This window comes from Schistocerca americana, chromosome 7 (genome assembly GCF_021461395.2).
Source record: "Schistocerca americana isolate TAMUIC-IGC-003095 chromosome 7, iqSchAmer2.1, whole genome shotgun sequence".
Taxonomy (NCBI): domain Eukaryota; kingdom Metazoa; phylum Arthropoda; class Insecta; order Orthoptera; family Acrididae; genus Schistocerca; species Schistocerca americana.
The window spans coordinates 66,846,794-66,918,882 of NC_060125.1; the positions used below are offsets into that span (position 1 = coordinate 66,846,794).

Consider the following 72,089-nt stretch of genomic DNA (forward strand, 5'->3'; position numbering starts at 1 on the left):
TTCTTCAACAGTGTCCATTAACACGCTTTAGAGGCTCCTAATCATTTCACTTCTGTCCACCCTATTGTTCACGATTCTGACCATTACCGTGGTGTTCTCCAAACATATATTTCAATGAATCATTTTCTGGTCTCAGAGTGTATATGATTAAGCCATACATAATTTTGTTACTCTTTAACCCCTTATTTGGCACAAACGGGAATATTGTGAAGAAAAAGTATTAAGTTACTTAACTTTGGTACTTATTGACACGTGAACAATTTTACCAGTATCATCGCCCGCGATAGGCGTACGGTAACCTACAATAAAAGAACTGTAATGTTGTCCCTGTAGCTGAAAATGGTTGATTTTCTACTGTTCCACGTGAAATATCTTAAAACAATTCCTTTTTTTCTACAAAGCACAGAACAATACCACATTTTCCGCATTTTTCGGGCAACTACCCCTGAGGGCAAAGTCGACATCTCAGCTTTGGACCCATGCTCTGATCAGAGACCAAAACTGTCATGTCCTATATCATTCACAGAGCTGCTGTTTTCTTCTTCTGACCTAGTTGTCCATCCAATAGTCGAAGCTAGGCTTCCTCTTCCCAGAAAAGAAAAGTCCGTTTGCAGTGTCCCAGGTACGAATTCGGTAAAACATACGTATAGTAACTTACCTTCAAGACCTCATATTTTCTTTTGTTCGTAGTTTTCACTGCACGGTTCAAAACAGTGCCATAAAACCGAATGAAACCACTACACTGACGACTGATGCTCATATAACCTTGCAAGATGTCTGCGAAAAATGCACAGAGATATTCGAAACTTCTCACCAGAGCCAACAGAATAATACTGTACATGAGAACTTAAATGTTGCTGGCAAGCACCATTTCCCATCCAAGGACGAAATCTCAAACAAGTTGCAGGAAACAGCGTGCAATTTAATTGTTGCTTGACAGCAACATTGCCAAATAAAACGTTATGACTGGGAACGTATCAGTGTTAAAATCATCACCTTATTGAAATAAGAACTGACGCGTGACGGAAGACAATTTTTAAGGCATCATAGTAGTATTTGTGGTCAGTGCATAGGGTTATATCATACCAAATTTTTCTTAAAATACTTCAGATGAAGGCAGAAATGTTTCCTACAGAAAAGCGACTGACTGAGTGACTATTAACTTCGTACTCATTATGAAGGAGTCGGCTGGTGGTTAAATACCTCCATGATTAACAGACATCTTTCTATAGCAGACGTACAAGTGGCCTCAGAGGCTGCCTCATTTGAGAAGCGCTACATTGCCCAGAACGCTAATGCAAAAAAAAAAAAAAAAAAAAAAAAAGATTCAAGTATCAACTGCTGTAATACTGTTTTCAGCAACAAAAGTCAGACATACGATTATGAGTCAGCATCGGCTATCTAATTCAACCTCAGGTCTGTTTTTTATTGCCAGTCAGTACGACAGTTTACGAGTTTTAGTGCGATGGTTGTGTGCTCTTGCATGTTCCGGTACGTCTTCTCCATTTGCCTGCTTGGTACTCTCCTACAAGGGCGTCTGGTGTGTGTTGATTTCAGCAACTGGTAGCTATGGCGCTGAATGCATCACCTCCGAAACCACCTTCATGTGTTCACAAGCTGTCTGAACAACGACAACAGTGAGGAACCCAAGTGATACCCGAACCAGGAAGCGCTTAACTTCGGTGATCTGACGGAAACCGGTGTTACCACTGCGATAGGCCGTTGGCTTCAGTGCAGCTTATTATCAAAATAAATAGTGACACTGCGCTATTTCCAATGTAGTTGACTTTACAGCTTACAGCTTTACTGCTTTAAGTGGTAAATATCACAAATGAATGACGTCCAGTGAGACTCAGGTGAGTAAGATTTTAAGCTTGTATATTTCTAGTTACAAATTCATACATATACGCAGGAATAATTTAGCCAGTAGCAACGGTTTTCAGCACAAAAGGCTTAACGAGACTGACTGCCGCCTTACGGCAATAGCTACATCAGCCAACTGTGCTTGTCCGGCAAATTTTCCGTAACGCCCGATACCCTGCTCTGATCCAGTTAAAAGAATGTTTTCTTTTGTGCAGGCCGTTTAGAGTCACTACCGGCATCTAGGATCATATTATGTTTGTCTCAGGTAATCTTGGTATGTGTACGGGTCAGTGACAGATCTAAATTTTTTGTAATTCGGCCCTAGTTGACCTTAAGACTTCCGTTTGTTGTACATCGTTATCAGCGGTGTAATTATATGAAGAAGCAATAATCCACAGACATGGAAAAGCTACATTAAATTGTTGGTCCTTGCAGAGGACGCTGGAGGAGAAAACTGGTAGACTGTCGTTACGAACCGCACTTCCGTGCACCATAGACATTAATGAAAAATTCAGGAATTGTTCCACTGTGGCCGGCCAAGGGAGCCCCGAAACATTGTCACAGGGTTTGAACGAGATAGCAACGCAAAATAACCTCGCGGTACCTGGCGAGAAACAAGGAGGAGTCGGCTCTTGAATGCGTGACTAGGCAAAGGCCAACCGGGACAGCAGGACGAGCTGCAAGTCGTAACTAGTTAATGGTAGAGCACTGTGTACATAGCAGTGTATCGGGAAGCAGCCACACGAGCCATATAAGTATGGGCTTCTCAGTACCCAAGGTAGAGCAGGACTACAAATCTGCATGTCGCAGGGCGCCGGTAGCTGGACTTTGTTATTTTCCACTACCTATGTAGCAGTCTTTGCTACCGAGATGCCTTCTAGAGCTGCATAGGGGCTATTAATGAGCAGTTTCGTTGATAATTAGTGCCAGAGGAGCCTTCTGAAGTTGTACGGCAGAGGAGACTCCTAAAGATTTCTACCTAATTACTTAATCATCCTCACCGTGTTCCGTGCTCTGTAGCACTTACAGCTTCCAGGCCAGCATTAGTTGGAGGTCTAGAGGCAGCCCTCATTATCTTCCACTCAGACAATAGTCTACTGACATACGACCCCCGTTACCGTAGCTACGTGTTCTGCACTCCCCCTCTCGGTGCACGACACTGTGGCGTTGGAAGCAGCCTTAGCTTCCATGAGCAGCTGATCTTAACTTACTGGTTGCCAGGTCGTCTCTCCTTGCCATCCCGCTTCTTTTTTCTTTGCTCATCTTTTCTACTTGGTTCTAATTTTGGACGTGGCACTATATCTGAGTTTCGATGACGAAATAATTAAAAGCAGGTCCATGCCAAATGAAATGGGCCATATCTAATTTCCATAGAAGTGATTTAGTATAGACTAATGAATTACGTACAAGAAAAAGAAACTGGAATTGAAAACACTGTCGGCTCAATAACATATACGCTGCTGTGTCTTGTCTTTAAATGTCAATATGTTGTCGTGGATTGATGTGACACGTATTTCTAGTTGTGGTTTGATATACAAAGTACAGAAACATACGAAAATTTGAATAACAAAGCGTAGTGCTTTAGCATAATGCATTCATTAACACTCAAGAAAATAACTTCATTGATTAAGAGAGTGAGCCAAAGTGCTTTATTTATTCATTACAGAAATACAGTATATATCAGAGAACAACGCAAGTTGTAGTAACAAATTCAGTGAATAATATAGCGGAAGTATTCCTCAGGCACTTCTCTGCTCCCGTAGATCTGCGATATGAGAGACACAGACTCCTTCGGCGTCCTGGTTCTGTTAGGGCTGTCGAAATCCACCTCGTATAGTCCGTATTTTGTACTGCAAACAATGACAACTGGTAAGTCTTTGACATGCATATATATTAGGTTTACCTACGCTTGTGTAATTTTCACTGTAAGGTGTATATATATACACAGTACATAAACCAATAGGAACGTGCGCTACTGGTAAAACAAAGGTAATGGTTTTCAAGATCTTGTAGTCAGGGTCAGATCACAATTAAAATTTCTTGCAGAACTGATAGAAGGAAACGTGTGAATTTTTTACAGAGGAATACGTAGCCTATGTGCAGTGATTACAACATGGAAATTTAAGAAGGCAACATCCCTGTATAACGTTTTGTCGGTGTATGGACCATGTCAAACCGAAGATAAACTCGAACGTTCGAAGGTAATCACAAATTCCTTCGTCAGGAGACGTTTGCTGGGAGCAAAGGTATTTTTCCGCGCATCTCAATATTTTTGGATATCACGCCGTTGGAAATCCCGTCATAAATACTGAGCTAAGCTGAATCTGCAGCCCTCTATAATTGCTAAAGTGTTGCCCGAGCAGGATTTTGTGCAGAAACTGAGATCTACATTATGTCTCATAAATTTTTGTTAGGATTCATGATGGGCGATCTCTCTCGAATTTCTCAGAATGTTCTTCAAAGCAGCTGCGAACATACATCGCTGTTTGGGAACATGAAGTCAATGAGTGGCTGAAAATGGTCTCCAAGTATCAGAACATAACCATTTTCATTCAATGATCGGTTCAATTAGACCAGAGGACTCAGTCCGTTGCATGTAAACACATCCCTCACCGTTATGGAGGGATCACAAACTCGCACACTGTCTTTTTGACAACTTGGTTCCATGGCTTCATGATGTGTGTGCGACACTCGGAACCAACCGTCAGCTCTTACCAAGTGATTAGGGACTCATCCGACCAGGCCATGTTTCTCCAGTCGACTAGGGCCCAACCGATACGGTCGCGAGCCGGCCGCGGTGGTCTAGCGGTTCTAGGCGCGCAGTCCGGAACCGCGCGACTGCTACGGTCGCAGGTTCGAATCCTGCCTCGGGCATGGATGTGTGTGATGTCCTTAGGTTAGTTAGGTTTAAGTAGTTCTAAGTTCTAGGGGACTGATGACCACAGTAGTTAAGTCCCATAGTGCTCAGAGCCATTTGAACCATTTTTGATACGGTCGCGCTCTTAGCAAACGCAGTCGCATTGGTATGTGCTGCCGCAGCCAAATGTCACCGCACTGCCCTAACTTACACGTTCCTCGTATGTTCCACATTGATTTCTGCGGTAATTACCGGTGTTGCTTGTCTGTTGGCACTGACACCTCTACCCACATCACACTGCTCTTAGTCTCTGAGTGAAGGCCGTCGGCCACTGAGTTGTCTGTACTGAGATGGTGAGGGGTAGTGGCTGATTTTGATATTCTCGGCACGCTCATTCTCGTCACGGTCTTGACACTGTGGATCTCAGAACGGTGATTTCATTAACGATTTCCGAAATGGAATGTACAATGCTTCTAGCTCCAACTATCATTCCACGCTGAAAGTATGTTAACTCCAGTCGAGCGGCTATAATCACGTCGTAAATACCAGTCTGACTGTAGCCTGCCACACGACCTGACAACCGAGATTAGTGGTCTCCGTTGCCACTTCGTTTCGTAGCAGGCGGCGCCCTTACAGCATAGTGGTACGTCGATGGTATTCAGCGCCGTGTCTTGTTGCCGCTCATGGCAGACCATCCTGGGCTTTCATTTCAGCAAGATAATGCCTACCCGCACATGGCGAGGGTTTCTTCTGCTTGTCTTTGCGTTCGCGAAACCATACGTTGGCCAGCAAGTTCGCCAGATGTCTCCCCAATTGAGGGTGGTTGGAGCGTTGCGGCCAGGGCTCTCGAGCCACCTCTGGACGTCGATGACCTAACGCGCCAATTGTGTTGAATTTGCACGATATTCACCAGGAGGACATCAAATAACTCTACCAATCAATTCCAAGCCGAATAACTGCTTGCATAAGAGCCAGAAGTGGCTCAGTTTGTGAAGCTTGATCTCATGAATAAATCACAAAATTTTCTGACTTTTTATCATTTGTTTGTCTGTACATGAACATCAGGCCTATTGATTTCTGTCCCATTTGGATTACTCCTTCGTGGTGCGATGGTCTTTTCCTTGTCTTAGATTATATTTTTGTATTTCCGTGCCTTTTTCTTTCTATGTTCAGTCACGTAAGACTCATTATGTTTCTACTGTGTATTCGAGATCGACTTCAATCTCATAGAGTCCTTAGCTTATCTCCACATCAGAAAGAAATCCATTGAAGTCTGCTAGACAATAGTCTGCACAGCTTCGAGGTTACTGGGCAGTTGCAGTTTGCCTAAGAACCGTATATTAGAGGAGTTGAATTATGTTCGAGGTTTTCTGTTTCGTTCGCATACTATAGTGAAAGACCTGTTTATGGTGGAATCAGCAACGTCAATGAATGAAAGGAAATACGTTCTCTCACAGAACCTAGCTACAGTTTGCAAGTTCTCACTCTTCGCACATTGTTATTTGGTTCTAGAAAGAAGGAGGAATAACAGGGAACCGTCACTACAGAGTGTTACCAAAATGAAAAGTAACATTAGACGAGATGGCGAAGAAAAGAATCAAAACAGTATAGATGGGAAAGCTGACAAATTGTTAACTGCGCGGTGTTGCACAAGAGGAGGACAGCCTAGGTGTTTCAATAAAGGAGCTGCAATAATGAGGCCAGGAGAAGTATTAGAATAAAGCTTTTGGACGGAATGTTCCAGAAGACATATGTTTGTTATAAAGGAATATTTAGAGTTACCCTTTTATTCGGCCAAGATGCTTGACGTAAAGAACTTGTAGTTCAGTTATGGAATAATGCTGCGTGTTTGAAATTTCTGAAGAGATGCTGAGGAGATGAGTTTCTACGAAACTGATAAAGGATATAGGGCTAGTGAAAAACCACATTGTCTTCCTGGTAGCATCACAGTATCCAAGCACAAGGACAACATTACCAAATAACCGAACGTTACACATATACCTTATGCAAGCATTTATTGCTAGCTGTAGTCTGATGTAGTTTGAGATCCAAGTATTGAACCATTCTTGATGTTGATCACAGGCGAAACAGAGGAAGCAATAATTTTAGTGTTAGGACTTTGCTGCAGTTGTATACAGTCAGCATTAAGGTACATTTACAACAATATAACACAGATGAGGTCAATAGGCCTACACAGGAAGAAAAGCGGAACCGTTTGTTAACCTCTAAAGTAATCCTGAGAGATCATTTTTCCATATCAACTTTTCCAATCCTTAAATAAATTTTTGAACATAGCTGCAACCCCTGTCCACAATACGAGCAGCCCTTAGCGGCTCGCCATCTGACAAGTGTTCATGACGTCGCCTTTCCCGCCGAGATCTTTTTTAATATGTGACTTGTAAGTACTGCATCGTTTCGAGTCAGTACAAACTTTAATTTTATTAATGTACAATATACCTAATGTTCTAGTATAGTTAGTCTAATTCTGAAGACGACTCATAGTAGCGTCGAAACCAGGTCAATTTTGACTTAATATTTGTTACCGAGGGCTTATTTGCTACTATATAACCTTAAATAAATGTCCGCTATTTATTTCTCAGCTATCTTTTGTACTCCTTTGTTGCACTATCTCAGAAATTCAACCGCATAGTTTTCAAACCTCACGTAACTAAATGATCGGTCTCCAATTCTTAGCTGATATTAAGCAATTTTCCGTTAGTCCATGGGTTGAGATACTCAGTCACTTTGATTGCTGTACTTGTTGTCGTATTACGTTTCTGGAAGCCTGACTTACATGTTTTCGCATTGATAAATATTAAGACAATCCAGTATGCGTTCCTGAACAAGGTAGGAAGTGTTAGACAATATTCATAATATCCTATTGTTGTTGTTGTGGTCTTCAGTCCTGAGACTGCTTTGATGCAGCACTCCATGATACTCTATCCTGTGCAAACTTCTTCATCTTCCAGTACCTACTGCAGCCTACATCCTTCTGAATCTGCTTAGTGTATTCATTTCTTGGTCTCCCTCTACGAATTTTACCCTCCACGCTGCCCTCCAGTACTAAATTGGTGATCCCGTGATGCCTCAGAACATGTCCTACCAACCGATCCCTTCTTCTAATCAAGTTGTCCCACAAACTCCTCTTCTCCCCAATTCTGTTCAATACCTCCTCATTAGTTACGTGATCTACCCATCTAATCTTAAGCATTCTTCTGTAGCACCACATTTCGAAAGCTTCTATTCTCTTCTTGTGTAAACTATTTATCGTCCATGTTTCACTTCCGTACATGGCTATACTCCATACGAATACTTTCAGAAACGACTTCTTGACACTTAAATCCATATTCGATGTTAACAAATTTCTCTTCTTAAGAAACGCTTTCCTTGCCATTGCCAGTCTACATTTTATATCCTCTCTACTTCGACCATCATCAGTTATTTTGCTCCTCAAATAGCAAAACTCCAAGTATCTCATCTCTTAATCTAATTCAGCATCACCCGACTTAATTCGACTACATTCCATTATCCTCGATTTGCTTTTCTTGATGTTCATCTTATATCCTCCTTGCAAGACACTGACCATTCCGTTCAGCTGCTCTTCCAGGTCCTTTGCTGTCTCTGACAGAATTACAATTTCATTGACGAACCTCAAAGTTTTTATTTCTCCTCCATGGATTTTTTAATTCCTACTCCGAATTTTTCTTTTGTTTCCTTTACAGCTTGCTCAATATACAGATTGAATAGCATCAGGGAGACGCTGCAACCCTGTCTGACTCCCTTCCCAACCACTGCTTCCCTTTCATACCCCTCGACTGTTATAACTGCCATCTGGTTTCTGTATAAATTGTAAATAGCCTTTCGCTCCCTGTATTTCACCCCTGCCACCTTCAGAACTAATCAGCCAGTAAAAGCATGGTGACTTTCGGTCATTATTATTCAGTGTAGGTTGAATTAAATATCGTTTCCATTCAAAAGAATATGTATGGTTAACAAGATTGAATTCGAACATCGCTGTAAGAACTGAAATAACAATTTCGGTCATGGTTACAATTATGTCAATGCTCACTTCTTCATTTCCTATAGCCTCTGAAGAGATTCTCATGATGCATAAATCGCTTTAGTGTTTCTGTCTCAAAATGGAGCAAGAAAATACACAAGAACTCACGTGAAACCACTGCTCCATTCTAGATTGTCCATGAGACTCCAAACATTGTAGCCAATCACTGGAACGCCATCAGTGTTGACAGCTTGCAGAAGCGCCGTCAAGTAAGACTGCAACCAATGTGTAAAATACTTAAAGATTTGATTTTACGGAGTTAAGCTTCTAATGTTATCAATATCTGAAGGCAATGATCGGAACTCACCGTCAAGTAATCCATTCTATCAGTGTCATTGAGACCACCATCATTTCCCAAGCCGTTTTCGGTCACAATGATAGGATATCCTGGATATTCATTGGCAATCCAGTTCAGTACGTTGCGAAATGCCCAAGGAAATTGCTGGAACAGGAAAAAGTGAAGATATGTATGTATCGTAGGGCTGAGTATAAGAGCACGGAAACAAAGTTATATTAAAAGAACAGAAACGAATGCTCGCGACAAGTGGGGCATGGCTACAAATTGGTTTCAGAAACCTAGGAAACACTATAGAGAATACACTGTGTAATCCCTGTTTCCCTTGCCGTCTTGGAAAACTGAATGCAAAATGCAGAGAAAGTTCATATGTCTCCTGATGACAAGTTTTTAGTGAAACCATTGCAAGCCAAGAAACAGATAAACACAGGTGTCTTTCAGGGTAGTGTACTTGGTTCAGTTCTGTTCCAAACACATACATTAAGGGCTATCCAGAAGGTATAGGACACACAGGAAAAGTTCTCGTTGCTGACGTCAGCAACATAGTAATTATTGGTAAAACACTGGAACTCTTCTTAGAGGAAGCAAATGAAACCCTGATGTATGTTTATGGTTGGGTAGTACGTAATAAACTGAAAAGTTTGTTGCACTTTTGGACACTATATACATTATTCTCGTTGTAGTGATTATGGAGGAACTACCTATAGTTTTATGTAAAAAGAATACGTGTACCATTTATCCCTGGCCTACAGACAGAAGGAAAATTTCAGTTTAGTGCAGAAATGACACTTCTGCTGGAGAAGTGCTGTTTCTATTTTAAATGTATGCGCGAGATGTCAGTACAATAAGCGTTCTACAACAGACAACTCACCATTAATGTAGTTAATATGATCAACATGAGGGACAATACAGCAAAGTATAAATGGGCGCCAAAAAAATATTTTCATACTCTGAGAAGGAAGTTGATAACTCTGTATTCAAAACGAGCACTCACACGAAGTGTTTTTTTCTCTTGCCAATAATCACGTTTTTGACACACACGGACTAATCTCACTGTTGTCAGAAGATGCCAATAATGTCGTTTTCAGTTCACAGTAATGCAACTAGTCCGTACGACCTACTCCGCCGACGTTCGTCTGCCTGCAGAACAAGTTCACCAACAAACAACGGAGACAACGCCAATTACTACTTATTTCGAATTCTATTATTGGAATTTTTGTGTATTTAGTTTTCTATTACACAATGAGCCAGAACTATCTCCCAGTACATGAGGTTCTCCGCTACCACTGGAACACTTACTATTCTACATAATAAGTTTGAATTTCGAGTACTGCAGACGCCCTGCGATGGAAATGTACCTGAGAACTTCGGAAGGTAAGTTGCACTGTTCGTATGACGCTAAGAGCATTGCAAAATTACAATACGAATTGTCAATACAAGGTACACGTACCGGGTTTCTTGGACATAAGTTTGCTGCGGTGTGGATAACAGGATCAACTCACTGCCTGACTGAAATGGTGCAACAACTAGAAGTGTACTTCAGAGCTGAAGTACGCGTGACAGTAAGATCCTCGTTGGAAAAAATGGAAATGAGTGTACGGCATCGTTGGCCGGGAGACTCCTATTCGGGGAAGTTAGGCCGTCAAGTGCAAGCCTCATTTCATTCGACGCCACACTGGGCTATCCATTCCGGTCTTGCTAGTTCAGCGTTGAAATCAGCAGCCTGGTGCAATGTTGAGCATAATTATTCGCTTCTGCAGACTACTACGATAGTGTGTGCCACCTCCTCAAGGTTCTTCCGCTATCGCCAACTGTTCTAGTTAGTCGTTACGCAACTTGAATTGCCTGAGTGTATATCTTGATCTGATCTCTGTGTCGGCTCAATCTGCTCCTCCCTATATTAAGATATTTTATGCTCTGTTTCGTTAAAAACTTCACGGAGAGAGTGTTTGCTGTGTACGGTTTGTCTGGCGTGTTGGTATCTCATGTGTGTTTGATTAATTGTCGGCTGGGGCCGCCAATTGTATTCAGTAACAAAATGTTTCCTTGCGGTGCCAGCTAACTAACGTGGGGCCAGCAAAATTTCCGTTTAGGTTCCCATTTCTGCTATTATTGTATTTAATTATCAGTACCGGCCTGTAAGTGAATGTTGTAGTCTGTTGTAGACTTGTGGACACTCCCACTCTAAACTGGTGGTTCGCGAGTCGGCTGTAGTGTCCCGGTCAGGTCATGTATGAGCGAAATGTGAAGCATCTCCCTCCAATTTAGACTTGAGAACGAAATCTTCAGTTATTTTATTGCCGATCGTAATTATCATCTGTGGAAATTTTGAAGTCAACCTGTTTCTGTGAGTCCTTTGTTAAACCTTTTGCTTCTCGTTAATTATTCAGTCAAATACCTTGTTGTTTAAATATAGTATGTTTAAGATAGCCCTTCAGGCCTGTTTCAAAATTAGCTTTTCAAGTACCAGTTAATTATTGAGTTTCTAATTGCATTTCCTTAAATAACCCCTTCAGACATTATCGGTTGTGGTAGAGCCAATTTCTTTAAATCAGCCCTTCAGACGTTATTGCTTGTTGTTTGCTGTCTTTTAAAATCAGGCCTACTGACGTTAGCTTTTGGATTTGTTGTATTTCCGTCTTCGTTTGTTTTTTGTATAGCTCTTCAGGCTGTGTGGGTAAAATTTTATCTGGCTAGGTTGTTACCAGTGGAATTAAAATAACTTATAAATTATTAAAGATCAATAGCCTAAACTGTCAAGTCTGAATTAATTTTAAACGAAGTTTGTGTTACCTACCCATCAAGTATGTGCAGGTGAATGAAAACCGGCCCAACCCTTCCTTTGGACGCGTGGTATCGGGTTCGATGCCTGTCGACGTCTATTAATGTTCTAGCGTTACATAGCCAGGATGCAATGTAGCCTCGAGCCACCGTGAAATGGTGCCAATGATTAAACCAAGGACGCACAGATGTGGGTGGTGCATATCGGGGGTACAGACCTTGCATTGTACGATTTCCATCTTTTCGGCAAGCTGAAAGAACACCTAGGGGGAAAAAGAATTTCTAACGTTCACACAGCGGTTCTCGAATGGCTTCGTCACCAAGGAGCGGATTCCTATCGACGAGGAACTGAATATTTGGTAGGACGTTCCGACCCCTGTTTACGCAAAATCTGTAACTGTCTTGAGGAACAGTGTCATGTATCTATGTCACTTTTAAGTGTAGTCCAGCATTCAATAAAAGTTACGTGGTCTGCCGTAACAATGTGTGACTTACTTGCTGAAGGTCCTTCGTCCTTGCCTATGGCAGTAAATGAGAAACGTGTGCCCTATAGCTACGATAGCTGATTTATGTGATATGTCATCAATGCATATCGATGACAAATGCGTCTATACAATCATTGCTGTCACGTCTAAAATACTTCAACTGATCAAAATACCACTTTCAATTATTTATCGTCGCACTTCTAGCTGAGCACTTAGTGTCAGACTTCCGCAGCTTACGTACCTCTGTGCTGACACTGACGACGTTCGAGTCTCTTCTCTTGGACGGAAATGGCCCATTTTCACCTGATGTCACGACGGTTGTGTAGTAATGGTTCACACCGAGAAAGTCAGAGGAACCTGTAACAAAGTTTACTGAAGAAATAATTTCACACACGGTTTAACGAATTAATCTACAGATAATTATAGAGCCTACAACACTACACTTAATGCTCGTAAATAACAGAAATAGATTGAAAACGGCGGAATGAAGTCTCATAAAAAAGAAATTTGTACAAGTCAAATGAAACTTCACTGACGTGACTAAAGTCGTGGGATAGCGGTATGCACATATACACGTACATAACGTATAAAAGGATAGAACAGTGGCACTGTTACTTTTTGTACTCAGGTGATTCATGTGAAAGGGTTTTCGACGAGATTACGGAAGCGCGACAGGAAGTAACAGACATTTAACGCGTGATGGTAGTTGGAGCTAGACCCATGGGACATTCCATTTTCGAAATCCTTAAGGAATTCATTATTCCGAGGTCCACAGTGCCAAGAGTGTGTGGAGAATACCAAATTTCAGGCACTACCTCTCCCCACGGTCAGGATAGTGGCAACGGCCTTCACTTACCGACCGAGAGAAGGCGTTTGCGTAGTGTTGTCAGTGCTAAAAGATCACCAACTCTGCGTGAAATACCCACAGAAATCAATGTGGGACGTACGAAGAACGCATCTGCTAGAGCAGTCGGCGAAATTTCGCGGTAATAGGATATGGCGGCAGATGATCGACGCGAGTGTCTTTGCTAACAGCACGATTTGGCCTGCAGCGCCTCTCCTAGGCTCGCGATCATATTGGTTGGTCCATAGACGACTGGAAAACGGTGGCCGGGTGTGGTAAGTCCCGATTTCAGGTTGTAAGAGCTGATGGTAAGGTTTGAGGGTGGCGCAGATCCCAAGAAGTCATGCACCCCGGCTGTTAGCAAGATACTTTGCGAGCTGCTGATGGCTCCACAATGGTGTGGGATGGTTTTACATGGAATGGTCTGGGTCCTCTGGTCCAACCGAATCGATCATTGACTGGAAATGGTTATGTTCAGCTACTTGGTTACCATTTACCGCCGCTCATGGACATCATTTTCTCAAACAACAATGGAATTTTTATCGATGACAATGCGTCATGCCGCTTGGCCACAATTGTTCGCGATTTATTCGATGAACATTGTGGACAATTCGAGCGAATGCCCATCGAAAATTTATGGGACATAATGAAGAGGTCAGTTCGTGCACAAAATCATGCACCGTCAACACATTCCCAATTATGGACACTATAGAGGCAGTATGGCTCAATATTTATGCAGGGAACTTCCAACGACTTGTTGAGTCCATGGCACGTCGAGTTGCTGTATTACGCCGAGGAGACGGAGGTCCGACACGATATTGGGAGGTATGTCATGGCTTTTGTCACCTTAGTGTGTGTGGTTCCAGAGCCCATTTCAAGTTCAAACATTATGATGTATATATGCGGATTTAAGCGACGAATGGAAATTTTTATCAAGGCTGGGATTCAAACCTAAGTCTCCCGCTCACTGGGCAGACGCAATGACCACTGGGCTCCACTGGCACAGAGTCTTTGTGAAAGTGCATCGACTCCTCAATTCTAATTCCCATTCACGCCTCACCCCACTTGGTTTTCCCCCTAAGCTTGAACTGTACTGGAGGGACTCTCCCACTGTATTCCAATAGCACCTCACCATTGAACGACACCGAGCGAGGTGGCGCAGTGGTTAGCACACTGGACTCGCATTCGGGAGGACGACGGTTCAATCCCGTCTCCGGCCATCCTGATTTAGGTTTTCCGTGATTTCCCTAAATCGTTTCAGGCAAATGCCGGGATGGTTCCTTTGAAAGGGCACGGCCGATTTCCTTCCCAATCCTTCCCTATCCCGAGCTTGCGCTCCGTCTCTAATGACCTCGTTGTCGACGGGACGTTAAACACTAACCACCACCACCACCACCATTGAACGACACGGGGGACCCTGCCTGAAACCCAGGCTTATCAGATTTAATCAAATGAAACTTTATGGCTCCGGAGACCTTTCCAACTCTGAAACGTCTGTGATGTATATATGCAGACTGAAACGGCGAACGAAAATTTGTACAAAGTATGGGATTATAACCAAGGTCTACTGTTCATTAAGCAGATGCACTAACCATTACACCACTCGGCCACAGTGACTTTGGAAGTAGATTAGCGTCCCTCCCTTCTTAATCCATTATGGATGTTTGAGACTTGAAAAGGGCTCTGGAACTATATAGTTTCATTTCGTTAAAGCACCTATGTCTAGGTTTCAGGCAGGATCCCCATTTCGTTCGATATTGGCGTGCTTTTCCAGTAAAAAAAAAAAAAAGGTTCAAATGGCTCTGAGCACTATGGGACTTAACTTCTGAGGTCATCAGTCCCCTATAACTTAGAACTACTTAAACCTAACCTAATGACATCACACGCATCCATGCCCGAGGCAGGATTCGAACCTGCGACCGTGGTGGTCGCGCGGTTCCAGACTGTAGCGCCTAGAACCTCTCGGCCACACCGGCTGGCTTTTTTCCAGTACAGCTGGAGACCCTCTGCAATGCTCTTAGAGTATAGGGGGAATCCCTAAAGGGCTGTGGCGCGAGCGGTAATTTGGTCTGAGCAGGTGGCCTGCTAGGGTACTCCATACAGTTATCGAAAGACACTGTGCCAGAGTGAAGTAATGGTTAGCGCATGTGCCTTGTAAGCTGGATACCCAAGTTCGAATCCTGGCCTTGATGCAAATCTTCACTCGCTACTTCAGTCTCCATATGTACATAATTTAAAGTAACATATAGTTATATACTGTTGTTCAAAGACATGTACAAGGACAACTACTAGCAAGAATCTTTACATGTAAAGATATTTCATATTTTAACTTCCATAGTATTTTCCGACAGTGCTTTTAATTTCTTTTGGGAGGCTCCAAATATATTTATGGTAATGGATTGTAAAGATACCTGGAGTGACTTCAGCCGCGCTGCAATAAAATCACGTCTGAAAACCATTACAATAGTGCACAAAGCTTTCTACTGGAGCATCTGGACAATGTCGTATCCAGACACGACCATCGATCTGGTAAACGATAAACTCGATTCTTTCGACCAAGCGACACATTCCTATTTATCCACGGTCCAGTCTCGATGAGCCCTCCATCCAAGCAGTCAGAACTGACATTGTCGACGGGTCAAAACGGGAACACTTAATGGTCGTCTGCTTGGAACCCCAGATTGGACAATGCGTTCTGAAGGGTATATTCCGAAACGCTGCTGCCCGTAACAGTAATGTACTCTGTCACCAAAGCTGCCATAGCCCACCATGTATTCTGCTTTACAGAGGATGCAAGCCCTTCGTCCTCCACATTCTGTGACGTGGCAGGGGCGTCCAACAGTTCCTCGCCTGTTCCTCGTTTCACCATACTTGAACCACTTTCCACAGGTTCCTACGACAGTAGCTCGTAAACTGCCACGAGCCTCGCTGTTTACGAGATCCTCGTTTCTAGTCACCAGGCCATAACATTCTGCCCTTTGTCACAGTTGCTTACGACAGAGAGTTTTATAGACCGCTGTAGTTATTCATCATTCGTGTCTACCGCCTTTTCTTTTCCTTGCCACTTCACGTACCCACAACGCATCAGGCGGTATTCGATTTCGCGGTAAGCGGTGAGCATACCTGGGCTTATCAGTGTTTAACTACTGCACTCAACTGGTCTTATCAATTCACATTCGGCTTTCACGAATCCGTATAACATTTTCTTGTGGCCACCTACACCGTCCATCCCAAAAGTTCGAAGACTGATTTTAATCTTGGCGCACAAGCAAGGTCAGCGTAGTAGTGGCTACTTGAACTAACAACGTTAAACAGTCCACTAGTGGATTTCGAACAGGCAGCGTTAAGTAGTGGATACACAGTGATTGTGTATCAGTGTTGATGACTTAAGAATCATAACAGAGCAACTTTAGAAAAGTGTGTGTGTAATCTGTCCCACACACCTAGACTCCTACAGAAAAGCAACGATTCCCTTACGTCTGTCGATACGTTGTTGAAATGCAAAATCCTGAAAATTCTTTTCTGAAGAAAAAAAAAGTCGTCACAGGTGATGAGAGTTGGTGTTATAAATACGAATCTACCACAAAACGACAAAGTGGAAAACGTTTCATGAACCGTCACCGCTCTGACGACATAATCGGCATTCCAGCCGGTGTGACTTTCGAGTTGGAAAACATCCTAAAGAAGGACTTTGCTGATAGTTTCACATTGCTGTATGTTTTTTTTTTTTACGCTGTACCCAAGTGAGACTATGACCATGAAGTATTAAATCCACCATCCTAACTTTTCTCTATTTTACTGATCCAGTGTCGAAACTTTTTGGACTGATAGGGTTATATACTGCTCGTAAATCACAACCTTTCCTGAATATAACTCATAACGATGAGACAATGAAATAGTTTGAAAGTTACCATGTGATAATGTGCATGGCATGTAATTGGTAACAATTTGCACTTACCCCCTTTTTGTATGTTTTCCAACCAAATTCTAGGGTGGGGGGTGAATTTTCTTACATTGGTATGTTTCACACCTAGGAACACAGATTAATGTTTAACATCCCAACAATAATTAGTTCATTGGAAATGGGGCAAGGGAATAGGGACAGAAACAGATCTTGTATTTTCCAAAGAAATATGTCTCTACACATCAAGCGATCTAGGAAACCCATGGAACATCTACCATCTGGATGAGGATGTGGGTCTCCATGAACGCTGGGCTGAGATGGGCAAGTACAAGTAGCAACCACAAATATAGAGACAGGCAGGATATAAACTACGGCAGCAGTACAGATACAGCAAATATCATTCACGGCATTCAAGATATGTTTGGTACAACATGAAACATTTGCAGGCAGACACATAGCATTACCTGAACTAAGTCTCTGGTCGTGCCAGTAGTGACACACTGCAATGTGACTTACAAGTTAGCAAAATGAAATATATTTTACATTTAAGCTTTTATTTTGGATTATTTTAGTCCCTACTTGGATCGTTAGAGCACAGAAAACTAGAGATCATATCCTAGTCTGGTCGGTGAGTGACATTTTAAGGAACTAAAACGAAGTACAAGTCTCATGAATAAGGAATGCAAAAAGTGTGTCTTCGAATTTAGCATGTAAATATAGACTATGTGGAGGATAAGTGTGCATGTTGTGGAAAGGATAGCAGCTGCTGCTTGTGGCACTGCTATTGAAGCATATGAAGAAGAAGGAAGGAATAAGAAGAAGAGCCGGCCAAAGTGGCCGTGCAGTTAAAGGCGCTGCAGTCTGGAACCGCAAGACCGCTATGGTCGCAGGTTCGAATCCTGCCTCGGGCATGGATGTTTGTGATGTCCTTAGGTTAGTTAGGTTTAACTAGTTCTAAGTTCTAGGGGACTAATGACCTCAGCAGTTGAGTCCCACAGTGTGCAGAGCCATTTTGAATAAGAAGAAGGAAGCAAAATGTACAATTAAATGATTGTGTTAATCTTGCTAAAAATGGCATTTTGTTGGAGATATCGTACTATGTACCCTGCTTTGATAAATGTGAAGTTGGTAAAAGGACGCAAGCTCACCTCTGAGGTATGCAAGCTCTTCCTGAGTGAATGTTGGCAACCGTGAGCGGGGCCGTCCCTCTGCTGCACTGTTGGCGTCTACCCTCTGACGCACGACGGTCGGGTAATCCCCATCTTGGCTGAAGATGGGGTGTGCGTAGAGTCCAACCTGATCAACAACAGATAAAAATAATCAGTATTCTTTCCTCGTAGCCAGTTTATTAATGCTCGTGTCAACATCTTGACACAGAGTGAAACAGGTGAATGTATAATCAAAAGGTATACAAACTGGATTTTAAATATATCTAGAGATTTCAGACATAGACACAGTGCCATATTGTCGACTGTTAAACGGAGGTCCGAGTGTATGGCACCGGCACCTAGATAAGTGAGTGGCTCCAAGACCTTTTCAGTAATAGACCCCAGTGCGTTAACCTGGACGATGAGTGTTGATCAGAGACAAAGGAATAGCCAGGAGTGCTCTTGGAAAATGTGGCAGAACCGTCTCGTCCTCTAAATACATTAAAGAAATCAGGGATAAGGTGAGAGCAACCTGCAACTGTTTGCTAATGGCGCTGTAGCGTATGGGAAAGTGTCTCAACTCTGAGTGACTGCAGCTTGCTCTAAAGCTGGGGAAATGAAGATAAGTAGGGTAAACACACCTGTAATGATTGTGTACAGTGTTAGCGATGTACCACTTGATACAGTTACATTCGCTTAATATCTGGTGTGTAGTGCTGCAGAGTGGCATGAAACGTAATGAGCACTCAATCGTAGAAGTGGCGGATGGTCGCCTTCGGTTTATTGGGAGAATTCAGGGAAGTGTAATTCATCCATAAAGGAGACCGGGTACAAACCACTAGTGCAACTCATTCTTGAGTACTGCTAGAGTGTTTGGGATCCCCACCAGGAGAGATCAGAGGAAGACATCGAGACCGTGTTACTAGGTTTGTAGCCGTTTGCTTCGGTACGTATTACATAAATGCTCTGTTAACTCGATGGGAATACCTGGAGGGGAGAAGATGTTCATTTCGCAAAAATCTATGTAGGAAATTTAGAGAACTGGCATTTGCAACAGACTGTGTGTCGATTTTACTGCCTCCGACATACATCTTGCGTAAGCACCGCGAAGACAACATAAGACAAATCAGGGCTCGTACAAAAGCATACAGATGGCGGTGTTTCTCTCGCACCATTTGTAAGTGGAACAGGAATGAGAGGCACTAACAGTGGTGCAAGGCATCCTCTACCATGCACCGTATAGTGCCTTGCGTTGTGTATATAGTTATAGATGTAGAAAAAAACTAAAGAATCGGAATATTTTAATGATGCATGAGCACCAAGAATTTTATGTTTCATGGCACTTCATAGCTAAATTCTTGGATGCTCACAAGACATGTCTTTGCTGTTATTGACATTTCGCAGTCCCTTTCCTTTTTATTATGTGAGGTAGTATCCAATCACTCACAAATTGAAGTATTGTTTAAAAAAGGCGGACCATGAAAGATAAAAATATAATTCGACAGTATTACTGAATAATCCAGTGAATTTTTTTCTAGAAAATGACAGCTCACAATTCAGATGTATGCTGGAAGCTCCTGCGAATGTAGTGCGGCATGTTAGTACTCCATTCAGCCTTGTACGCAACAAATAATGAGAGCGATATCTCTCGAAATTCGCGTAAGAAACATTAATGAGCAGGCTCATTTATCAACAATAAACAGTCGTCTGTGTGCATTACAGACGTTCTTTCACGTAGTGCTCATGAGGACATTTATACGATCCACTTATATGTTTCTAGGCTCAAAGTCAAAACTATGTCATCCATTAAAAGTAACCAGTAGATAAAATCTTTGCGTAACTGTAGACTCTGATCGTTAACGACTATAAGTACTTTGAAGGATGCATAGCTCAGTTTTTCACAAATAATTCATGTATACTGGAAGCATGGATTAATACTTCATCCCATGAGAGACCACGAGCCAGAAACCGTACCAGTAGTCACAGTAATCACTCCTACATCACAGAAACTGAATGACAAGAACTGAACTGTTCACGATTAAGGCAGCTTGTGATAATAAGCAGTAATACGATCAATCACTGGAAAAGGACGAAACATACTTTCAAATTAATAATAAAGAAAAGCAGATGAATACGTGGGGCTAGTGTGGCAGTTACAGTACTTACATCGAACTGAAGCCTTCTCTCTACAGCTTCCAAATCTTCTGTCGAGTTTGAAGCTGGTTCTCTTCCCGAAACAGTCAACGTGATTCCTAAGCTGCCTGTAACAGATTTTGATTCGGAAAATTAATAAAATACACTACTTTCACTTAGCACAATGAACGTTAGACATTATTTAGTAACATTGAAGTATGCTATGCATTGTTTACTCGTCATAGCACGAACTCCATAATCATCTACTGAAGCATACTCGCAAATGCCGCTAATATCACAAGAAGAGAAAATCGGTTAATTTACTACCATAAATTAGTGAGGGATATACCTACTATTATTATTTATGAGTAAGTTCTAAAAACATTGTACTGTCAGACAGGAAAGAGCACTCCTACTTTTTTAATGGCCTGGTCCTTCCTGTCGGAAGATTCAAATTGAATCCTGGAGACTCAAAAGTCCGATACGAGAGCCGACTTGGCGCCCACAAGCGAGGCAAATATGAGTCGCTCCAGCGGGAGGGTTAGTCATAAGCTCGTGTCTACACGATCGTTTTGCACTTGACGCAATCTCTAAGGCGTGGGGAGGGTCTATTTGCCCCTGCTATTTCACTGTGGGCCAGGGCAGACGGGGATGGTCCATACGATGCAGATGTCCTAACCACCGCAGGCGACGTTGCTTGAGCGTGGCAGTGATACTCTGTTGTTTTGCAGTTTTCAGAACCATATCATTTGTTACATGATCCTTCCATGACATTCCCAAGATGCTTCCCAAGTACCGCAGGTGAAATGAGTTGAGCTTTCGTTCCTGTTTGGCATACGACGTCCAAGTCTCAGCTCCATACAGGAAAGTACGCAGCACACATGATTGATACACAAGCACTGTTGTCGACAATGTTTTTGTTGTCCCATGCTCGTGTGCGAAACTACCGAAAGTACCGGCAGCCTTTCCTATTCTTGCATTTACCTCGTCATCCAGAGAGACATCTTCCGTCATTATTGGACAAAGATACCAGAATTTCTCGACTACCTTCAACAAGGAGCTATCCAGTTAGATGGCAGGCGGATCTGTGTATCCTTGTGCCATGGCAACAGTCTTCTTTACGTTTATGTACATGGATCTGTTGCAGATTGTATTGAGTATGTGGTACAAATGCAGCATCGTCAGCAAATAAGAGGCTATTTACAAGCAAGTCCTCTCAGAAGCGCTTGGATCTGAGTAGAGAAATGTTGTAGAGCTTCCCATAATCTCTAGTATACAGATAAATGCCCAGGTTAGTTTTACCAAAAGCAACTTCGAGGGGTGCTGAGAAAAAAATATTTAACAGAGTGGGAGCGAATACGCAGCCTTGACGAAGCCCTCTTCTCACAGCAAACGTGTCAGATGTGATTCCATCGAAGACCACAGCACCTTCCATACCTTCGTGAAAAGCCTTGATCATCTTTAAGAGCTTTGGAGGACACCCTGTCATCAAAAGTACTGCATACATTCTTTCTGTGCTGACTGTGTCGAAAGCCATGTTTAGGTCGACAAAATCAATGAACACAAAGGTTTTCTGCTCGCGGCGCTTTTTCTGAATTTGACGGAGTGTGAAGATGATGTCAATTGTAGATCGTTGGGGACGAAGCCCACATTGGTCTTCGGGGTATACACTTTCGGGAAGCTTCTGAAGTCTGCCCAGCACCACACGGGCAAACGTATTTCCAGGTATACTCAGAAGTGATATTCCACAGTGACAGTAGCAATCGCCGCGATCACCTTTACCTTTGTATAAAGTAACAATATTAGCATCTCGCATGTTTTGCGGCACACTACCCTCAACCCAACATTTCATTAAGAGGTTGAAAAGCAGCGGAAAAACTGCCTTCAATTTTACAATTTCTGTGGAGATGTCCTTCCCAGGGAACTTCCCACATTTGAGCTGTGCAATTGCTCTTTGAAGCTCCTCCATAGTAGGTGTGGCATGCAAGTCATGGTAAGGTGTCATATGAGGAATTTCATCCATTTGCTTTGAAATAATGTTGATGGGATGTGAGCAGAGGCTGCAGTAATCCTCTTCCCAACGGTGCAATTGACGATTCCGATCTGTGATGACTTTTCCATCCATTTCCTTGAGTGATACGCTCTTTTTTGGAATGGATCCAATGGCCCATTTGATGCCTGGGTACACACCACCAAAGTCGCCAACATCGAAACACTCATGTATGCCAGTGCAAAGTTGCTCCCAATAGGAATTGCTGCCGTTGCCGACAGAGCGTTGAGCAGCTGTCTTTACTTTGCATAGCTCCCTGCTGTAGAATTGCATGGGTTTTTATGCCAGATGACAGTGGCCTGACCCTTAGCGTCAAGGAGAGGTTTCAAGACATCCACGTTCTCGATGAACCAATCCTGGGATTTTGCTTCCAGATTACCGAACACGTTTCCAGCCGTAATGGTAATAAGCGATTTTATCCTCTGCCAGTCTTCAGAAATAGGAGCGGCTGGGGCCCAGGGATCTCGTCACTAATTTCTTGTACTGCAGCAGCGTTTCTTGTTTTGGAAATAATTAATTTTTGTTTTGCAAGGTGTTCTGGCAGAGTGCAACTTTTTAGTCATGAAGCGCACTTCTGTCGCTACTAGTGCATGATCCGATCACAGTCTCCACTAATAAAAGAACGTGTATGAAGAAAGTAGCGCAGATCTTTCCTTTTAGTTACAATAAGATGTAGTGGGCGCCAATGTTTTGAGCGGAGGTGCATCCAGGAAACCTTGTGGTTCAGCTTGCCCTTAAGGTATTTTGCATATGATCGAAGAAAAATGAATTATTCAGAGCGAAACATCTTCGTTTCTGTTAGGTATTTGTGCAACGTGTTTACTATGACTTTCTAATGACTCCTGCAAAGAAAATTTCCGTTTGGATTTTTTTCAGTGTGGTAGCGTACCCAAATATTTGTCGAACAAGAATAATGACTGTGTGAGTGAAGTGTGCTGAGTGTTGTGAATCCAATGGCATCCGAATACATATGACCCTATAAGAGTTGAGGTAAGTGGGAGGTTTAGCCGATACGTAAATTTTTTTATGAATTCATGAATATGGAAGAAACACTTCCGCGATTCTCTGTGATGTACTGTGTATTTGTGAGGAAAATGGTTAGGTTCTTTACATACAATGCTTAAATGACTAATAATAATAATAGTGACCAAAAAACACTTAATACAAGGAACGTTTAACACACCGTTCTGTGTTGCCCTGTACTGTTCGTCGTAGAGGCGATACACGAGCCCATGGGCCCTGATCACGGTGTGTGAGGCCAGGTAGTCGCCGATGCCAGACGCGTTCTGAGAGGGCGCCTGACCACCAGAGGTGGCGTAGCCACCGGTGAAGACGTCCGGCGCGTTGAACGTGATCCACCATTTCACCTGCAGAACCGTTGTTGTCAGAGATGTGTCACAACAGGAAGAAACCCACGTGAGAAACAGTAGAGCTGTCGCTACTCACTCTGTCTCCGAAGTTTTCAAACAGCACTCTGGCGTACTCCACGAAATAGTCGGCGAGGAGTGGGTTTGGCCATCCACCGATGTACTGCAGTGCTTGCGGTAGGTCATAGTGGTACATCGTCACCTGTACAGCATATACCTCATCATTAAATTTGTATTTCGAAATCCACACCATATCGTATTCGTATTACCTTCCTCAGTTTTATGTTTGTGGTTCTTGTTAAATCTGAAATCAAGTTCCCTCCGTGCATATATTGTATTTACAGGTATAAAAAATACATTCAGTGGAAACTTCCAAAAAAAAATGGCTCCTAGCACTATGGGACTTAACATCTATGGTCATCAGTCCCCTAGAAGCCCGCATCTCGTGGTCGTGCGGTAGTGTTCTCGCTTCCCACGCCCGGGTTCCCGGGTTCGATTCCTGGCGGGTCAGGGATTTTCTCTGCCTCGTGATGGCTGGGTGTTGTGTGCTGTCCTTAGGTTAGTTAGGTTTAAGTAGTTCTAAGTTCTAGGGGACTGATGACCATAGATGTTAAGTCCCATAGTGCTCAGAGCCATTTGAACCATTTTCCCCCCCTAGAACTTAGAACAACTTAAACCTACCTAACCTAAAGACATCACACAACACCCAGTCATCACGAGGCAGAGAAAAATCCCTGACCCCGCCGGGAATCGAACCCGGGAACCCGGGCGCGGCAAGCGAGAACGCTACCGCACGACCACGAGCTGCGGACGGAACCTTCCAGATTAATCATGTTTTAATACTGATTCTTGTTCTAATTATAGTAATTTTTGTTTCCCGGTCTAAAAGTGTTTACGATTGACGAATTGCACCAGCATTGTGTAGATCATGTGGGCTACTCCAGACACACGAAAATGGGCCTAACTGGTGGACCATCTCTTCGCCTTTTCCTCACTTCGTTACCTGCAACATATTCGCCAACAAATTATCACGGGATTACAGAAAACTTATCTTGAAGGTTAGAATAACTGGCTAGTGGCTGGCTGAAAGCAGGCCAGACACAGCCCGAAGCTCACTATCCTTGGATGTTCCACAGAGTGACATCTAGAGGGCTTGGCGACGGTTTCGATACACAGAAGATGGATTCAACCGCCTGAGGAACTGCAAACAGCTTTGAACTGTGTCAGGGTGAGTTTTAGTAGGTTTAAGCAACTAATGAACAAATAGGGGCTACCGGACAGTCCTTAATGTGAGCGCAGGAAAATCCAATCAATGGACCAATTACCTCGCAGATTGCAATTCTCGATTCCCAAAAAAAGGTTGGTTTTGATTACCTTGAAATTATAAAGGATATAATGGGATATGGTAGAAATTCGTCGAGTCATTGAGGTATGTGGGCGATTCGTTCGTATTCGAATCGAGATTAATGATATTTTTTCACAACAGGTACATTTACAGACCAAGGGATCCCTTTGGTAGGCTTCTCTCTATGTGACGGCGATGGAAGCACCACTTCTATGATTACAGGCCGTCTCTATGGGCTGAAGGTCACAGGAAATACGCACGCAGATAACCTTAGACCCACTTTAGATGATGAACAAGATGAGGAGAGCGCGAACAACGTGCTCATCGACTATCAAAGATCGACGTGAGGCACAGTTTGACTTGACCAGGACCAAAGCTATAGTCTGGGTGACACTCGTGGCTCCAGACATTCGATAAATAATCACCACTTGGCCTGATATTCACAGCGCCTCCCACGTACGCGTTAGAGCTCGACTGCTAGGAGAAGATCCTTCAAAAAGCCGTTAAGCAGTCAGATACACTTTTTTTCGAAGCTCATTCATATAGATGTTGTCCTACCTATATCTGAATATTATGCCAGCGCTAGATAACCTAACAAGATATTCACGGAAGTGTCACACGTATTAGTTACAAGTGCGAAGAATTGTCCAGGTGAAGATTTTACCCCCTAACAATACAGCTGTTTCGTTAGATGTCATAACAGGAACAGAAAAGACCTTGCTTAAAACATACAGGGTGTTACAAGAAGGTACGGCCAAACTTTCAGGAAACATTCCTCACACACAATGAAAGAAAATATATTATGTGGACATGTGTCCGGAAACGCTTACTTTCCATGTTAGAGCTCATTTTATTACTTCTCTTCAAATCACATTAATCATGGAATGGAAACACACAGCAACAGAACGTACCAGCGTGACTTCAAACACTTTGTTACAGGAATTGTTCAAAATGTTCTCCGTTAGCGAGGATACATGCATCCACCCTCCGTAGCATGGAATCCCTGAAGCGCTGATGCAGCCCTGGAGAATGGCGTATTGTATCACAGCCGTGCACATTACGAGCACGAAGAGTCTCTACATCTGGTACCGGGGTTGCGTAGACAAGAGCTTTCAAATGCCCCCATAAATGAAAGTCAAGAGGGTTGAGGTCAGGAGAGCGTGGAGGCCATGGAATTGGTCCGCCTCTACCAATCCATCGGTCACCGAATCTGTTGTTGAGAAGCGTATGAACACTTCGACTGAAATGTGCAGGAGCTCCATCGTGCATGAACCACATGTTGTGTCGTACTTCTAAAGGCACATGTTCTAGCAGCACAGGTAGAGTATCCCGTATGAATTAGTGGTGGTGAATCGAGGAAGTACAGTACATACTGACGAAACTAAAATGAACTCTAACATGGAAATTAAGCGTTTCCGGACACATGTCCACGTAACATCTTTTCTTTAGTTGTGTGCGAGGAATGTTTCCTGAAAGTTTGGCCGTACCTTTTTGTAACACGCAATATAAGTAAACTGAACCTCTCATCATTGTGTGAACATTATACTGTTGAAGAGAATGTGGCCAACATACGCCTACGCAAGAACATAATTTCCAATTGTAGCTGTGTCAGCAAAAGTATTTACGTATCAACATGAGAACTGCGATAAATGTGACAATCGTAAACCATGTTTTACCGTCTGATTGGATTTTTTTCTTGACGCTAAACTGTTCTAGCAAGTCTCCTGTGTAATATGTATGTTGGTGCGTTGTAACCTAAGTCGAGATTTTGTGATCTGAATATCAGTCAGCGCTTAGCTAGCCTCAGGCTTTCATAAGTCTTCTTCCTTCATTTCCAATTAGATTTAAGCATCGTTCCCTGAACATGTGAAAGCATACTTCTCGAACAATAGATAGACCATACCATCCAGCCGATGCTGCAGAAGAAAACTTAGGAAACTGTATAGACGTGAGCTGAATATTTGCTCTAGACGTAAGTTCGTATATGCTAGGAGAGGTAGATTGTTTTAATTTGCTAGATATGCCCGACCAGTGAATCACCAATTGTAAGCTGAGAGAAGAGCGTGCGCATCTCGTGGTCGTGCGGTAGCGTTCTCGCTTCCCACGCCCGGGTTCCCGGGTTCGATTCCCGGCGGGGTCAGGGATTTTCTCTGCCTCGTGATGGCTGGGTGTTGTGTGCTGTCCTTAGATTAGTTAGGTTTAAGTAGTTCTAAGTTCTAGGGGACTGATGACCATAGATGTTAAGTCCCATAGTGCTCAGAGCCATTTGAACCATTTTTTAGAAGAGCGTGCGGGATCAACGACTCAGTAAACAGACGAGCGAGTGGCCCATACCCTCGGCCACAGCCAGTATGCAAGAGGCCGAGTCTAGCGCTATCTGCAGAACACCTAATGTGCTGCTGCCTACCGTCACGTCCTAAAGCTATTCAGTGTACACAACCACCAGCTGGGTCGAGCTACTCTTCTCTCTCCTAACTCTCACACAGTCCGCTGTTATTACTACTGTTAATACACTCCTGGAAATTGAAATATGAACACCGTGAATTCATTGTCCCAGGAAGGGGAAACTTTATTGACACATTCCTGGGGTCAGATACATCACATGATCAGACTGACAGAACCACAGGCACATAGACACAGGCAACAGAGCATGCACAATGTCGGCACTAGTACAGTGTATATCCACCTTTCGCAGCAATGCAGGCTGCTATTCTCCCATGGAGACGATCGTAGAGATGCTGGATGTAGTCCTGTGGAACGGCTTGCCATGCCATTTCCACCTGGCGCCTCAGTTGGACCAGCGTTCGTGCTGGACGTGCAGACCGCGTGAGACGACGCTTCATCTAGTCCCAAACATGCTCAATGGGGGACAGATCCGGAGATCTTGCTGGCCAGGGTAGTTGACTTACACCTTCTAGAGCACGTTGGGTGGCACGGGATACATGCGGACGTGCATTGTCCTGTTGGAACAGCAAGTTCCCTTGCCGGTCTAGGAATGGTAGAACGATGGGTTCGATGACGGTTTGGATGTACCGGGCACTATTCAGTGTCCCCTCGACGATCACCAGTGGTGTACGGCCAGTGTAGGAGATCGCTCCCCACACCATGATGCCGGGTGTTGGCCCTGTGTGCCTCGCTCGTATGCAGTCCTGATTGTGGCGCTCACCTGCACGGCGCCAAACACGCATACGACCATCATTGGCACCAAGGCAGAAGCGACTCTCATCGCTGAAGACGACACGTCTCCATTCGTCCCTCCATTCACGCCTGTCGCGACACCACTGGAGGCGGGCTGGACGATGTTGGGGCGTGAGCGGAAGACGGCCTAACGGTGTGCGGGACCGTAGCCCAGCTTCATGGAGACGGTTGCGAATGGTCCTCGCCGATACTCCAGGAGCAACAGTGTCCCTAATTTGCTGGGAAGTGGCGGTGCGGTCCCCTACGGCACTGCGTAGGATCCTACGGTCTTGGCGTGCATCCGTGCGTCGCTGCGGTCCGGTCCCAGGTCGACGGGCACGTGCACCTTCCGCCGACCACTGGCGACAACATCGATGTACTGTGGAGACCTCACGCCCCACGTGTTGAGCAAGAGCAATTCGGCGGTACGTCCACCCGGCCTCCCGCATGCCCACTTTACGCTCTCGCTCAAAGTCCGTCAACTGCACATACGGTTCACGTCCACGCTGTCGCGGCATGCTACCAGTGTTAAAGACTGCGATGGAGCTCCGTATGCCACGGCAAACTGGCTGACACTGACGGCGGCGGTGCACAAATGCTGCGCAGCTAGCGCCATTCGACGGCCAACACCGCGGTTCCTGGTGTGTCCGCTGTGCCGTGCGTGTGATCATTGCTTGTACAGCCCTCTCGCAGTGTCCGGAGCAAGTATGGTGGGTCTGACACACCGGTGTCAATGTGTTCTTTTTTCCATTTCCAGGAGTGTATATCCAACAAAAGAATCAGCGCACGGTGAAAATTGATTGCTTGCCCACCCCAAACACGTGCATGTGTCCCTCTTACCATGGGCTGGATTCCATTTGCCAGCAGCTCGTCGATGAGGTTGTTGTAGTAGTCGATGCCTGGCTGGTTGATGACGTCAACGTCTCCAGTGGGCAGGATGCGCGCCCAGGAGATGGAGAAGCGGTACACTTCCGCCTGTTCATAAACAAGGAGAATAGCGTGAGATACTTTACGAAAATAGTAAGCGTTCTTCTGAAAGACAACATTGTAAGAATAGGAGAAGAATATCATTAGTGTAGCTTAAATTACAAATGACAGATGACACATGCAAAAAACAAGTGTTGGTGGTGGACTTTTGCAAACATAAGAGTTCAGTACAACCGAAGGTTGTTTTCTAATTTCGTACTCGACAGGAAAAAACTGTACAGGAATGGGCCTCTTAGGAAAACGGTGGATGTAGAAAGATGTTAATAGATTTAACAGCACCATGTACCACGTGCAGCAGACGAACAGTCCGGAAAACTTGACTGTGTATGTCAGTATGACAATGCACCCTCTCATAAAGCATCGTCTGTGAGGCAATGATTTGTGGACAATAACATTCTGGACACGTACTGGCACGCCAAGAGTCCCGACCTCAGCCCAATGCAGTATCTTTGCGATGAGTTGGGACGTGGACTTCTCCGGTTTCGGCTGTCGGGAAAGAATGGGCGAATGGTCGCCACACCTCATGTTAATGTTCAGAAAAAGGTAATCAACTATTGGATTTTGTGGAACATAAAATGTGAATATTCACGTGGAATCAATTTAGAAATAAATGCGTAAGTTTTCTCTCTCTCTCTCTTTTCATAGACACAAAGCAGAAAAGAGGTGTAAAGGTTTTTTTAAATCACCGCTACCAGTCACAAACTCTGTGAACTATTGTATTACTTATTTATGTTTCGAGCGAATACCTCATCTACAGGCTAAATGGCATTACAAAAACAACGGCAACCCATTTTGTAAACCTGTTGTCATACTGTAGTATCCAACACAAAAGTTTAATGTGGGGCTAATTGATCGACGATGTTGAGTAACGTGACCTCACTGTTACTTGGCCTTAATCCCTCACATTTCTCGCTATGGTAACATTGAAAGGTAATGTCGTGTTCGACATCCATTGATGTTGTACACACGTTATATAAGCGTGTTCGTCAAGGCATGTCGTCAAATCTGAGGAGAATCGGGTGTGTTAGCATGAACCCATGAATACTTGAGAAAGAACGCTGACGGATGTGTCAGAATGAGTGGTAACACGGAAGTAGCTCCTGAAATGTGAAAAGATTTATCTGTTTTAGGACAGAATCACCCATATCTCAACAAGTAATTATTTCTGGACATATGTTTACAGGATTATTTTCCAATAATGGGCGATGATCTAAAATCAAACTACACTGTAAAACTCCACCCCAATAGCAGAAAATTATTTTTCTAGCTTTCCAAAGTCGCTAGATGCAGTACAAAGATGTCCAACGTAGCTACTCCCTGCCGCCGTTGGATAAGCAGCTGCAGCAGCAAGTCGTATACTCCTAGCTCACTCATTTGTTACATAGATTAATTCTTAATTTCTTTGCGTGTTTTTCGTACTTGCATTGTTTAATTCATAAATTTCGGGCGTATTATAGTATTTGAGAGTTGTAGCATCGCGTTTTAGTACCTGAATAGTGTAAAATCGCGTAGTCTCCTTCCGCCGCCGAGCAGTGTGTCAGCAGTGCGCAACTAGCAGCATTACTGCATTTACTAGGCAATCTTGTATTTTAATAACCGTTTAAATTTTGTCGATTTGTTTGCGCTCTCTGTAGATTAGTTCAGACGTTCTTTGCAAAACAGTTTTTAGCATGGATAGGGACTCCAACTGCTGTGTTCTGATGCAGGCTGAGTTGGCATCCCTTCGCTCCCAGCTTCAGGCAGTGTTGGCTTCGGTCACACAGCTTGAGGCTGTTGCCAGTGGGCATCACTGTGGGGGTCCGGATGGGGGTTTGTCGGGGACGACCAGCTCGTCCCACGCATCCCCCGATCGGACTACGACTGTGGTTGCCAGGGATACTGATCGCATTGAGGCTGATCCCTCACCTCTGGTAGAGTGGGAGGTCGTCTCAAGGTGTGGCAGGGGGCGAAATACATTCCGGAGGGCTGAACGGAAGGCCTCTCCAGTTTGTCTGACGAACCGGTTTCAGGCTCTGTCTCAGGCTGATACTGATCTTCGGCCTGACATGGCTGCTTGTCCTGTTCCAGAGGTTGCCCCTCAGTCTGCAAGATCCCGGCGGTCGCAGAGGGTGGGATTACTGGTAGTTGGGAGCTCCAACGTCAGGCGCGTAATGGGGCCCCTTAGGTAAATGGCAGCAAGAGAGGGGAAGAAAACCAATGTGCACTCCGTGTGCATACCGGGGGGAGTCATTCCAGGTGTGGAAAGGGTCCTTCCGGATGCCATGAAGGGTACAGGGTGCACCCATCTGCAGGTGGTCGCTCATGTCGGCATCAATGATGTGTGTCGCTATGGATCGGAGGAAATCCTCTCTGGCTTCCGGCGGCTATCTGTTTTGGTGAAGACTGCCAGTCTCGCTAGCGGGATGAAAGCAGCATCGTCGACAGGACTGACTGCGGACCTTTGGTACAGAGCCGAGTGGAGGGTCTGAATCAGAGGCTGAGACGGTTCTGCGACCGTGTGCGCCATAGGGTGGTGGGGTTTCGGGTTCCGCTGGATAGGTCAGGAGTCCACTACACGCAACATTCGGCTACACGGGTAGCAGGGGTTGTGTGGCGTGGGCTGGGCGGTTTTTTAGGTTAGATGGCCTTGGGCAAGTACAGAAAGGGCAACAGCCTCAACGGGTGCGGGGCAAAGTCAGGACATGCGGGGACCACGCAGCAATCGGTATTGTAATTGTCAACTGTCGAAGCTGCGTTGGTAAAGTACCGGAACTTCAAGTGCTGATAGAAAGCACCGAAGCTGAAATCGTTATAGGTACAGAAAGCTGGCTTAAGCCAGAGATAAATTCTGCCGAAATTTTTACAAAGGTACAGACGGTGTTTAGAAAGGATAGATTGCATGCAACCGGTGGTGGAGTGTTCGTCGCTGTTATTAGTAGTTTATCCTGTAGTGAAGTAGAAGTGGATAGTTCCTGTGAATTATTATGGGTGGAGGTTACACTAAACAACCGAACTAGGTTAATAATTGGCTCCTTTTACCGACCTCCCGACTCAGCAGCATTAGTGGCAGAACAACTGAGAGAAAATTTGGAATACATTTCACATAAATTTTCTCAGCATGTTATAGTCTTAGGTGGAGATTTCAATTCACCAGATATAGACTGGGACACTCAGATGTTTAGGACGGGTGGTAGGGACAGAGCATCGAGTGACATTATACTGAGTGCACTATCCGAAAATTACCTCGAGCAATTAAACAGAGAACCGACTCGTGGAGATAACATCTTGGACCTACTGATAACAAACAGACCCGAACTTTTCGACTCTGTATGTACAGAACAGGGAATCAGTGATCATAAGGCCGTTGCAGCATCCCTGAATATGGAAGTTAATAGGAATATAAAAAAAGGGAGGAAGGTTTATCTGTTTAGCAAGAGTAATAGAAGGCAGATTTCAGACTACCTAACAGATCAAAACGAAAATTTCTGTTCCGACACTGACAATGTTGAGTGTTTATGGAAAAAGTTCAAGGCAATCGTAAAATGCGTTTTAGACAGGTACGTGCCGAGTAAAACTGTGAGGGACGGGAAAAACCCACCGTGGTTCAACAACAAAGTTAGGAAACTACTGCGAAAGCAAAGAGAGCTTCACCCCAAGTTTAAACGCAGCCAAAACCTCTCAGACAAACAGAAGCTAAACGATGTCAAAGTTAGCGTAAGGAGGGTTATGCGTGAAGCGTTCAGTGAATTCCAAAGTAAAATTCTATGTACCGACTTGACAGAAAATCCTAGGAAGTTCTGCTCTTACGTTAAATCAGTAAGTGGTTCTAAACAGCATATCCAGACACTCCGGGATGATGATGGCATTGAAACAGAGGATGACACGCGTAAAGCTGAAATACTAAACACCTTTTTCCAAAGCTGTTTCACAGAGGAAGACCGCACTGCAGTTCCTTCTCTAAATCCTCGCACAAACGAAAAAAATGGCTGACATCGAAATAAGTGTCCAAGGAATAGAAAAGCAACTGGAATCACTCAACAGAGGAAAGTCCACTGGACCTGACGGGATACCAATTCGATTCTACACAGAGTACGCGAAAGAACTTGCCCCCCTTCTAACAGCCGTGTACCGCAAGTCTCTAGAGGAACGGAGGGTTCCAAATGATTGGAAAAGAGCACAGATAGTCCCAGTCTTCAAGAAGGGTCGTCGAGCAGATGCGCAAAACTATAGACCTATATCTCTGACGTCGATCTGTTGTAGAATTTTAGAACATGTTTTTTGCTCGAGTATCATGTCGTTTTTGGAAACCCAGAATCTACTATGTAGGAATCAACATGGATTCCGGAAACAGCGATCGTGTGAGACACAACTCGCTTTATTTGTTCATGAGACCCAGAAAATATTAGATACAGGCTCCCAGGTAGATGCTATTTTTCTTGACTTGCGGAAGGCGTTCGATACAGTTCCGCACTGTCACCTGATAAACAAAGTAAGAGCCTACGGAATATCAGACCAACTGTGTGGCTGGATTGAAGAGTTTTTAGCAAACAGAACACAGCATGTTGTTATCGATGGAGAGACGTCTACAGACGTTAAAGTAACCTCTGGCGTGCCACAGGGGAGTGTTATGGGACCATTGCTTTTCACAATATATATAAATGACCTAGTAGATAGTGTCGGAAGTTCCATGCGGCTTTTCGCGGATGATGCTGTAGTATACAGAGAAGTTGTAGCATTAGAAAATTGTAGCGAAATGCAGGAAGATCTGCAGCGGGTAGGCACTTGGTGCAGGGAGTGGCAACTGTCCCTTAACATAGACAAATGTAATGTATTGCGAATACATAGAAAGAAGGATCCTTTATTGTATGATTATATGATAGCGGAACAAACACTGGTAGCAGTTACTTCTGTAAAATATCTGGGAGTATGCGTGCGGAACGATTTGCAGTGGAATGATCATATAAAATTAATTGTTGGTAAGGCGGGTACCAGGTTGAGATTCATTGGGAGAGTGCTTAGAAAATGTAGTCCATCAACAAAGGAGGTGGCTTACAAAACACTCGTTCGACCTATACTTGAGTATTGCTCATCAGTGTGGGATCCGTACCAGATCGGGTTGACGGAGGAGATAGAGAAGATCCAAAGAAGAGCGGCGCGTTTCGTCACAGGCTTATTTGGTAACCGTGATAGCGTTACGGAGATGTTTAATAAACCCAAGCGGCAGACTCTGCAAGAGAGGCGCTCTGCATCGCGGTGTAGCTTGCTCGCCAGGTTTCGAGAGGGTGCGTTTCTGGATGAGGTATCGAATATATTGCTTCCCCCTACTTATACCTCCCGAGGAGATCACGAATGTAAAATTAGAGAGATTAGAGCGCGCACGGAGGCTTTCAGACAGTCGTTCTTCCCGCGAACCGTACGCGACTGGAGCAGGAAAGGGAGGTAATGACAGTGGCACGTAATGTGCCCTCCGCCACACACCGTTGGGTCGCTTGCGGAGTATAAATGTAAATGTAAATGTAAATACTTTCGGCTAACTCTGAACATGAAAGAAATTCATAAAATTTATGTTGGGTAATTTAAGTTTAACTACACACATAACTGAGATACAGTAATTTTTTCCAATATTAGAAGTTGATGACGATAATAAAAAATATGATGGTGAAATTGTATGACAGTTTACTGTGTCCACCAGAATGGATCACAGACTACCTAATGTCACTAACATCGACTGTAGAGGAGGGCACCTCATTGCATAATAATGCTCCAGGCCTTTTGGGGACCCATTATAGCTGCAATATTACGCAACAACAATGAAATGAGCCAATAGATAATTCGATTTTTGAGATGAATACTCATAGCTTACAAATCCAATGAAGAGCCTTAGGCGAGGTTCCTTAACTACGAGGTCAGTAATTTGGTTCTGATGTCTACCGGTTACAGAGTTCCGCAGTGAACGTTTGACACCGTCAACCCGACTGCTACTGAAGCAGCCTCTGCCAGAACCGTGCACGCAGCGACTGCCAGATTTATGCCTGACTTCAGAAATTCTTCCTCGTGTTCGGTGCTGCATAACTTACCACGCCGGCTCAACGCCGTGTTCTCCCCAGTAAAAACAAGTACCACAGCACTCATGTAAATATCTGCCTGCTAGTGTCCTGTTTATATTGAAATAATGATTAACAGCCACGAAAATCAGCTCTAAGATGAGCCTTAATACCAAGAGCAAAACAGTGTTTCCCTTTCCAACTTTAGTGTGTGAAGGAAAAATATTATTCGTATTTGGGTACGTTTTGTAAAGTGGTTAGCCATCAGTCCAGACATAGAACAGAACAGAAATATTTTGTTATTACTATTCACATTTGGACCGTACTGGATCAAACGGTCTACAACACGGCCCATTCTCAGCGCTTTGTTTCAGTTTTACTTTGTGCCCACATTAGTGTCATTCTCTGAGAATGGGCTCTTTTCGGTAGTCTGAGCAAATTATTCCGATCTTCTTGGGTTTTTCTGCTGGGCCAACTCTCCAGTCGTGAATTTATGCCTGCGTTTTTCCCTATCCGGTATATTCAGTTGTGTTACTTCTGCTTCCCTCCGATCTTCTTTTGCCGCACCGACCCATTTCATTGTGTCAGTTTTTAATTTACTGTCGATTTCGTAGAATACGACAACCAGTGTAATTAATCTGATTGGTTTCATTCTCTTAATATGTCCATAGAATTTCATACGCGAGTACAAGTTGCTATTCTTTTAAACTTCTTTATCTGCTCTTTGCCTGTATGCGGCATTGGACATAAAATTGACTATGACTAAGTTGTAGTGTCTAAGTCTGGCGTATTTGGCGATGCATTTTTTGTTACCCATTACGTTAAAAAAAGTTTGGATCACCTGCAAGGTTCGCAGGAGAGCTTCTGTAAAGTTTGGAAGGTAGGAGACGAGGCACTGGCAGAAGTAAAGCTGTGAGTACCGGGCGTGAGTCGTGCTTCGGTAGCTCAGTTGGTAGAGCACTTGCCCGCAAAAGGCAAAGGTCCCGAGTTCGAGTCTCGGTCGGGCACACAGTTTTAATCTCCCAGGAAGTTTCATATCAGCGCACACTCCGCTGCAGAGTGAAAATCTCATTCTGGGCACACAATGCTTGTTGTACCACCATACAGCGAGACCTTCAGAGGTGGTGGTCCAGATTGCTGTACCCACGGTACCTCTAATACCCAGTAGCACGTCCTCTAGCATTGATGCATGCCTGTAGTCGTCGTGGCATACTATCCACAAGTTCAGCAAGGCATTGTTGGTCCAGATTGTCCCGCTCCTCAACGGCGATTCGGCGTAGATCCCTCAGAGTGGCTGGTGGGTCACGTTATCCATAAACAGTCCTTTTCAACCTGTCCCAGACATTTTCGAGAGGTTTCATGTACGGTGAACACGCTGGCCACTCTAGTCAAGCGATGTCGTTATCCTGAAGGAAGTAATTCACATGATATGCACGATGGGGACGCGAGTTGTCGTCCATGAAGACGAATTCCTCTCCAATATGCTGCTGATATGGTTGCACTATCGATCGGAGGATGGCATTCATGTATCGTACAGCCGTTACGGCCCCTTCCATGACCACCAGCGGCGTACGTCGGACTCACGTAATGCCACCTCAAAACAGCAGCGATCCTCCTTGCTGCACTTGCTGGACAGTGTGTCTAAGGCTTTCAGCCTGACCGGGTTGCCTCCAAACACGTCTCCGACGATTGTCTGGTTGAAGGCATATGCGACACTCATCGGTGAAGAGAACGTGATGCCAATCCTGAGCGGTTCATTCGGCATGTTATTGGGCCCATCTGTACCCCGCTGCATGGTGTCGTGGTTGCAAAGATGGACCTCGCCATGGACTTCGAGATTGAAGTTGCGCATCATGCAGCCTATTGCGCACAGTTTGAGTTGTAACGCGATGTCTTATGACTGCACGAAAAACATTACTCAACATGGTGGCGTTGCTGTCAGGATTCCTCCGAGCCATAATCCGTAGGCAGCGATCAGCCACTGCAGTAGTAGCCCTTGGGCGGCCTGAGTGAGGCTAGACAACGACAGGTCCTGTCTCTCTGTATCTCCTCCATGCCCGAACAACATCGCTTTGGTTCACTCCGAGACTCCTGGACACTTCCCTTGTTGAGTGCCCTTCCTGGTGCAAATGCAGACAACACGTGCCGTGTACCTTCTTCCTGGTGGTATGACTGGAACTGATCGGCTGTCGGACCCCCTCCGTCTAATAGGCGCTGCTCTTGCATGGCTGTTTACACCTTTGGGCGGCTTTAGTGATGTCTCTGAACAGACAAACTGACTGTTTCTGTAATACAATACCCACAGTCAACGTCTGTCTTCAGGAGTTCTGGGAAGCGAGATGATGCAAAATTTTTTTTGATGTGTGTATAAGCCTGAAAGCTGTTTCCATATTGCGAACAGGAATTTTATACCTACTCTTTTCGAGGCTTGTTTCCTAAATGACATCGCCTACATATTTCAATTGAAAAAATATCAATTATGGTTCAAATGGTTCAAATGGCTCTGAGCACTATGGGACTCAACTGCTGAGGTCATTAGTCCCCTAGAACTTAGAACTAGTTAAACCTAACTAACCTAAGGACATCACACACATCCATGCCCGAGGCAGGATTCGAACCTGCGGCCGTAGCAGTCTCGCGGTTCCAGACTGCAGCGCCAGAACCGCGCAGCCACTTCGGCCGGCAAATATCAATTATCCCGGATTTAGTTTTTACAATTTTGAGTGACAGAGTTTTGCTGGAATGTATTTTGCTTTCCTTTTTTTTTTTTCAAATAATATTTGGAACGCTAGCCTTTCTACTGTTTCTCTGACAATTTCTATTTGTTTCTGCGCCGTTTAAATGTCATGATCTAGAAACGGCAAGTCGTCTGCGAAGGTGAAGCAGTCTATCGTAGTATTACTTCCTCCTGCTTTGATTAGTTCGGCAGCTTGAACTCTGATTTTAGCTGTCGCCGCTAAAAAGTAATTCAGACTGCTCATCACCTTCTCCCACTCCTGTTTTAGTTTTAAGAAGTTCCGATATTTCTCCGTTGAATTTTACCTTAGATTTTTTACCATTTACTGTTTCGCTAATAACAGCTTTGATTTTGTAATACAGAACTTGTTGTCTCAGAATCTGGATGAGAAACTTATGGTCTCAAACATTTCTTGGAAATAAAATGATTGTAATTACGGAATTTGTATTCCTACAGCTGTCACAGCTAATCTAGTTACCTTTTGTTAATGAAACATGCCACATCGAAGTGTAACAACTGTTCTGTAATCAATCAAAGTAATGCCCATTAATTAGCTGATTAATTTGGGGTTAAAGCACAAATCAATTGCGACACTAAACCGCTGCCCAACTTGGGGCTGTGAAGTGGCTCACTTCATGGCATGAATTACACATCAAGTGTAGTAGAGGTAATGAACAAGATAAGTGACTACAAGCTCTTTGCTGAAATTAAAATTATTACCATGGTTATAACAGGACGTGTTTTCACTGATCTATTTGTAATTATTTATGGTAATGTATTACTTGTTGTAATACTAATTAATTATGATGTAAAATACCTAAGGTTCAAAAAGCATCACTTTTTATATGCTGATATCAATATTCCATCACAGCTTTACTTTCAAGAATGGGTATTTCAGCACTATGAAGTGCATAGCATTACATATCTCAGCTGTTGCTGTGAATGACCGCTTTCAGTTATGTAATATCTTTATCGAAGATGAACTCCTCCGTTTCATGAAGGTCACAACGACAGCTTTCTCGTCGTGCTTATACCGAATCTTCATAATTAAATGCGTGTGCTGTGTTTGTACTGCAGTTTCACCAACATTTTAACGAAAACAAGGGAAGAAAAGTGTTACAAAATGCTATAATAAATATCGATGAAACAGTAAGTATTCCATTAATTTTTGTTTGAGTAGAACAAAAGATGAAAACAATTGAATCAGATACGGTTGACAATACAGATTTATGGAAATACGGGAAAATATATTAATGTGAAGATAAGAGGCCTCTGCTGCAACTGAAACGCACCATAACGCGGTAGATTCGCCGAGTACCACACCTGCGTAACGCCAGCGAGTACTCACGTTGAGCGCCTTCATCATCTGCACGTCCTCTTGGTACTTGTGGTACGAGTCGCAGGCCATGTCTCCGTTGTCACCATTCGTTGCGTACTCCGGATGTTCGTGGAGCATGTAGTCCCAGATATTCTCGCCCTTGCCTGCATGCACAAATAGGTATCGTTGCAGTGTGGTAAATATTTCTACGAAATGTCGGGAGCTGTACATAATACACGTCAATTCTGTGAAGTAGGTAGTATGAAACAATTATTTTACGAGTACCAAGGGCATATCAGCAGGAAGCCCTTAAATTCGATTCTTCAATTATCTTTCACTCAAACATCAATCCATACTGTAATGAACCTCTCTGCAAACAGTGGCATACAACCGATCTTCTATTGGTTTACTGTCATCATCAGCTGTCAAGGTGGTTAACATAGGCTACATAATCACATATGAGGCTATAAATGTTCTTAAGTTCAGTACTGAATTTTGAAGTCACAGATATAACATTTTTAATCAGCTGAATATGGTTTTGTCGAAATAGTGCCACGTCGAAAACGGATGCTTGTCCGTCATCTTTTAGAATACCATTGCGCAGTGTGGGATCCTTACCAGATAGGATTGACGGAGTACATCGACAAAGTTCAAAGAAAGGCAGCACGTTTTGTATTATCGTGAAGCAGCAGAGAGCGTGTCACTGAAATGACACAGGATTTGGGATGGACATCATTAAAACAAAGACGTTTATCGTTGCGGCGGAATCTTCTCACGAAATTTCAATCACCATCTTCCTCCTCCGAATGCGAAAATATTTTGTTTGACGCCGACCTACAAAGGGAGAAACGATCACCATAATAAAATAAGGAAAACCAGAACTCGCACGGAAAGATATAGGTGTTTGTTTTTTCAGCGTGCTATGGGAGATTGGAATATTAGAGAACTGTAAAGGTGGGTCGATGAAGCCTCTGCCAGGCACATAAATGTGATTTGCAGAGTATCCATGAGGATGTAAATGTGGATGCACCCGGAACGATACTTTGGCAACAGTGTATTACTCGTGGACTGAATGTCGCTTCACAGAGAGGATGTCCTGTGTTGGCCATGAAAAGAAACCAGCGTCTGCTACCAATCTGTAACCCTCACTGTCATCTATCTGCGGGCAAGTGACTGGATACAGTGGTATGGCAGAGCCTAAATATGCAACAGCCGCGTGAGAGCAGGGAAATATATGAAATTTTCTACACAGTTTGGCGGTAAGAAAGAAGAAATAACGGCTCGACCAAGCAATGGCATCTGAAGAAGGGGAAGGCAAACTTCTAGGAAAAAGAAAAGTTCGGGCCTATGGGGGAGAGTACTAAATTATGCAAATGATACTGAAAAATGCAGACATTGATAAGGACATTGTTAAGGAAGGAAGGCTGTCCATGGTTCATGTGTCTGAACTCTGGCCAAAACACAGTTCCATTCGTGAGTGTGTATAGTGAGCAATGTTCATCACGTCAGAGCATTCTTCGTATTCACTCCAGATGGGATTATTTTTAGTTGAGCGACGTCTTTTTCAGCAGAGATCGCGGTCGATATGCGCATGACTTCACAGTTTCTCCCAGCTCATCGACAGTGCACAAATTCTAAGCGATTACAGTTGGACCAGTACATTGCACAGTCAAGCATGTACACAACGTTCAGCTGCTCAGTGTTACATTAAAACTGAGTAGAGAAATATTTTCTAATTATATTATACATATGTGGTTTTTCTAAAATCTTTGGGAATTTTTTGTCGCAATGAATTATATTTCTCTCAAGTCTAGACTCGTATGCTTATGCACTAGAGTTACAATCATTTGAACATACTAGTAGTCGTGCGATGGTGAAAAAAGCATATCCATGTCAGTTGCTGCTGGAACTCTGCAGTCGATTATTCACAAATACACTACCAGGCAATTAGATGTAAGGAGTGAACATAGACATACAAAGTGTAAGACGCCTTCAGTGTTTGAACAATTTGGAGGGAAAGGCGCTTACTGCGCTGAGACATTGGGAAAACAAGAAGGATGACAGGAAGGACACTCTTGGAATGATTTCATGTGTATCTCAAGACAAATCACTGCACAGACTTCAAGAGACCTAGATAGGTACCTGATTAATCTTAATCTGCGAAAACGTGCTTAAAAATATTAATTGCTCGTGAAATGATGTCACAGACTACAGCTGACTTGTAAATGGATATTTATAAGGTGGCATACTAGAGTATATCGTCTGTATCAAGAGTGAAGCGTGTAACGTGAATACGATTGTGAAAAACAGTCGGTGACCACTGTAAGACATCTCTATTAACAGATAACTGAGTACCCAGTGTTACCTGAGTGTGTGTTTATGCCAGTATTGTATTATTTCATCTCCTCCTTCCTCCTCTCTATTCCACCTACTACACTCCATCTCTCTCTCCACCTCTTCAACTCTCCTCTCGCTCTCCATCTCCTTCTGTTCCTCCCCCTGTCCATCTCCTGCTACTCCACCCTGTGTCTTTCTGCTCTCCCCCCTCTCCCCCTTCCACAGTAGATCTGCTCGTCTTCCTTTGATCACGTGCTCCTTCTCCGTTTGTCAATCTCCTCCTTACCCTACATAATTCAATCTCCTCCTCCCTTCTCTTTGTTCATTCTCTTGTCAGCCACTCTGCCCATCTCTTTCTCCCTTTCTCCCCAGTGCACTGCCTCCCCCTCTCGCTGTTCAACTCCTCAATACTCCTTCTCTCCATCTCCTCGTCTTTCCTTTCCTTGTCCATCTCCTCCAATCCGCTCTTTCTGTCCATCACGTCCTCTTCCCTTCCTCCTTTACCTCTCACTATCTACTTGTCCCTCTTCTCAGTACCCATCTACCGCTATCCATTATTTATATCCTTCTCTTTCCTTTCGAGTAAATACATGCCAAATATATTTCGCATACATTTAATGTATTTCAGACATATTTCTATACATATTTCCACTGTATCTCTAATAAAGTTCGCCTTGCAATTTCATTTTCAGGCAGCCCAATGTTTATGACATCGTATCTCCTGAAATAAGCGTCGTGCAATTACATAAAGTTGTTGGTCTACAAAATTTGTCGCGAACGTAGTTAGCAGTGAAGAAGTAATAAATTACAACGTCATGCTTCATATGACAGTTTTACTGCGTGAAAGGCAAAAATGTAGTATGCGTGAAACCTCTTTTCCTTTCATCATCTTTCTGGGGGTTGATAGGTAGGAAAAGCTTCTTAATGGTTTGGCGTTATGTATAAACTATGCTGGAAGTCGCTGAGTGCTATGAACCAAGTATGGAATTCGCACGTCGTGGCCTGACAACGCGTTGTCAGCCCCATCCCCACCTCTCTGATAGGCAGGTGGTTCTTACTCTTTTAGTGATTATCTTCTGACAGTAAGTGATTTGTGTACCAAGTTTGGTTGAATTCGGTCCAGTGGTTTAGGGCGTACATAACTGAGGTGACAAAACGTCATAGGAGACCTTCTAACATCGTGCTGGACCTCCATTTACCCCGTGTAGTGCAACAGCTCAATGTGGCACAGGCTCAAAAATTCGTTGGAAGTCTCCTGCAGATATATTGAGCCATACTGCCTCTAAAGCCGTCCATAATTGCGAAAGGGTTCCCGATGTAGGATTTTGTGCACGAAGTGACCTCTCGGTTATGTTCCATATACTTTCGATACGTTTCATGTCGGGCAATCTGGGTGGCCAAACCATTCGCTAGAATTATCCGGAATATTCTTCAAACCAATCGCGAAGAATTATGGGCCAGAGGCATGGCGCGTTGTCATCCATGAGAATTCCGCCGTCGTTTGTGAACATCAAGTGCATGAATGGTTGGAAATGGTCTCCAAGTAGACGAACATAACCATTTCCAGTCAATGACTGGTTCAGTTGTTTCAGAAGCGCCGGTCCATTCCAGTAAACACACCCCACACCGTTATGGAGTCACCAGCAGCTTGCACAGTGCCTTACTGACAACTTGGGTCCACGGCATCTTGGGGTCCGCGCCACACTCGAACCCCACCATCAGCTCCTAGCAACTGAAATCGAGACGTATCGGACCAGGCCAGTGTTTTCCAGTCGTCTAGGGTCCAATTGATATGGTCACCAGCCCTGGCGAGGCGCTGCAGGCGATGTCGTGTTACTAGCAAAGGCACTCGCGTCGGTCGTCTGCTGCCATAGTTCATTAAAGCCCAGTTTCGCCGCACTGTTCTAACGGATACGTACGTCGTACGCCGCACATTGGTTTCTACTGTTATTTCACGCAGTTGTGTTTATCTGTTAGCACTGACAAATGGCTCAAATGGCTCTGAGCACTATGCGACTTAACTTCTGAGGTCATCAGTCGCCTAGAAATTAGAACTAATTAAACCTAACTAACCTAAGGACATCACACACATCCATGCCCGAGGCAGGATTCGAGCCTGCGACCGTAGCGGTCGCTCGGTTCCAGACTGTAGCGCCTAGAACCGCACGGCCACTGCGGCCGGCTTAGCATTGACAACTCGATGCAAATGTCGGTACTCTGTGTCGTTAAGTGAAGGCCTTCGGCCACTGCATTGTCCATGGTGAGAAGTAATACCTGAAATTTGATAGTCACGGCTCACTCTTGGCACTGTGCATCTATGAATATTGAATTCCTTAACGATTTCCGAAATGAAATGTCCCTAGCGTCTAGCAGTAACTGCTAATCCGCTTTCAAAGTGTGTTAGTCCACACCGTGCGGCCATAATCACGTTGGAAACGCTTTCACATCAGTCACGAGAGTACAAATAACAGGTGCGCCAATGGACTGCCCTCTTATACGCTGTGTACCCGATACTACCGCCATATGCATATGTGTACATCGCTGTTCTGTGACTTTTGTCACCTCAATGTACACGCATATATACATATAGATACATATATCCATTTTTATAATAAATGTATGTCATCCACGAAATTCCAGTAACAGATTTGTTATAAATTTACGGATTTACGTACTGTTGCGATTTTCTCTTAGCTATATGCCACCATTGTTACAAGATCAACACAAAAGCTTTCACATACAATGAAGATTTATAGACCATTAACTGTTTAAGAATCCCGATAGTAATGTAGATACAGTATTCTGAAACATGTCGTTCAGTTATTAATAAAGTGATCAGTTATTGGCATATTTTATCTCCAGCGATATTCGTAAAACAAATTCTTTGTAAAGGCCAGTCTAAAATGTGTGCCATTCAAAGTTACACAAAACTACTACATCAGATCATTTTGACTCTGTTTAAATATTAGCAAACAGAAAGCTTATAAGACTGGAAGTGACCATATGTGTAGAGGATTGACTATGCAGGTTACTCTTTCAAGCTATTATTAGGCTCCAAATGAAAAGGACTGTTTGCAGATGTCATGCTAATAGCTGTGGTACATCGATGTAGACAACCTGAAGGTTAAAAATTCATTAACGTCTATAATACACTCACCATCTTCATTCCAGCCTCCTTCGATCTGGTAAGCAGATGTGGCGGTCCCTAGAAGGAAACCTTCCGGAAACTGGTTGACTGCAGTCTGTGCCACAGCAACAGCTAACAGGGCTGCCAACAGTGTCGGTTTCAGCATTTTCAGAGGTCAGCGTTGCCACGAAGCGTTTGCAGCCGGCGTCTTATATATACGCTGTAAACCACTTGATGACATGACTCATCGTGGAAGAGGCAAAGTGATGAACGTTGGCTATCGCTGATTATTACCGCGGGAATCTGATTACTACTTGGTTCTTGCGCTTTAGTGATCTCCGGTTGGTATAGCAGGTTATCAGTAAGTGATAGAGGAAAAACACGAGTACGTTTGAGTAGCAATAGTGCGGTTGATAAAAACTGTTACTAAAATGATAGGTATGAGACATTTTCATAATGGTTAAAGACTTTGATCAATAATATGTCTGCTACGATGTAACATCTCCTCAATACTACTTGAGAAGCAAACTTCGAATACTTGTGCAGTCCTCGTGATTTAGCGGTTCACTGTTCTCCTTAAACAAGTTGAGACCACTTCTCAGTTCCGTGTTTGCGTTTACGTAACATTACACTCTAGCCAAATTTCCTTTCGTCTCCCTCTACGATTTTTACCCTCCACGCTGCCCTCCAATGCCAAATTTGTGATCCCTTGATGCCTCAGAACATGTCCTACCGACCGGTCCCTTCTTCTTGTCAAGTTGTGCCACAAACTCCTCTTCTCCCCAGTTCTATTCAGTACCTCCTCATTAGTTATGTGATCTACCCATCTAATCTTCAGCATTCTTCTGTAGGAATTTTCCTTTCATAGGCACATCAAATTAGCAAGTGTTGTACAGTGGCTTTGAGCGCCTGGTGTCGTATGTTATGCCATTTACGCAGCTTGAGAGAACACTTGTGCACTGTAAGAATAATGTCTGCGAGCGGGAAAGTCTCGTTTGATTGGGAGGAGCAGTAGTTGGAGGTAAAGGAAAAAAAGCTGTAGAAGATGGAAGACTGTGTTTGGCATGTTATTCCACCTTATCATCAATGAGATGTGATATAGAGACGATGTGTCACAACTCTACACAGCATAGGCCAGTTACCTTGTAAGGCGCTTTCTGCTTAACGTTCTGTGAGAGCTCAGACTCATTGTCACAAGGCAAACTTTCTATTGCACCCCTTCCCCCTTCAGATCGAATGGTAAATGGCCCAGTCGACAAACGCGTCAAAAACTGAACATAAATCAAGCACGAAAACAGGAAGAAGGTGTACTGAACTGTGAACAAAGAAGAAAATCAATACAGCGAACAGTGTGAGCTGAATATCTGCAATATTGTGCGATTTCTAATAGCGCCGGCGTCGTGTATACGTGGTTACTTACACTGCTGGACTGCGTAGAGGGAGATTCGAGTTCAAATCTCCCTTGTGCCCCACATATCTTTTTATTATAATTATCTTCTTTTCAAACTGTCCGTCCGGTCATTGACGTGTCTGTTCGCTTTATTTAAATTTGTATCTCTGTTGTGGTGTAACATTCGTTTGCAACAACGATTTGTTTTTAAGGAAGGGAGATCCAGACGTACGTACCTCCTGTTTGTTCTACACACGAACCACGTGTTATGACTCCTGCGTTCCGTCTTGGAAGTTTTGACTGTTGAATTCCTTTGTTGTAATAATGATCACACCCGTTTTTTTCTGTTTTCATTTCTGTGAGAAGTCTATGCGGTATCTCTCCTGCTGTCAATATGCATCACATTTACTTGCGACTGTAATATATTCCCATAACATGATTCATGTTCTATAACTTGTGTATACTACAACAATTGCCAATAGTTCAGAAGAAGAACACAGTAGTCAATGACCGGACGGAAAGAATATAATTTGGTGAATAAAAGAAATCGATGGAGAGATTTGAACACAGATCTCCCCTTTTTCAGTCCCACACCGTGACCACACAACTGTGATGCCGGGATTCTTGAAATTCACTCGGTGTTGCCCATCTTGAGCTTCGACGGTTCGCTGTTTAAATTTTGCTTCTTTTTTCACTGTTCATCTCTTTCCTGTTTTTATGCTTGATCTGTGTTCAGGTTTTGACGGGATATTCAATGGGCCATTTTATCGCTAAATCTGAGGGCGATGAGGTGGGCAGGTTCCCTTGTTAGTGTTCCCCACCGTCATTCTTCCTACACTACGTTAGTCAGAATTGCTCGTTGGACCATGTGTATCCTTCACAAAATATTCTCCATTGTTGTTGCTGCAACCTTCAGTCCTAAGACTGATTTGTTGGAGCTCTTTACGCTAGCGTATACAGTGCAAGCCTCTTCGTCTCTGAATAACTAATGCAACTTCCACCCATTAGAACCTAATTACCGTATTGATAACTACGTCTCCCCCTTAACAATTTTTACCCTTCATACTTCCTTGGAAACTGCTTATTCCGTGTTGCTTCAGGATGTGTCCTAACAGCCGGACCTTTTTCTCCGATTCTATTCAGTAGCTACTCATTAGTGTTTACATCTAATCATCTAATTTTCAATTTTTTTCTGAGGGATGTTTCCAGAATGACATTTTCACTCCGCAACGGAGTGTGCGCTGATATGAAACTTCCTGGCAGATTAAACTGTGTGCCGGACCGAGACTCGAACTCTGGATCTTCGCATTTCCCACGAAAAGTCTCGGCCCGGCACATTGTTTTAATCTGCACGGAAGTTTCTTCTCTGGCTTGGCATTTCGAAAGCTTCTATTCTTTTCGTGTCTGAAGCTCTGCCGGCCGGTGTGGCCGTGCGGTACCAGGCGCTTCAGTCTGGAACCGCGTAACCACTTCGGTCGCAGGTTCGAATCCTGCCTCGGGCATGGATGTGTGTGATGTCCTTAGGTTAGTTAGGTTTAATTAGTTCTAAGTTCTAGGCGACTGATGACCTCAGAAGTTAAGTCGCATAGTGCTCAGAGCCATTGGAACCATCTAAATCTCTTATAGACCATGGTTCACCTCTGTAGTAGACAAATACCTGTAGAAACGACGTCCTAGCACTTAAATTTGTCAGGATGTTAACATACTCCCAGAAATCATTTTTTTCCCATATTGTACAACATACGTTCTCTCTTCATCAGCATCATCAGTTATATCACTACTCAAATAGGAAACCTCCACCACTTCATTTAGTCCTTGTTTTCTAATCTAATTCCCTCAGTAAGGCCTCATTTAATTCTACTACATTTCATCACCTATGTTTTTCTCTTGTGGATTTTCATCTTATAAGCTCTTTTCAAGACGCTATCCATTCCGATCAACTATTCTTCGAAGTCCTTTGCGCTCTCTGACAGAATTACAATTTCATCAGAAAACCTAAAAGTTTTTATTTATTTTCCTTGAATTTTAATTCTCTTTTCAAATTCCTCCTTGATTTTCTTTACTCCTTGCTCACTGCACAGACTGAATAACATGGGGTAGCTACCCGTCCCACTCCTTTTTCAAATACTGCTTCCGTTTCATATCTTCTACTCTTATAACTGCAATCTGGTTTCTATAAGGTGTAAATAACATTTTATCCCTGCTGCCTTCAGAATTTCAAAAAGTATAGTCTATTAAACATTCTCAAAAGATTTATCAGAATCTACATATGCTACAGAAGTAGGTTTACTTTTCTTCAGCCTGTCTTTTAAGATAAGATGCAGCATTAGAATTGCCTCATCTGTCCCTATATTCCTCCGACACTCGAATTTATCTTCCCTGCGGTCTGCTTCTATCACGTTTTCCATTGTAAAAAATTCGTATCAACAATTTGCAACCTTGCCTTATCGAACTAATGTTCCTACAGTGTTCACACCTGTCAACAACTGCCTTCTTTGGAACTGGGCTCATTGCATTCCTCTTCAAGTCTGAAAGTACTTCTCCCGTCTCGTATACCTGCCACGACGGATCTTGGTGACGCTGCTAGGACGAACGTCTCACTGTCTTGGCGGATCACATAGTCATATACGCTGTTTCTTTGGGTTACGAAATTTTGCCCAGTGAAGAGTGACAAAATAGTGACGGGCTAATAGCGCCATGTGGATGAAGTGCTGTGCCTCACGTGACCTCGCCAAATTCCTGTGCAGACAACCTTTTTGGCCAAAGCGTGTACATCTTCAGCTAAACTTATCCATGGAGGCAGGTTGATAAACTGAACTGTTGCAAGTGTTTATTTTACACCTTACAGCAACATCTGAAGTTCCTAGTGTCTATTGCAAGTGAGGGACGCTAGTCTGAATTCGCCTGCATAGTCTCAGATACCCCTGCTGTTTGTTGTACAATGAGACAGGTAGACACGTACCTGGTAAACTGCTCCCCTTGGGGTTTCGTATAACAACAGTTTCACGTAAGGCCATAAGACAAATGTTCTGGGAGTGTGATACGAGTATTGTATCCACCACGGAATAAGAAATGTGCTTCCTATCCAGTGATGAGGATATGTGTTCTTCAGGTTCTGACAGACGTTCTTCCCGGAGTCGGTTGGTGCACTGTCGTGTTGTCTCGAGGTCAACGATTGGTAGAGTTCCCAAGAACTATGGCGAGCACATCTCGAACGAACATAAAGCAACACGAGCATGTCATACAGGGTCACTAGTAATAAGCTCCTGTTTGCTTGAACTCTTACAACTGCAGTCGAAAAGTCGCTAGACAGTCTTTCCTGGTTTTCCTACACGGTGCGGTGTGTGGATTTTCAGCAGTCCAAGACATGGCTTCTGTGGCAGCATCACTATGGCTTGAATAGTGGAACAGGACTAGGTCGTACACAATACAAATTTTACAGAGTTTGGACTGCAATAATGCGCTGGATCTTTCACTGACAAGATTAAAGTTCGGCTTCAGACTCTTTTCGCTCACTGGTTGCACACGCCATTGATGATAGCGCTTCACACTACGTTCTTCGAAGTGTGTACTTTAAGGGCAAGTTGACCGATAGTTACTGATAATGATTTTCCAACACGCTACAACAGCATTTAATCTAATTCTTCTGTGTGAACAACTCTCTGTGGGGACGTTGGCAGTAATATTTAATTCAAAATAATATTCACGACAGCATTGTATGTGGAATGTAACTGAACTTTGATCCTATTCTCGTAATACTAATAAAAAAGGAACCAATCGTTAGTAAAATAATAAATAATTATTGTCACCCACATAACTTAAGATTTTGTAAGAAACTATATCTTAAACAATACCCATGTAAAAAGATAACGAAAACTCAGTCTCTTGCTACCTATGATTTTGTAGAAAAATTCTTCTTCTTGTTCGAACTGCTGTACTCATAGAATGTGACTGATCTCTCGTAACACAGATCTCTGTAAAAAACTGTATTACGTAGCTAACCGATATTTGAAAATAGAGTTTATGTGTTATTGAAATGAATCTTCTTTGTTTGTAGTTTTATTTAATTGCAATTCTCATGCTATATAAAAAGTCTGATGCGCAGCTACCAAAGAGCGCAGCCATTAGCGTAGTTTATTGGTAAATGGTGAATATTAATGTGTCTTGTAACATTGAGAAAAATTTTCAAATTTTAATGCATCTAGTGAAGATGAGAAAAGATTTAATGTATATTATTTATTAAGAGTGAAATATAGCCTGAAGCAGAATCGATAAGTGATTGTCTTATGTTAGCCGCCATCTTAGTGAAATATTGCAGCGGCAGTTTTAAACTGAGTTTCTATACAGACATAAATGTTGTTGGTTTTAATTGCAATATTAATTGTGTATTGGTGGCCGAGGACCCACTGTGAGCTAATAAAGTTCAGTTAGACTGTGAATACAATGAACGTCTATGAATGCAAACGGCATCTTAAATACAAATTCTTATCTGCTGATGTATGAAGCCTGGTAGTTTCTTAACAACTTTAATGAAATATTTTGACGGGAAAATACATTAGTGTTGTGTCCGTGTGGTATTGTGTGACAAAACTGTTCATTTTGCTTAATGAAAAGTGTTGCCACCTCGAGTAACACTAGCGTTAAATTTGATAAACGATTAGCAACAAGCAAAGAGTCCTTTAAACAACAGCACTATAATTACTAAAAATCGTTAATCTTGCTTGGTTCAGATTACTTATCATACATTTAGCTTATTTGCTGATTATAACTGTTTACTTTTGTGGATGAAATTAGTGACATTTACAGTGTTTGACAGACAACATTGCTACACGGTCCTAGGCGTATATTTCTTTAACAAAATAACGTTCATTAGCTAGGAAAAGCAGTGATTAAATAAAACCTCATGTTACATTAATAATAAATAACTAATGTTATTGTAATCTTCTTGTACTTGTACAACACACGCATATTACACCACACGTCACATGGCACAGATCTCTGTGACGTAAGTTGTACAGTTTCTGGTAAGACAGACGTCGTTCCATAAGAGTGTTGCCTGTCGCGAAATATTTCTCCGTACATTCATCCTGCTTTCGGGGACCGTTACTCTGTGGCTTCATAGTAAAATTCTCAGATTCAAATCCTCTGCTAAAAACACAATTTCGCCTCGAGAGCCTTGAGACACCATGTACGTTGGTGAATAAAATGAAATGATGGTATCGCACAATTGGCCAGAAGACCCCATCTGATGTTGTTTCGGCTGGCTTTCTACTTGACGCCACTTCAGAGACTTAAAGCGTCTTTGTGATGAAGATGAGATGAAATGATTAAGACAACACACTTTGTCCCCTGGTGAAGAAAATCTTCTACCTGGCCGGAAATCGAAGTCTGGACCCAGCAATCTAGAGGCAGCATTGCTAACCAGTAGACCACGAACTGTAGGCTCTGGACGAATAGTGCTTCAGTAACATAGACCTGGTGTTCCTCAGAAGGATTCAGAGGAGTGATTTCTAACAGGCATGCATGGTGAGACCCAAAAATACAGGTCATTGAGAATTCACGACAGCTTCACGTGCCTTGGTACACCGTTTGCGATGTGACTGGGAAGTGGTAATGTCAAGAAGGTGGTAAGGTAAAAGTATCTTTTTTTTTTTAGAATTAACGTATAAATACTACTGAGCTGTAACAGTAAATATAGGAAATTATCTTGAGAGATCTTTGCATGCCGCAGGGTGTAGGGGATACACTGAATGTGAGAGAGAGATCAATGAGAGTATCATTAGTGGAGAGACGTTGTAACTGTGTTTTAATCTCGACGGAGGATGTACATAGTCAACACGCTGACATCGCTTGCAGAAAATCCGGAGATCCGGTCGAGGCCTGGTTTTCAGTGGCTTTAATAAAGCATTTAAGTCGAATATCGAGATACTTCCTCTAACAACTACACGGTAGATGTTCTCCACCATCCTTATTAAATAAGGGTCTGTGATCTGTCTACAGCGAACACTTTAACGATACATTAGTCTTTAGTTCCCCGTTATTGTCTTGTTTTGGTTTTCGTGGTTTTGATTCTTCCGATATGTTGAGTAGGAGAAGGGACAGTGAATCAGAGAACGTCTTAGGTGGGTCTTGAGTCATGGAGAAAGAGTGTTCGGTGTGAGAAATCAGGTACCTCACCTGGCACTCAGAGAGCCGTGTGTAGACCTTATGGATGACAGTGTATACCGAAAAGTGTCATGGGGGCACTGGAGTGGAATGATGGTATGGAGGTGTTTCTCCAGTTATGGAGTGAGACCTTTAGTTTTAGTTGGTAAAAATACGCATGCAAAGGGATAGGAAATCATTTTACACTGTACCATGCCTTCCGCACGGCTATCTGAGGTGGAACTTTTTATTTTTTAGAAAAGTAATCATGTTCCTGATCAGAATGAGTAACCATTGTACTGGTGTTTGCATGAAATTCAGTGAATGTACAGGAATATCATGCATAATGTGGCGACCTTATGCCTTCTCAACACATCTAACGTGACGTAGAACCATTGCTGTACCACATCGTTTCCCACCAACACTCGGATCGGAATTACAAAGTAACTGGCAACTAGTGGTTTGAAGAACAGCTCCCATGGCAACAACCATTCACAGTCTGTGTCTGCGCACGAACTTCCGTTCTGTTTATCGTTGTTGCACCACTCTGTCCCTCAGGTGATAAACTTCCACACACAATTGCAGACAAGGGTATGCACCGGTAACGGAGAAACTGTGATTCGTCATTTATATTGTCTCTCTGTGTGGCATGTTAGTTTCACGCGAAAGGATGTCGTAAACTATTTGTGAAAGTGCGTAGCGGAGTGATACGGTTATTGGTACCATGCTAAACAGAAGTCACTACTACACGCCACCGTTGGATGTATCGAACCGACAGTATCGACCCCTCCCAAGCTCAACTGTCAATTATTTTATTTTGAACGAAGTATTTTATTCACGATGATCCGGAATTATTGGGAACTCATACCGCCATTACTGTGTCGGAACGCTAGCGAAAGTGGCCTGCGAACAACACCTCTTGCGACAGTAAAGGTGAAGGAAAACAACAAGGGTGTCGGCTTTGAAAACCACAGCAATCGGTTTCTGGAGACTCTTGATCAAGTACTGAATGTGTCATGGAGATCTCGCTATTCGGCTTGCATTTATCTCGTAAGTTCACCAACAGTTGTCTTCATTTAAGAGCATAACATTTCTGACTCGCTTCTTCCAATGCGTTTGTAAATTTTATTGAAGCGTGAGGCATTGGACGATTGCTGCTTGGAACAATAGAACCTCTCTCTCGCAACTTTAGGCACCATATCTAAGAAACCTATCTTACTGTAAATGACATCTTGATTGAAATAATGTGTAAAGAATGTATTGAGAAGAAAATATTACAAATTGTTAATGAAGTCATTGAACTAGTCGAACCTATATTAATACAGGGTGTTTCTCATTAACGTTTAAAAACCTCCCTAGCGACGTAGATGATGCTGAGATAAGCAATTTAATATAAAACACATAGAACCGCAAATGAATATGTAAATAAATAAATAAATAAAAATTTAAAAAAAATACACTTGAAACCCGGCGGCCGAACTTCCCAGAATGTGGCAGTGGGACGGACTCACTGAACATAAATCCATGTATGAAGCTGTAATAGCTAGAAAGTTATTGACATTATTGGCATTAGCGTTTATAGTACATTGTAACAACCGAATCCATCACGAAAGTGATACAAGTGTTACACCAGCTCAAAGAGGATAATGCCTTCAATATAATGAAGAAATTATTTTTCTAATGAAATAACTGTAACAAAATGTGATAAAGAATTTAGTTTATTTACGTAAGTAGCGCCATAACTATGAACCGCTCCACGGAGACACAAATGATCTTATCGGCATGAGTTTTTTTCTATAATATTCCAGTAGCTTTCGACGTTTATTGATTTGTAATTGTAATTTATAAAATAGGTCAAGTTGGTGTTCTGACGAGAATGCCGAATTTGGAGATTTATGTGTTTTAGATTTGTTTAAAATTGTTAAAATAATGCATAAATGAGTTTTTTAAGAGATTGTAAAATGACTGCAAAGAATTTCATGTGTTTTATCATAAGTAATTTATGAAGTTGTGAAAACTAAGAATGGTGTTACAGGACGAAAGTTTCTTCACTGAATCGGGGGAGTGATCAGAGCCAGAGCTCGTGATCTCTTGTATATGGTGTGTTGCTGAGGTATTCCGTGAGGAGGCGGTAATGCTGTGCTCGGTCCGTATGCCGCGAATGTTATTTTCCTGTACAGGGACTTGTACCCTGTGATTTAGCGCATGCTGTTGGTGTAATCCTGCGTCTGTACGAAGTGATACCAAAATTTGCACTGGTTGTTGACACGTTTCAGTTATTCGGTGAGTTATGATTTTTGGCCAACAATAACATACGTCGGCTTCTCTAAAAATGATTAAAAGAGATTTGCTTAAAACTTAAAATCAATCTGTTTCGAGGCAAGAGATTATCCTTCAGCGTTTTAACCAACAGATCCGACCTCAGTACATCTTTTCTTAAAATATTCGCTAATATCTCACTTCTAATGTAAGGCTTTTGTGTTAATATTATTATGTTGTGTTGCTGGGCTAAATAGAGACCGTGTATGGCCACCCCGTATTGACACTAGCGAGTCACGCTCGAAGTTAAAGACCGTACATTGCCCACACCATGGGGAACGTGAGATAACGTCGTACGGTGAGCAACATAGAGAAGAATGTCGGGGATTACAAGGAGATACAGGGAAACAATTAAAGGTATCCTGGAACAGATAGTGGTAGAGGACGTAGTTATTTCTTTAATGGGAAGTAAATGGAGATTGGTGGGAGATGTAGCAAGGCAAATGAGTGATGGCTGGACCAAAGAAGTTCTTTCCAGCACTTCTAGAGATACGGGAAAATCGGAGGCACGTATTAATAAGACGCAGATGGTTCCAATTAGGAATAAAGCCAAAGACTACGACGCACGGGAGACAAGGAGTTTGACACTGATAATTCTGATGGAATAGCTTGAGATGACAGTAAATTGTCATTATTCAAAAGATATGAGTATTGAAATAACACTTTCCCATGGAAAAATTCCCCATGAAACCTCAAACAACATTTTCTCTGGACCAAAAAAAAAAGGCTCTGAGCACTATGGAACTTAACATCTGAGTTCATCAGTCCCCTAGAACTTAGAACTACTTAAACCTAACTAACCTAAGGACATCACACACATCCATGCCCGAGGCAGGATTCGAACCTGCGACCGTAGCAGTCGCGCGGTTCTAAACTGAAGCACCTAGAACAGCTCGGCCACTCGGCCGACGAATTAAAAACACAGCTAATATTTTTTCTTAACTTTTGCCATCTTGACATAACTTCGACACTCTTTTTAGATGATAGGATCATGTCTTATGTAGATTCCCGTTCTTAGATTCAGACTGTTTATATCGGCTCGATATAGTGTGTAGTCTACCCTGTGTTAGGTTTTAAAAGGACCCGAAGTCATTAAATAAGTCACATTTGTTCGTGGGCTAACAGACAACTTGAAATATCACAATTTTCTGTGAAATTAACTTGTCACTCGACTTGTTCAACACTCGTATCAGCTGAAAAGTACGAAAGTCAAGTGCTTCTTTCCCGGACACTCTTTCGGGAAAAATATCGAGTTGGTCTTTCTAATACAGATGAGTAACAGGTATAGAATGGGAAGATGACGTTGCGTAATCTATAGGAAACGTGTCTATGGCTCGTACAGGGCAGTCGTAGAATACTGTCACGAGTTTGTCACTCAAACTAAGAAATATGTCTAGGAAGTAAGGCATAAAGTGAGCTGTAAGTATAGTAGTCATGGTTGACTATTGGAACTACAAACGACTCTTACTTGCAGCCTGCTTCAGCTGAAACAACAATCCTATGTATAAGTGGTACAACGCGGAAGCTGTAAGAATCCCAAATGTAGAGAGCAACGCGAACAGCTGTCGTGTTTGAGCGTCCGAGGTACTGTCTTTTCTTCTGCCAACCGCACATTCCATTCTCCAGCATACAGTGCCCGGTTACTTGTGGCGAACACTGAGCAAGCCTATCTCTCAGAACTCCCACTGAACGTGTAAGGGAAGTATTTAGTCGGCAGATTCTCCTTTACGGTTCCCGGGCAACCGATGTTTATTACATGTTGATTACACGCAAAACCGCATTGCTGTAGAAAACTTATGAATATACCTAAGCCATTTTAGATGTCACACATCAATGTTTATTCGCTGTCATTGTTTCACATTGTACTAAATTCTTAAAGTTAGAGAACATGTGTTTTGCAATCGCAGTGCTATGTGTATTGGCAGATACATAAACGATAATACAAATTAGATTTCAGTCACATGTATCCTCGTTGGATTGCAGTTTTTGCAACCCTTAATATAAAAAAAAAAAAAAAAAAAAAAAAAAGTGCCGTGTCAAATGTTAATGATAGTTGTTAATAGGAAAAAAAATAAACATATGTCAACTTCGTCTAGTGCAGAGGAAGAACAATTGGAAATTACGCCTTCGTTTCACTATAATTAACAGCACTTAGCTAATTTTTTTGTTTATTTCTGTCTGTAAACTTTGCTTAGTAGAGATATGCAGGCGAGCAGTAACGAAGATTCGTGTTGATTGCAATTGTTCTTCAGATCCAAGCAAAATTCAAATACAACGGAATTTATTCTGTGGAATAGTTAGAATACGCCGACTGAAATCACAATGGTGTCTTGAACGCGTACCACTGGCTCCCTGGAGTACTGCTGCAAGTGGACGCTGCCAGTATAACACCCATGACCTGTGTCATTCTTCACAGAAACTGGTAGAACTGGTGTATTCAGTATCAATAGACTCGTATTAACACTACAAGATTATGAAATATTATTAGTCGCAATTATTAAGTGGTATGGAGTCAAATAAATGTATGTTATTGACTCTTCACGCTAGAGATACTTTTCTCCCTGTGATCGATGGCAATTGACTCTAACAGAGTAATTTAAAATCCTTTAATCAGGGACTCAGTTTCGGTTATAGCGTACACAGACGACACGATAATTCTATAGAGATACAATATTTATATAGAAGAATTAGTGTTGCAAAATTGATTTTCTACAATTCGTGACAAATCGAAATGCTTTTCAGTGAGGAATGATAGACATTACAGGTCATTCTAAAAACCCATACTTCGATAAGCTAATCTAGATACAGACCAGCCGACAAAATGCTAGCTTACTTTGCGTCATTTCACCGTGCACCGAGGAAAGGAATTATTGTAGTGAGCCGGACTCAATGGTACACAACAAATACCGCGAGTGGCTGCTACTACACAGGCGCAACCACTTGAACGACCCACAGAAGGCGGTCAAAAATTCTGAAGATTTTCTGCTTCCGCGCCATGTCTATATGCAAGTCGTACTCCTCCGCTGATAGCGTAGACAGTCACCAAAGGGAGCATCTCAACCGTGGACTAATTGATTCCGCCTTGTACTGACAGAGGTGGAAATTCTTCTGCCAAAACAAGACGAGCCGCCGACACACACACACAGTTCCAAACTAGCAATTCGACACTCCAGTTCAGTGTCTGCAGCCAACTGCGTACAATACACCGTAAACTACATTCCGACTTAGCAGTCACTGTTTACGGAATAACTGGAGTATCAAGAGTGCAATCACTAACATCAAGACAAGGTGGTATCTTACACTCCGAAGAGAATAGCAAAGTTACACTTACGGGAAAAAATTGCAATACCAAAATTTAATTAGTGTAAAGTAAGGAAATTCCAGGGATACATTTGCCTAGGTAACACATTTACGTGGTTAACAGTGAAAGATCACAGGATAATGCAACCACGAGATAAGCTATCGCAAAAATAAACTGCTGGTACATTAATAACCACTGTAACCGTCAGAACGCTAACTGTTAACGTGTAGACGTGCATGCACTGTGCTGTACAGGTGCCAGATGTCAGTTTGTGGGATAGAGTTCCACGTCTGTTGCACGAGCTCCGTCAGTACAGGGACGGATAATGCTGGTAATGGATGAAGCTGGAGTTCTCGGCCGATAATGTCCAATATGTGCCCGATTGGAGACATATCTGGCGATCGAGCAGACCAACGCAACATGTCGACACTCTGTAGAGCATGTTGGGTTAGAACAGAGGTATGTGAGAGAGCGTTATCCTGTTGGAAAACACCCCCAGGAATGCTGTTCATGAATGGCACTACAAAAGGTCGATTCACCAGATTGCAGTATACAGATTTGCACTTGCCTGGCCACGTGGAAGCTCTTGTTTTATTTATTTATCTATTTCCTTTTAGGAGGTGACTTCCACAAGATTAACGTCTTCTTCCAACTTTTATAACGTGGCAGGGGCGCGGTTCCAGACTGTAGCGCCTAGAACCGCTCGGCCACACTGGCCGGCCTGTAATTGTTATTCCTAGCTATTTAGTTGAATTTACGACCTTTAGATTAGACGGATTTATTGTGTAAATGAAGTCGGATTCCCTTTAACACTCATCTGCTCCCACTTTTCATTATTTAGGGTCAACTGCCAATTAGCGCACCATTCAGATATCTTTTCTAAATCTTTTTGTAATTTGTTTTGATCTTCTAGACGATAAACGACACCAATCGTGTGCAAACAACCTAAGATGGCTGCTCAGATTGTCTCCAAAACAGTTTATATAGGTAAAGAAAAGTCGAGGGAGTATAACACTACCTTGGGGAACACCAAAAATCACTTCTGTTTTACACGATGACTTTCCGTCAATTACTACAGCGTCTGTGTGGCGTGGGCTGGGCGGTTTTTCTTGTTAGAAGGTCTAGGAGAAATACTGTACAATATTGGCTTCAGTGTCAACGGATACAGGTCGAACATAGGAAGAATGTAGGTATGGGAAACATCGGTATAACAAAAAAAGTCGTAGCTGTGTTGGGAAAGTACCAGAGCTGCAAGAGCCAATAGAAAGCAGTGATGCTGAAATCGTGTCAGACACTGAAAGCTGGCTAAAGCCGGAGATTAGTTGCCTTCACTATCACTGTCGGTAATGCGGTTTTCGGCTACCAAAAGGAGACCTTCAGCCGAGGATTTGCGTGAACCCCTGAATAAGGCCTTCAGCCTTGTGTATTCTCCGAAAGGCAAATTTTTTATAAGAAGCAAGGGGTTTGTTCTAAATTATTTATCTCACTTGTTCAGGCCTGCAGCCGTTCTTGTGTTTGCTGAGTGGTTTTCGTCCTTCGGACCAGAAATCATCTCAAGTTTTCTTTAACTAAGCCTTCAGCCGTATTGTTTAGTTGTCATCTTTTAAGCAAATCTGTAAATAAATGGTTCTTAGAAAAATAAAGTTGTGTGTTTGACTGTGCAACTCACAGGAACAGTTTACGGCCCCATCCACAACTTTAACCTTATCCTGTGCGCTCTCTGACTACCTACCCAACAGGTCTCACAGATATAATATTACTCAGCCATAGCAAAGAGCATACTGGTCGCTTTGGGGAGCTACATATGGTATAGAACTGGTGCCAAGAACACATCTGACTTTTGACAGCTAGAGTAACTCATCGGAGTGAAGTGTTGTGCATGGGATCAACCCAGTACGATCACTGGGGGTAATGGCAACAAGACGACTATTAACGTTGGAGAAATATCGTCCACACGATTCGGAAGATTACAAGAGCCGAAAAGTGCGAGGATAGTTGCGCAATCAGCTTAACAGCTCAAACATCCAAGTTGCTGACAAGAATAATGTACAGAATAACTGGAAAAGAGAATTGCGGATGTGACAGATGACCATCGGTTTGACTTTGGAAAAGGTAAAGGCACCAGAGAGGCAATTCTGACGTTGCGGTTGACAACTGAAGTAAGACTAAAGAACGATCAAGACACGGCGTACGACAGAGATGTGGTCTGTCACCCCTACTGTTCAAACTATGCGTCGTAGAAGCAGTGACACAAACAAAACAAAGGTTCAAGAGCATAATTAAAATTCAAGGCGAAAAGATATGGAGCATACGGTTCGCTGATGACAGTGCTATCTTCAGTGATAGTGAAGAAGAATGACAATATAGACTGAGAGTGAATCGAAGAAAGACGAAAGTAATCAGAAGTAATAGAAATGAGACCAGCGAGAAACTTAGAATGAGGATTAGTGATCATAAAGTACATGAAGTTAAGGAACTCTCCTACCTTGGCAGTAAAATAGCCTGTGGTGGTTGGAACAAGGTGGACATAAAAATCCGACTACACCAAACAGAGAGTCCCAGGCAATGAAAAATCTACTAGTATCAAACGTTGGGCTTAATTTGAAGAAGAAATGCCTGACAACGTACGCATTGTATGGTAATAAAATATAGACTGTGGAAAAACTGGTAAAGAAAAGAATCGAAGCATTTGACATAGGACATCTGTTAAGACATCATGGAATAACTTCCACGGCGCTACAGGCAGCTGTACAGGGAAACAAATACTGTAGACGAAGACAGAGGTCGGAAAACATCCAGCAAATAACTGAGGACGTAGGCTGCAGGTGCCGCTCTGAGATGTAGGGGGTGGCACAGGAGAGGAATTCGTGGTGGGCCACATCAAACCAATCAGTGGTCGGTCCTAGACCACAAGGACAAGTGCAAGTGGCGAGTATTACATTCTTCATTCCTGTGGCCACATTGTACATAGTTACTTCACAAATTATTCTTGAGGGAATTTTTGTTCTGTCGTTGCAAACACATTTTTTTTTCTCCAGACCCGATTTCATGAGGAAAAGCATCATGTAATAATACCCGATTTCTTGAGGAAAATCATCATGTAATAAGTTACTTACATTTAGATTGTCCTTAAGATCGAAAAACTGTTTGTTAACAATATGCTGTTTTGATTTTCGCTTGATTTCTCGCTTACACTGGGAAATGCCGTCTGCTAGCACATCGTCTTGTCAAAAATATCGCTTTCAAACGTAATAGGGATGTTGGATTGCTACTGTCAGTTGATGGCTGTTTATCTCAACCAATTTCCAAATTGATGCTTTGAAGGGAACTGCATGCAATTAGCCTTTTTATTCTTTGTCTGCCTGTTCACTGTAGTCGCCTTCACGCAGATTACGTTAATATAGCAGCTTGAGATTTTCAGTTTGTGACAATGCAGCATCGCCTTCACCGTCTAAAAAAAGGCACAATTTTATTTTTCTCGTTAAGCTGTTAGAAAATGATAGGGGCAGTGCTACATTTACGTGGATGCACCATGAATTGGCCTTTGTCTGAAAGGAGGTGGAAGCTGCATTGTGTACAGCCGGCTGACTTCAGGCTGCTTTTCCAAATTGCACCTGTGGCGATGGCTGCAACATGACTCTAGGTACGGAGGAAACCCGTACCAAGCCCGACGTGACCGCGTATTCAGATGCACAACATCCTCCAATGGAGGAAGAGTGGCGGATAGTGGACTGGTTTATACCCATTGGAGAATGAGTGGTGGATACTGGCAGGTTCGAATACCTCTAAGCGGAAGGCGAACGTAGAAACTGGGCAATGGTTGCATTTTAATGCCATAACAGTAGATACGGGATACTGGCGTGTGTAGATAACATGTCTCAGCCAGCAAGGCATACCTGGATTGTTAAGTCAGTTTCCAATTTTCTTGCTAAGTTACAAAGTGTGGAGTAGTTAGTCATTCAGTGCTCCAATGTTAGGCGGATAACAGAGCCCTTCAAGGAAACAGCATGCCGGGAAAAATGCCAATGCCACGGTGGACGCCGTACGCTTGCGGGGTGTCTCGTTGTCTTGTCCTAGAACTACAAAGCGCCTCTCAATAGGTCAGGCATGAACTGTACGCAGGAAGAGATTACTGGGATAATAAAGTTGTGTGTATGTGGTTTTGTTTCGGTTGGAGGAACCCCTCTTTAGGGAAAATGTTGATATTCCTGCTGAAAACGAAAAGAGATCAGCCACATTACTGTCAGAGGTGAAGTTACAGATTGCAGATTGGAAAGACAAAATGTTTACAAGATATTAGTAAACTTTTGCAGTGTCCACACTGGTTTCCTTTACCAAATGTAAAAACGCTCACATAGTACTAGCTACAGAATGCTGGGTGAAACCAGAAGTAAAACAAAAACAACGAAACTCTAAATTCAGACTAGAATATATATTGAAATGATAATAACTCTGTGATATCAGGTGACTTTATAACCGATTCCGAATGTGAAATCTGGCTAAAGGTTGAAACGCACCTGTATATTCAGCCGTTTCATTTCCTCCCATTACATTTTGTTCCGAGTATACTGCAAGTTTTATCTTTGCTGTACTCTATGCGGGCCGGCTATAATCAATTTCGACTTACTGATACAAACTCTGTGGCAACAGCTTTGCTTGACCACTATGGCTATTTTAAGTCGCTGAAGCCATTTCTTGTTTTTACCAATGACAGCCGTTTGCGAGTTGCTGACCACGTGATTGCGTTCGTCAGAAGAGCATTCATCTCTTATCCTATGTTCAAAGTGCGGATGCTGATACATGAAGTTAGAGAGTAGAGTCCGTGTTGCGAAGCTGAAAGGAAGATTGCCTTTATCTGACGGAGACTCATGGGTGAGGCTATTACAATTTACTTGCTTCGATGAAGACTAGTTGTTATGGTGCGGTTAGCTCGACATTGCTAAGTAAAGAGAATTTCGCGAGTAGGTATCGGGTCGCATGGTTGTGTACAGTGACATAGGACCTCATAGCCTGCTTGTATGTAACTTATTGGAAGCTGTTTAAAGCATTGTACTATACTTTATTTCACTTCAAGATACTGTAATTTCCAAGATCTAACACTCTCCGGAAGTGTAAAGATTATTTTTTACTCAGTAAGAATTAAGAGCTATGAAGACATCTTGCTTCTTCTCGTGGGTCTAAATCTTTCAGTTGTGGATTTAAATATTCCATCCGCACTGTGCCGTTATTTACTTGCGCTCAGTGACAATATACTGCTTACTAATTCACTTCTCTCGCTTTCATTTTACAATTCATCCTTTATATTCGGTCTTTAGAGTATGGTATGTTGCTTGGCCGTCGTATTGTTATTTGTCTAAGCTCACTCACTACATGACTTATGTGCAGTCTGATGGATAGTCAGTTCTATGTTGTGCTGCCAGTAAGCAATGTTAGTAATTTCTCTACGCACGGTATTACGTTCAAGGTGCTGATGGCGACGTGCGCTGATGTACTGACTACAATTTGTAAAACATTGTACCTATATAATCTCACTCACTAATATAATGTTATGTAGGAAAGAGAGTCAGGATTTAAAACTCACATACCATTTATTATCCAACAGCTGACACCCAATATCCATAGACACTGTCAGCTTGCACATACACACTGTCAGCATTTGGTGATGGAATATACCAGTAGTTTGAAGACAGACTAGCTGACACCCACTGCGCATACACAATGTCAGCTTCTTATGTTAGAATACTATTTAAGATCCAGTATCTGAGAACTATTGGCAGGTTTTCGCGTATATTTGGTTATAAATGGCTCTGAGCACATGGGACTTAACATCGGAGGTCATCAGTCCGCTAGAACTTAGAACTACTGAAACGTAACTAACCTAAGGACATCACACACATCCATGCCCGAGGCAGGATTCGAACCTGCGACCGTAGCGGTCGCGCGGTTCCAGACTGAATCGCCTAGAACCGCTCGGCCACACCGGCCAGACACTATCCGGTATCACTGCACTGACTCCTTAGCACGTTGTTTTGTTTCAGGTCCCCAGCTGTAGCTTAACATTGAAACATTGAAACAATAGAATATTTCTCAAATACAAAGGAAACGAAGAGTCAAATTTTAGAAGTTGAAAATAAATTGGATGCCCACATCAGGTGTTTGTAAACTGTACAAAATTCCCTGAACAACTCTGACGTATAAAAACAATGGAAAATAATCACCTCAAGGGGAGATGGTTTCCTCCCGTATACCGGGTGAAGAAAATAGGTCGGTTAGGGAAGTAGAGCTTGTAGAGTCGAAGAATTGATTCACTAGTAGTCGAAGTCAACGAATAGGTGACTGCTTGCAAAGCTGAAAACGGATATTCCATTCAAAGATGGGATACCTGCAAAATGTGGATAGAACTGATTTTGCAAAGACACCCAGAAATTACCCAAAGAATTCCAGAGACAATGAGTATCAAAATGCTGCATGATGGTGACAATGCTGATGGTGAAGAGTGTTGTTATGAGGAGGAAATGATGCTGATAAGGAAGAGGACACTGATGAGGGAGACGATACTGGTGAGAACGCTGATGAAGAACAAGAAGAGGAGGACTACAGTGAGGAAGACGCTCTTCAGTGAATCATTGACAATTATCGACTATATCTATTGAAATAACGCAGATGAATTGGCACAGCGATTACTTTTCTTGGTACGTTGAAAAGTAGTAGGCAATAAATCACACGACGATTTTAATAACTTCTACTGAAGAGGAACATCAAGAAGCATCGAATAACACTGTTTGAAGTTTACAACAGGTGCTGAAGAAAAGCTGAAGTGACATGTAGTGTCCACTGCGACAGAACCATGTTAGCAGAAGATGACAGAAGTTTTGTACTGCAAGTAGTTAGAGACGAGGAGGATTGCACAGGATAGAGTGGCATGGAGAGCTGCATCAAACCAGTCTTTGGACTGAAGACCACAACAACAACACATGACTCATATTATATAACCAGTGTATAGCATGAAAACTGTCAAGACTACAAAAAAAGAACAAACATTTCAATGACCAAACGGACAGTTCATAATGTTGTGAAGAAACAAAATTAAAATGTATAGTTCGAGAGAATTTTGAACACGCCTCGACCACTGTGACCACTCACCCACTGAGTCAGGTTGCTCTGTATTGCACGTCTTGTTCCTGGACCATTCACTGTTTCTATTTTGCTTTTTTTCACAGTTCAGTACAACTTTCTCGTATTTTCATGCTTGGTCGGTGTTCAGTTTTTGAATGGCTATCCAGTGGGCCATTTAATCAAATATACAAGGGGTGTGCGATGAGATGTGTCCCAACTAGTAATTCTTCAGAAATGGACGAAGAAATGTTTAGACTGAACCAATGAGTTTGTCTTCTCCCTGGAAAAGTTTTCGCTGATTTCACAAAGGATCTTATGCTAGGAAGTCTTCTTTCATGTTCCACGAGTCGAGAAACTTTCGTTAAAACGACTGAAAACATGTGTCGCACTTGTAAAGGTACCAATGTTCTTTCGCGTTTGTGGATTAATGTCAGAAGTTTGTGGTCCAATGTTTAATATTGCTGCCTCTATATCGCGGGGTCCCGAGTTCGATTCTTACCCTGGTCTGAGATTTTCTAGGCTCGATTCTGGGTGTTCGTGTTTCCTAATCATCTCACTTCATCTCAATAATACGTGCAAGTCGCCAAAATAGCGTATATTAGAAAGACCTGCACCACGTGGCCGAAAAATCCCCGAGGTGTTCTCCCAGTCAACAGTACAATACGAACATTTCCGTTGTGTATTAATAACACATTACTCAAGAATCACTATGCTCGGTCAAAAAATTACACATCAGTGGTCTTTCCTTGCCATAACGCGAGCCGGTGGTGTAATAGCTAATGCTTTCTTCTTTTTTTTTTTGCATGTGCATGCTCATGACCGTGGGCGATTGTTATCTAAGGTGATTATTGACGAGCTGATACATATAAGAAATCTATTTAAGGTTTGTTGTAAGATACATTCAGACAAGTTTCATCAATGGCCAGATAACGTCTGAAGTATCAGTGCGATTCAGTCATAACAGATCACGTATCACAAACGTGTGTGGACCCACTTCCCAGACACAACCAAATCACTTCACACGATTTTCGAGTTCTGGATTACCCCATCGTAGAATTCATCGAAGTATCTACATTAAACATTCTCTCATGAAATCTTGGCAATACGTTAAAAATTAAATTCTAAAATTTTTTACTTTGTGTAAGTCAGAAGGGAGGGGCTATATTGAACAATACAGTATGAAGCACAGTAAACCAGAATTCCTATCAGAGAAAATTAGAAAATGGAATGTTTTGTGACTTTAGGGGAATCGTTTGAGCTGATGAGCACTGCGGTACAGATTGTGAGAACGATGCAGTAGCCATTACTGCAATAGCCCGAGAGCAGATTAACAAATCAGCTGTACGGGAGCATATAAATGAATTATGACATGGTATTGGATCAAAAAACGATCTTAAAGGTCTGCACACTTTCAAGAAGAGCAGAAAAATTGACATCTTAGAGGACATTGAAATATTCACCCACGAGCAAAAGTGCAAAAACGAAATTACGGATTTTAGGAACTCACATTTTTTCATCAACTTTAATTCAGTACTCGTAAACAGAAAGTACGAAATAATTATATATGAATCATTGTTCCAGTAACAATATTTTTTATTCCGTCGTGTTAACGGCAAATTGTCACAATCTCGCTTACTGTAATATATTTCGTCGACGAACATCAGAGACGCAACTACAAGATGTGTGGAAGTCACAGTAAAAGACTAGCAACACCGTGATCGATTCGTCGATAGCTATATCGAAATGAACTTGTTTCTATTGCACAATAGGGTTTATTGTGATGTTGGATTCTCAGTATCCTTTGCTAGTTTGTGAACAGATACGAAGAAGATCCAAGGACCGTAGTAATGGAAATGACTGAACACACAAGAAGTGGACAGCCATTTCATATGAACAAAATATTTGATTATGTTTTAAAAAATGTGTGAACTGCAGACCAACAAACGAAGTGAATACTGCCTCTATTTGGCTACCCTTTTCTTTCTACGCAGGATGGAACTGCACATATCATAACAAGAGTAACAACTTTGAGGACTAAGTGTACTTTCGTTAAATGTTTTTTGTATTGCCTTGTAATACGATGATGAAACATTTTGGTTCATTACACACACTGATCAGGCAGAACGTTATGAACACCTACCTAGTAGCAACAACGCATCGTAGCATCGAAGAAATGAGGTCATCGTAGGTCGGTGTAGGGAGTTTGCAACCATATCTGCCCACACAAATCACCTAATTCCCGAAAATTGATGAATATAACTTTCGCGCAGAAAGGGGTGAAATATGCTGCTGTAAAACCCTTTGACAAATGTTTGAAAGGTATCATATTTGTTTTTCCAATGAAGTTTAATAATATTTCTCTTTAACAATTCCTTTCAGCACCATTAAATAATTCTTGAATTCTAATAACTAGTCATTTATACACAAACAATGGACAGAATATGACCACGAAAAAACACTTTTCCACTTTTTTATATGCGTTCTATGGTTTTTCAGATGACACATTCCTCGTCATAGCATTTATAATGAATACGATCTATAAAGCACGCAAGTAACTGCAGTATTAATGACTTCTACGTCAACAGGACTGATGATGTCAGTGTATATTCACTCCACCAGCAGTACATTATTCGTGTGGACTCTACTGTCTCCCCACCATCCTTCCCCATTTCCTAATGTACTGAAATTTTAATTTTCACGGAATCCGTTGCCTGAAATATCCCTCAACATCTTTGATTCAGTTACTTGCAAAACTTTCGTTTCCAGACCAGGATATTTTTTATTTCAAACTCATTGATTTGGCGGTTTCCCTAAAGCTTGAAAGTTTGTACAGTCGTCCAAGAAATGATCTTTATAATACGATCTTGCGGAACACAGGTTAGGATCATGGATCCGACTGTGGCCAAACATTTACAGTAAGCACAACTTAATACATAGTTCTTAAGGGGGTATGCAGATGGTAACGTGAGAGACAAGTGTAGCGTTCAAACTGGTCAAGATGACTATGACAGAAACGTTACTGTTCGACACATGTATATGAAACAGCCAGCGGACAATGGCTGTAGCTGTTAGCCTACGACGTACACTCTCTGATGACAACTGTCCAGTCACCCATTAGTAAACATTAATATGGAGTGTGTCTACACTTCACGTTTATGGCGGCTTCATCTCTGATGGGGACGCTCTCGATGAAGTATCTGAGCGTTCGTGATAAAGCCAGACTATGTAATGATGTTGGTCGCTGGTGTCTGGAGCTAAGTAAATGTTCTAACTCTTCCCAAAGAGGTGTCAGTGGGTTCAGGTCAGAACTGTGGGCAGACCAGTCCATTTCAAGAACATTATTGCCCACAAACTATTGCGTCACACATGCAGCTTTAGGACACAGTGCGCTGTCATGTTGACACAAACAATCGCCTGCGAACTCTTCCTCTACTACAGGTACCACAGAACACGGAAAAATATCTTTATATCTTTCCACTTTTAGCTTAATGTTAAGCGCAACGAGGGGACCACACCGTAAACACGGAAAACACCCACATACCGGCACACCATATTCTCCAATACTCATGGCGGCAGGTAACCCTCTCCAATAGCCAAGTCCTTCCCTCCAATTGCGGCAGGATATAGTGTGATTCGCCTCTCCAAATCACTAATTTCCAGCCACCCACTGTCCAGTGGAGTCATTCCTTACTGTGTCGCTTATCTCCGACTAGGGAAATGTGTCGCTTATGAGGAGCGGCTGGTGTCATTCCTTACTGTGTCGCTTATCTCCGACTACGGTAATGTGTCGCTTATGAGGAGCGGCACGTATGTTGTACTACATTCTTTTTAACTCCCTACGAAAGTGATGTGATTTTTCGACTGTTGGTAGCACTTTGGAACTCTCATGTGATTACTTCCACTGATTATACGCTACTTTTTACAAGCACTCTCCGCAGTGCTTGACAGTTTGTTAATGCACAGCGACATCGTGACAGAACTGCCGAGTAGATCCCGCTGGTAGACACCCAATGGAAAGCACTATGAAATACAGATAATTTAGTTTTCGAAACTCACGAGTGCCTATGCTGTAGAACAAGTCAGGGATGATGTTAGTATCACAACATAAATCTTTCTCATTGACTAAGAAGGTAAAATGAAATTGGTACATACTGAGAGAAATGGCGAATGCAGCAGAAAAATAACGAAGGGGGGAAAAATCTGGTACGCTATGGAATCCCTTCCCCCTACCCCCAGCCCACGACAGTACGTAGTTCACACATGCAGAACATGCAGGATGTACGACTAGATACAAACGATTTCTCAGAAAAGTTTATATAAATGTTGCTAGAGGTAAGATATTGAATCTTATAGTAGGCAATAAATCATGTAATACAGAAATAATATCTACTGAAGAGAAACGTCAAGAAGCATCGAATATTGTTTCAAGTTTATAATAGCTGGAAAAGAAAAGCTGTAGTGTCATGTAGTCTCCACTGTCACAGAACATGTTAGCACTTTCAGCAAAAGATGACAAAAGTTTTGTACTGCAAATACACTACTGGCCATTAAAATTGCTACACCATGAAGAAATGCAGATGATAAACGGTATGAAGCAGGCAAAAAGGAATACAAACGTCTCAAAAATGAGATCGACAGGAAGTGCAAAATGGCTAAGCAGGGATGGCTAGAGGACAAATGTAAGGATGTAGAGGCTTGTCTCACTAGGGGTAAGATAGATACTGCCTACAGGAAAATTAAAGAGACCTTTGGAGAGAAGAGAACCACTTGTATGAATATCAAGAGCTCAGATGGCAACCCAGTTGTAAGCAAAGAAGGGAAAGCAGAAAGGTGGAAGGAGTATATAGAGGGTTTATACAAGGGCGATGTACTTGAGGACAATATTGTGGAAATGGAAGAGGATGTAGATGAAGACAAAATGGGAGATAAGATACTGCGTGAAGAGTTTGACAGAGCACTGAAAGACCTGAGTCGAAACAAGGCCCCGGGAGTAGACAAGATTCCATTAGAACTACTGATGGCCTTGGGAGAGCCAGTCATGACAGAATTCTACCATCTGGTGAGCAAGATGTATGAGACAGGCGAAATACCCTCAGACTTCAAGAAGAATATAATAATTCCAATCCCAAAGAAAGCAGGTGTTGACAGATGTGAAAATTACCGAACTATCAGTTTAATAAGTCACAGCTGCAAAATACTAACGCGAATTCTTTACAGACGAATGGCAAAACTGGTACAAGCCGACCTCGGGGAAGATCAGTTTGGATTCCGTAGAAATGTTGGAACACGTGAGGCAATACTAACCTTACGACGTATCTTAGAAGAAAGATTAAGAAAAGGCAAACCTACGTCTCTAGCATTCGTAGACTTAGAGAAAGCTTTTGACAACGTTAACTGGAATACTCTCTTTCAAATTCTGAAGGTGGCAGGGGTAAAATACAGGGAGCGAAAGGCTATTTACAATTTGTACAGAAACCAGATGGCAGTTATAAGAGTCGAGGGGCATGAAAGGGAAGCAGTGGTTGGTAAAGGAGTGAGACAGGGTTGTAGCCTCTCCCCGATGTTATTCATTCTGTATATTGAGCAAGCAGTAAAGGAAACAAAAGAAAAATTCGGAGTAGGTATTAAAATTCATGGAGAAGAAGTAAAAACTTTGAGGTTCGCCGATGACATTGTAATTCTGTCAGAGACACCAAAGGACTTGGAAGAGCAGTTGAACGGAATGGACAGTGTCTTGAAAGGAGGATATAAGATGAACATCAACAAAAGCAAAACGAAGATAATGGAATGTAGTCAAATTAAATCGGGTGATCCTGAGGGAATTAGATTAGGAAATGAGACACTTAAAGTAGTAAAGGAGTTTTGCTATTTAGGGAGTAAAATAACTGATGTTGGTCGAAGTAGAGAAGATATAAAATGTAGACTGGCAATGGCAAGGAAATCGTTTCTGAAGAAGAGAAATTCGTTAACATCGAGTATAGATTTAAGTGTCAGGAAGTCGTTTCAGAAAGTATTTGTATGGAGTGTAGCCATGTATGGAAGTGAAACACGGACGATAACAAGTTTGGACAAGAAGAGAATAGAAGCTTTTGAAATGTGGTGCTACAGAAGAATGCTGAAGATAAGGTGGGTAGATCACGTAACTAATGAGGAGGTATTGAATAGGATTGGGGAGAAGAGAAGTTCGTGGCACAACTTCACTAGAAGAAGGGATCGGTTGGTAGGACATGTTTTGAGGCATCAAGGGATCACAAAGTTAGCATTGGAGGGCAGCGTGAAGGGTAAAAATCGTAGAGGGAGACCAAGAGATGACTACACTAAGCAGATTCAGAAGGATGTAGGTTGCAGTAAGTACTGGGAGATGAAGAAGCTTGCACAGGATAGAGTAGCACGGAGAGCTGCATCAAACCAGTCTCAGGACTGAAGACCACAACAACAACAAACGGGTATTTATTGGACAAATACACTCCTGGAAATTGAAATAAGAACACCGTGAATTCATTGTCCCAGGAAGGGGAAACTTTATTGACACATTCCTGGGGTCAGATACATCACATGATCACACTGACAGAACCACAGGCACATAGACACAGGCAACAGAGCATGCACAATGTCGGCACTAGTACAGTGTATATCCACCTTTCGCAGCAATGCAGGCTGCTATTCTCCCATGGAGACGATCGTAGAGATGCTGGATGTAGTCCTGTGGAACGGCTTGCCATGCCATTTCCACCTGGCGCCTCAGTTGGACCAGCGTTCGTGCTGGACGTGCAGACCGCGTGAGACGACGCTTCATCCAGTCCCAAACATGCTCAATGGGGGACAGATCCGGAGATCTTGCTGGCCAGGGTAGTTGACTTACACCTTCTAGAGCACGTTGGGTGGCACGGGATACATGCGGACGTGCATTGTCCTGTTGGAACAGCAAGTTCGCTTGCCGGTCTAGGAATGGTAGAACGATGGGTTCGATGACGGTTTGGA

The 72,089-nt window shown here is 42.7% G+C and overlaps 1 protein-coding gene and 1 non-coding gene across 2 annotated transcripts; one reads left to right on the plus strand and one right to left on the minus strand.

Annotated features, from left to right (window-relative positions):
* Window positions 1-3,494: 3,494 nt before the first annotated feature.
* LOC124622332 (myrosinase 1-like) lies at window positions 3,495-45,005 on the minus strand. Its single transcript, XM_047148009.1, has 11 exons — window positions 44,869-45,005; window positions 39,405-39,538; window positions 29,150-29,284; window positions 23,867-23,989; window positions 23,604-23,787; window positions 20,404-20,498; window positions 18,238-18,385; window positions 12,583-12,698; window positions 9,088-9,222; window positions 8,889-8,995; window positions 3,495-3,713 (listed from the first exon to the last, which is right to left on the minus strand). The coding sequence occupies exons 1-11, from the start codon at window positions 45,002-45,004 to the stop codon at window positions 3,575-3,577; spliced, it is 1,452 nt and encodes a 483-aa protein (XP_047003965.1). The 5' UTR covers window position 45,005; the 3' UTR covers window positions 3,495-3,574.
* Trnal-caa lies at window positions 36,253-36,327 on the plus strand. Its single transcript has one exon. It is a non-coding gene; the product is annotated as a tRNA-Leu (tRNA).
* Window positions 45,006-72,089: the final 27,084 nt, after the last annotated feature.

What these genes read in the sequence shown, in the direction of transcription:
- LOC124622332 (XM_047148009.1), bottom strand. Translation starts at nt 45,004, where the DNA reads ATGCTGAAACCGACACTGTTGGCAGCCCTGTTAGCTGTTGCTGTGGCA. An exon ending in CAAATGGAATCCAGCCCATG is followed by an intron (nt 23,990 to 29,149) that starts GTAAGAGGGACA and finishes TATGCTGTACAG; the next exon opens with GTGACGATGTACCACTATGA. An exon ending in GAATGGAGCAGTGGTTTCAC is followed by an intron (nt 3,714 to 8,888) that starts GTGAGTTCTTGT and finishes CATTGTTTGCAG; the next exon opens with TACAAAATACGGACTATACG.